Source organism: Cervus elaphus, chromosome 5 (assembly GCF_910594005.1).
Source record: "Cervus elaphus chromosome 5, mCerEla1.1, whole genome shotgun sequence".
Classification (NCBI taxonomy): Eukaryota; Metazoa; Chordata; class Mammalia; order Artiodactyla; family Cervidae; genus Cervus; species Cervus elaphus.
In genome coordinates, this window is record NC_057819.1 from 109890322 (window position 1) to 109956799 (window position 66478).

A 66478-nucleotide genomic window follows, 5' to 3' on the forward strand; every position below is an offset into this window, starting at 1 on the left:
AACTAAGACTGGAGATTAGGTTACTCCATTGCCTGACACAGTGGGTTATCTCATTTAATCCTTAGAAGCACTTTTACTATCCCCATTTTATAGCTGATAAAATTGAAGCTTAGAGAAATAAAGTTACCTACCCCAAGGTCACACAGCTAGTTAGTGCCATTAGAAGGCTTTGAACCCAGCATTCTGATTCCAGTGTACTCAATCACTATACTCACTGTATTTTTCATGAGAGTTCAGTAATCTGTAAGGGAAGACAAACAAACACATAAATGAGTTTAATACCATGATATTGGTTTTAGGAGAACTGTTATGGTGCTAAAACAAAATTGACTTTTCCTAGGGCCAAGAAGGAAGCTTTCAAAGAAGTGTTAAAGAAAAAATTATTCTGAACCCTGTTAAAATGATAACAAGACTTTATTCAGAGCTATTACAATAGAAACATTGCAACAGGGGAGAGAGATTGCGCTCAACTCCAAATACAATAAGAACACATAGGAATTCATAGTCATTAAGCAGAGTGAGGGGGTGAGTAGATGCAAAACTGCTAAAAGGACTTGATACCAAGGGTAATGAGGCTTCTTGCTCAACTGACTTAATAGGATTTTTGCCAAGGTCAGGCTAGGAACTGATTAGATATCAGGGTGGAGGATTCTTTCTGAATCAACTTAGGGTTTTTGCTGAAACTGAACTTGGCAAGGATAGACACAGAAGCCCAAGTTTGAGGCCAAGTTGAGAAAAGGGCTCAGAGGAACCTAAGCAGAGTTTGGTCAAAGAGAGAGTGTTTGTCAGATGCTTGATTTATGTGAATAACAAATGTGGCAGGCAGAAAAAGGGGTGGGAGGGGAATTTGAGATGGAGGGAGGGAGTGGCCATCTGCAGTGGTGCCTTTACCAGAATTCTCTGTAATGATAGAAATGTCCTCTACCTGCGCTATTGGGTCCAGGAGCCACTCACCACATGTACATCACACAGAACACTTGAAATATGGCTATTACAACTGGGAACCGGATTTTTATTTAATGTAAATTTAACTAGGTTTATGTGACCACTGTCCCAGCTAGTGCAGATCTGCTGGAGCTAGGTGACAGGGCTGTGGACTTTGGGAAGTAGAAGCAGGGGCAACCTCAGAGAAGGTGCCCAACTAGCTACTGCTGCTTTCACCTTCACCCTCACTCAGCTCTAGTCCTGCCCAGAAACCAGTGACTCCTCTGGCCTTTGGACTGTCAACTCCATGGAAAAGGAAGGTGAGAGGAATTTTATCCCTGAAGCTTGCTATCTCTGTAACCATCTAGAGCCTCTACAGTTTGATGACTTACAATGTAGAGATAGCTTGTATGCCCAGGTTTGAGAAAGAGAAGGAGTAATCAATGGCAAGAAGGCAACTAAAAATTATGTCAAGAGTGGTGTTTCATAAACTTCAAGAGAAACCAGAACCAGCCATGCCTCACATTAATCAGGTGTTTCTAAAATGTGCTGGCAAACCAATCACCTACTTAGAACTTCAGGGGATGCTAATATTTAAAAGTGCTTTGGAATGTCCTGTTAAACATTTGGGAGGCATATATTTGTGTTTTAAAAGTACATTAAGTAAACAAAAAAGAAATTTCTGTAATTCTACTCATGTTTTCAAGACTGCCATCTGTAGAGAAAAATGTGTCTGTTGCACACTCTTCCTTTAATTAGCTGATTCAAATCAATTCAATAGGAATTATTTCACAATTCTACAAATTGTAAGTAATTTGTGGACAGGTGATTTTGACTTGTCTGATAGAGGTTTGATTGTTTTCCCTCCTTTTCTTGTGGGAAAAAAATCAGTTTTGCCTCAGCTTGCAACTCCTTTCAATATTCTAATGGAAGAAATTTTCACATATTGAGGTATGGGGAGATCATTCTGGCTTCTAGATGATTTAACTTAAATTTTATGCTGTTTGTGGCCTATCAAATGTATATTATATATCTGTTTTGCCATCAAAGCAAATGGTATAGTGACCAGAAGTTTAAAATGTCCATAAAAATTAAATGCCTCCCTTCCTAGGACACCAATGCTTGAACTCCTTCAATGATAAGACTCCCTTCCCAGGTGTCAAGACCATACCAACTTGCTGTGTATATGCTGATCTGCTTTTTTTTTTTTTTAAAGTTGAAGGAACAGATCCCTGATGATTTGTTGGATATTCTTTGTTCTGACAAGATATAAAAGTGTATGGAAAACCATGCTTCTCCAGAGCAGTTCTTCAGAGTTATCTGAGTGGCTGTGTCCTGTGTTATAGTCCTCAATTTGGCTAAACTATAACTCTTTTCTATTCCTATTACAGTTTGGTTATTAATTATTTACATTGACAATGCTTGGGGGTAGTTGGCAGGATATCAGAAAAGCTGGCCTGAGGTCACCTGTATCCTACTTCGGGCTGGTGCTTGGTACCAAGCCCCTTGAGGACCCCCATCCCCGCCCCACCTCTGCCTCACAGCACTCTTCAGATGCTTTGGTGAATTTTCCCTGATACCTGGATATCCTTTTATTAAATGATAGTCCATGACTTTTATTTGAGCTGTTATCTTAAGATCTGTAGTCTTAAGGGGGTAACAGTTCATTTCCTACATGAAAGGAACCTAGGGAGAATTCTTAGACAGAAGACATAGGGGGAAATTCCTAGGCAGGGACCAAGGGGGAATTTCTAGGCAGGAAAGGCCTAAAAGAAACTTTGGAATGAACTAGGTTGGCTGACCTTTTTTAAAAAAAAGTGTGGCTTAAAATTGGAAAGATGTATATGTTATAGTAAAATTAAACTTAAAAAAAAAATGAAAACTATGCTTCTAAAGCTTATCAACTCATGGACAGACGGCCACCCACTGAACTGTTGGCTTCATGTATAAGTGATGTGGAGCCAGCACTTGCAAGTACTGTGTGTGTGTGAGTTGCTCAGTCGTGTGTGAGTTGCTCAGTCGTATCTGACTCTTTGCGACCCCATGGACTGTATAGACTGTAGCCTGTCAGGCTCCTCTGTCCACAGAATTCTCCAGGCAAGAATACTGGAGTGGGTAGACATTCCTTTCTCCAGGGCATCTTCCCAACCCAGAGAGCAAACCTGGGTCTCCTGTATTGAAGGCAGATTCTTTAACATCTGAGACACCAGGAGGGCCCCCTTGGTTCAATTAGTAGAATCTAAAATTGAAAAAAGAAGGTGGGAGAGGGAAGAAGCCTGTTAAGCAAGAACACTGTGAGATCTTTCTGTGTGTCTATCTGGATGTATGTGTATCTCTGTGTGTGTTATAAATATGATATGTTTCTATCTCCAGATGATATTATCTAATTTATAAAAGAGCTCTATTTACTTGACTTAAGCATAAGCACCTACAAATCAAATATTTCTAAATGTGACAAAAAACTAACCTCCAAGCTGGCAGAGTAGAAGGATATGTGCTTTCCACTTTGGTGCCAGAGCACCAAAATCACAATTAGCTGTTGAACAACCATTGTCAAGAGGATGCTGGGAACTACCAAAAAATATACCCCCAATCCAAAGACAAAGCAGAAGCCTCAACAGGATGGTAGGAGGGGCACAATCATGATAAAATCAAATCCCATATGCCTGCCAGGTGGGTGACCCACAAAGAAGTTCTCCCACTGTTGTGAAGGTTCTGACCCCCACATCAGGCTTTCCAGCCTCTGGGGATCCAGCAAAGGGACTGGGAATCCCCAGGGAATCTGACTTTGAAGGACAGCAGGATTTAATTACAGGACTTCCACAGGACTAAGGGAAACAGACTTCACTTTTGGAAGGCACAGACAAAATCTTGAGCTCACCAAGATCCAGGGGAAATGAGCGGTGACCCCACAGGAGACTGAACTAGATATACTTGCTGGTGTTGGAGGGTCTTCTGTGGAGGTGTGGGCCGGCAGTGACTCTCCACGGGGATGGGGGCACAGGAACAGTAGACCTGGAATGTGCCCCTTGGTCTAAGTCCTCCTGGAGATCTCCGTTAACTCTACCACAGAGCCTGTTAGACCCCAGGGCTGGGTCACCTAAGGCAAAACAATTAACAGTGAGGGAGCACAACCCTACCCATCAGCAGATAAGAGCAAGACCCAGTTTTTCCCTCCGCCAGTCCCTCCCATCAGGAAGCTTACACAAGCCTCTTAGCCTCCTTCATCAGAGGGCAGACAAAAGAAGCAAGAAGAACCACAATCCCGCAGCAACTAGAACAAAAACCACAACACAGAAAGTTAATCAGAATGAAAAAGCAGAAGGTTAGGTCCCTGATGAAGGGACAAGATAAAATCTGAAAAACAACTAAATGAGGTGGAAACAGGCAACCTTCCAGAAAAAGAATTCAGAATAATGATCGTGAAGATGATCTAGGATCTCAGGAAAAGAATGGAGACGATGCAAGAAATATTTGCCAAAGACCTAGAAGAACTAAAAAACAAACATATGGAGATGAACAATACACGAGAAGGAATCAATGGCAGAATAAGGCAGAAGATTGGAAAGGTAACCTGGAAGAGAGGATGGTGGAAATCACTGCTGCCAGACAGAATATGGAAAAAAGAATGAAAAAAAATGAAGACAACCTAAGAGACCTCTGGGACATGCCAACATTTGCGTTACAGGGATCCTAGAAGAAGAGAGAGAGATACGACCTGAGAAAAGATATTTGAAGAGATAATAGCTGAAAATTTCTCTAACATAGGAAAGGAAGTAGTCAGCCAAGCTCAGGAAGTACAGAGAATCCCAGGCAGGATAAACCCAAGGAGGACCACACTGAGACACACCTAGTAATCAAACCAAAAAAAATCAAAGACAAAGATAAAATATTAAAAGCAACAAGGGAAAAATGACAAATAACATACAAGGGAACTCCCATGAGTTTATCAGTTGGTTTCTCAGCAGAAACTCTACAAACCAGAAGGGAATGTCATGATACATTTAAAGTGAGGAAAGGGAAGAAACTACAACCAAGAATACTCTACCCAGCAAGGAGCTCATTCAGATTTGACAGTTAAATCAAAAGCTTTTTCAAATGCCACTTGTCATCAAAACTAAGGCTTGCACTAAAGGGACTGAAGCCAAGTATTAGGGAAATGACTTTCATACAAAGGTGAAGACAATAGAATCTGTAAAGGTTACAGCACTATAGATAAAGTCCATTCTACCTTCGTAAAAACGAACCCTTCACTGTTGAACTTTTGCCGTCCTGATGTCCTTGGAACATGACAACAGTCTGCTCCCAAATCAGAGAAATTAAGATGGGTAAACAATAGCTGTTAAGTTAAACAGCTGAGGCTATGGGAAACCCAATACAGCTGCTCGGCTCTTCTTGCTTCCCTGGCAATCCCCAGTTTTGCTTGATGGGTTAAACTCTTCCCTTGCTGCAAGGCTGACATCCTTATAGTGACACATAAACTGTTAGAAAATGTATTTTCCATGTGGAGTATGCTTTTTCCAGTGATCAAGGCACCTACTTCACTGGGAAAATCATAGTTGTCTTCTTTTTTATTCTGTTTATTTATTTTTGACTGTGTTGCACAGCTTGCAAGATCTCAGTTCCCTGATCAGGGATCTAATCCGTGCCCCTTGTAGTGGAAGCAGAGAGCCCTAACCACTGGACTGCCAGAGAATTTCCAATATAGGAGTCTTAAAAAAAACCTCACAAACTTCTTAAAATTATTACTGTCACTATCATCCTCAATCACCAGACAAGTTCAACAAAACTAAAGGAAAAACTAAACTCAAGCAGGACAAAAATCAGCTACATGGGATTTGACTAATTGGTAAATATGATTATGATTTTTGTGACTTTTTGTCTGAAATACTGCTGACTTATAATCTTTGTTTTCCAGATATGAGGCAACTTTTCTCCTTAAACTAATTATGGCTTATAGCAATTTGGTAAATTATACCTTTATAAGCAGAATTCATGTATGGATGTGAGAGTTGAACCATAAAGAAGGCTTAGCACTGAAGAATTGGTGCTTTTTAACTGTGATGTTGGAGAAGACTCTTGAGAGTCCCTTGGATTGCAAGGAGATCAAACCAGTCAATCCTAAAGGAAATCAGTCCTAAATATTCATTGGAAGGACTGATGCTGAAGCTGAAGCTCCAATACTTTGGCCACCTGATGCAAAGAACTGACTCATTGGTAAAGACCCTGATTCTGGGAAAGGCAGGAGGAGAAGGGGACAACAGAGGATGAGATGGTTGGATGGCATCACCGACTTGACAAACATGAGTTTGAGCAAGCTCCAGAAGTTGGTGATGGACAGGGAAGCCTGGTGTGCTGCAGTCCACAGGGTCACAGAGAGTCGGACATGACTGAGCGACTGAACTGAACTGAACTGAATTGAAGCAGAATTAAATCACTTTTCTTTTTACCTGATCCCTCCAGAATTTAGAAACTCCTAGGTTCTCAGCAGTCTTTCCCACAAAGGCAAAATGGTTATAAGATGCAAGAAAAACTGACTTTATAAATGATCTGTCTAATTGGCTCCCCCCAGGAATAGTCAATTTTTCCACTTTGCTTCATAGACAATTATCTGATATATTGTCATAGTATGTATTATTATTCTTTTCCTAGAGGAGCCTGGTAGGCTACAGTCCATGATGTTGCAAAGAGTCGGATACAACTGAGCGACTAAGCACAGCACATGTTAAAGGTAAAGTGCTCGGGGCTGGTGCACTGGGATGACCCAGAGGGATGGGATGGGGCGGGAGGTGGGAGGGGGGTTCAGGATGGGGAACACATGTAAATCCATGGCTGATCCATGTCAATGTATGGCAAAAACCACTACAATATTGTAAAGTAATTAGCCTCCAACTAATACAAATAAATGAAAAAATAAATAAATAAAGGTAAAGTCCCTGGAACACCAGTGCTGGTACTCCTTTGATGAGAAGATTCCCTTCCCAGGTGCCAAGGTCATACTGATTTGCTGTGTGCATGCTGATATTCATTGTTTTGTTTTTTTAAACCTTGAAGGAATGTATCCCTGATTTGTTTGATGTTTTTTTGATCTGATATAAAACTGCATTTCTCCAGAGAAGTTCCTCAGAGTTATCTGAGAATTTTCTCAGAGTTATCTGTCTCTTGGTTGGCTCAAATATAACTCTTTTCTATTCCTATCATAGTTTGGTTATTGATTATTTGTACTGGCAATTCTTTTTATCAGACAAATTGTGCTTTTTTTGAACTAGCTGAACCATCTATCTTCACTGAATGAGCTAAATAAAATCTTTAACATGAGTTCAAATTCACTTTTATACCTGTGTGAATCATGGTTTTACCTTTTTTGGTGAACATTTTCTTAATATTTTAAATTTTTAGTGCATACAAATACATATTTGACATAATTGTAGTCATAGTCTATAAATTTTTTTTCACTTATTATTATCAGGTAAAAAATTTTTGCATACTGCTAAAAAAATTATTTTTTTTGTATACTGCTATAAAACTTCATAATGATTGGGAGTTTTTTTGGTTGTTGTTACATAAGTGATTCTACTACAGCTTTCTTCCCCATTCTCTAAGCATTGAATATTTAAGTTATTCAACCTTTATTTATTATTGTTGTTATTTGACCATGCTGTACAGCATACCGGATCTTAGTTCCTCAACCAAGGATTGAACCCAACACCCCTGCAGCGGAAGCATGGCGTCCTAACCACTGGACTACCAGGGAATTCCCTAAACCACTTTTAAAAAGCAAAGATTCTGCATTTGCTTAACTCCTTTTGAAATTCTTGAATTTGACTATCATTACTATTTTTTAAAATAAATAAAGAAGTATTTATTTATTTATTTGGCTTTGTCAGGTCTTAGTTGCTGCCTCCTGGATCTTCATAGCCTCCTGTGGACTCTTTCGTTGCCATGTATGGACTCTAGCTGTGGTGAGCAGGCTCAGTTAACTGTGTTGCAAAGGCTCCAGAGCATGTGAGCTTCAGTAGTTGCAGCATGTGGGTTCTCTAGTTGTGGCACAGAGGCTTAGTTGTTCTGTGGTATGTAGGATCTTACTTCCTTGACCAGGGATGGAACTTGTGTCCTCTGCATTGGAAGGTGGATTCTTAACCACTGGACCACCAGGGAAGTCCCTCATTACTATTTTTACCATATAAAGTGATACCAATGTGTAGGTGAAAGGACTCCATACTATATATTCATTTCACACACATACGTGGGTACACAGTATGGAGTCTATAAAAGAAGTATTAGTGGGAAATGAGTATTCCAATTTGAAAGAAAATAAAAAGGCAACTCTGACTATAAAGGATCCTTTTGCTACATGTAGTGCCTTCAGTGTGGGAGAGCCGGGTTTGATCCCTGGGTCGGGAACATCCCCTGAAGGAAATGGCACCCACTCCAGTATCCTTGCCTGGAAAATTCCATGAACGGAGGAGCCTGGCAGGCTACAGTCCATGCAGTTGGACACGACTGAGCGACTTCACTTCACTTTAGTGCACTGATGAGTACGTGCGTCTGGTGTCTCCAAGGTACCCAGCAAGCTGCCCTGCACACATAAAGTGTTCAAGTAATGTGCCTATTATTTCCCCTGCAGTCAGGGTCACTTTCTATGGAATTTGTTTCTAAAAGCATCTGCACCAAAAAAAAAAAAAAAAAAAAACCAACAATCATGAATAGTAGCTCCTTTCAGGGAAAGCTGTTTCCCCCAGAAGGCAGAGGGAAGATGAAAAAGGACAAAATAAAAACAGAAGCTGGAAGCTCCATTGCTCCTGGGCAAGCAGCCCTATTCCCTGGGCCTCTCTGAGCCCTATCAGATACACACCAAAATGAAAGACCTCAGAAGAGGTGCTAGACAGCAATTTCTGTTTCTGTTTCACCAATAACAGTACTAAGAAGTGTGTGAAGGAAGGAGAAGTTCTCTATGAAACCCTGCAAGGCCTTGGCCAAGGCAGCATATTCTTCCGGGCCTCACTTTTCCTCATCTGCTAACAAGAGAAATACCAGGGGAGTCTTTAAGATCTCTTCTGATTTAACAAGACTTCTGATTCTGTGATTGGACATACCTCTATAATATTTCCTAATACATTGCATCATGTCTATTTCCTACTTCATCCCTGGTACATATACCAGTACTTTCTTTTGACTGGCACAAGAAGAAAGGGCTTTTAGGCTGGATCTTGGGCCAGGGGACCAAAAGCAGGACTCTCTTTTTTCTTTAATTAAAGGAAGTGTCTCAAACTGTGTGTCAACTGTGAATAAACTTCTGAGGGTTCTGTTATGGTCTTTTCTTTATTTAGTCAGGTGGGTGCCTTAGGAACAAAAAGACAGTGAAAACAACAGCTTCAGACCTGTATTTTTTCACACACTCTTGCTTCTTAGTTGGAGCTCAGAGGAGGGGACACAGTTTACATTTTTTGAGAGGACTGCAAGGACCCTCTAACACACTGCTTTAAACCTTCACACCTAAGCTCAGAAAACCCCAGTGTTTGTCATGTGGGTTTTCCTGTTTCTGGTTTGTCTGCTACAAACCGCTGATGCTCTCGGATTTCCTGGCTGTCACTCTCTGGCCCTGGAGGGGATGCCTGAGGGGGCTGAACCCTGCTTTGCTCTATAGTGGGGGCAGCTCTACTGTTCACCCTGTGTTTGTTCCTGTCATTACCCCTGAAAGGACAGCAGTGCCAGGCTCTGGCCTATTAGCTCCCACTGCGGCCAACCCTCTCATAAATAACCCGTTGTCAGGGATTTTAATGGAAGCCCTCTGGAAGCTGTAAATCTTTGTGGCTCCCTCCTGCATCCTCTCTCTCATTTCCATCACAATATTACTCCAGAGGGACCAGAGACCAAAGCATGAGCTTGCCAGAGCAGATTGGTAGGACACTGGGGAAAGAAAGAGGCGGGATGGGGGAGGGGAACAGAGCTGGGACAGTTGGTCTTAGGGAAGCATCTGTTGGGTTGGTTGATGATGGTTACCTGGATCCCCAAGGCCCTGGAGAGGGGGAAGGGCACGATGGCCTAGGGCCACCTGATGGGAAGAGGGAAGAGAACAGGATGGCAGAGAGGTTTCTGGAAGGGTGTACCTCAGGCCCTCCAGTGTGAATTTACGCACCAAGTAGCAGGATTTTAGTGTCTGCTTCAGGTTAAGCTATGCCTTTGCCTCTAGCCTCCTGCTTGAGCAGATCAGCAGGTAAAGGGGCGGTGTCCTGTGTTGGCAGGAAAACCTTTCCTCTACCAATTTAGGTCTGAAAGGTAACAAAGTTTTTATGTACACCAGAGCAATCAGGAGTGAGTAACTACTCCAAATAGATAGGGATTAAGGTTTATACATCAGTTTAATAAGAGTGGGGGTGATGAGGGATTCAAAGGATGGAAGTCTCTAGTGAGACTTGTTTACACAATTTTTTGGAATGTCCAAGAAAATGGACATTCCAAATGGCCGGGTGGTGCCTGCCTGACTGGAGATCTTCTGGGATGGGTGGAGGGGGTTGCCAGGTTGTGACCACTGGTGTTTGGAAAACTCTGGTTTATTTATATCAGGGAAGTTCAAATAGGATTTCTTTCTGCATCGGCTGTAGCCCAAATACTTCCACCTTAAAGTAAAAACTCTCCTGAAGGTTTTTTTTTTTTTTTTTAAGTCTATTCACCTGCTGTTTCTCCAGTATTCTATCACAGCATGGGACAAAGTCCTGGGCACAAATTTCCCAGTGAACCTGATGAAACTTAGCTCCTGGACTAACTTTAGTGTGCTTCACATCACAGATGTGGATTTTGTCTTTTCCCTTAGCTGTTTTGACTACAGGTTTTCTTAGGAGGACTTCTCCTTCTTACATGTCTCCCCTCAATTGCTGGAAAAGAAAGTAATGATCCCAGTCTTACATAAATCTTACTCGTTGGGACTAAACGATCTTTTTTCACAGGAGCAGCTACATTTCAGTGGCATCAAGTCAAGCATCTGGAAAGATTTCAAGAACGAAGAGGGATGTATATCTCTCCTCGGTTCAATCCGTAAGGGAGTTTCTCAAAATCGCTCTGGTTCAAGACTTAAAATCAATCCTTTGTTCAATCTTTCACCAATCTGAATCAACCCAGGCAAAAACTGCTCTGTGCTGTGCTTAGTCGCTCAGTCGTGTCCGATTCTTTACTGGCGGCCAATCCTTTCCAGGCAGGACTCTAAGCTCAGACAGGTGGAAACTTTAGGGAACCACAATTATTTGAATGCAGTCACTACTCTGATTCTCCACCTGAGAATAGTCAAGGTGGTGTTTTGAGAAGTCAAAACCCCTGAGCCCTGGGCAGCTCTTTCCTATTGGCCAGTTCAGTGGCGGGGCCAGGACCCTCCCACCCTCTGAGGTATCATGATTCAATAAGCCTGAGCGGTTCGTCACAGGCTCGTGATACCCATTTTACTGCTAAAGAAGCTAAGTCTCAGGGCACGTCGGCTGTCCGAGGTTACACAGGCAACCTGCGATCTCGACTTGGGTTTCAATCTAGCCCTCTCTGCACGGTGTTCCCTGCTCCCGGTAGTGGATGTTTACCCTCTATACAGTGCCTAAAGGCCAAGGCGCCCCTCGCTCGGACTATCGTCGCTAGAGCTCCAGAATCAGGCGTTCTGATTCGCTCTGGCCCCCGACGTTCAAGCCGCGCCTGCGCACGACGCCCGGACGGCGCGGGCCGGATCCGCCGCGGACCCGGGGGCGGGGCGGACCGGGGAGGGCTGGGCGGATCCGGTAAGGCGGGGACCCGCGGAGGGCAAGCGGTAGTTGCGCTTCGCGCGCCGGGAGCGCGGCTGGCGTCTCAGCGTCCTCGGCGTCTCCCGGGACGACCTCGGGCGCTTCTCTCTCCGAGCGGTTAACTGGATTCGGGAGGCGGGGGGCATGCCAACTACCGAAGGGGCCAATCGAAGGCCTGGAAAGACCTATATGCAAATGGGGGGGGGGGGGCCGGGCGGACCCCAAATTAGGAGCGGCTCGGGTTGGGGTTAGGGGTTGTCTGGCAGCCAGTGGGAGCGTGTCTCCTTCGAGGAGGGGACCCACGAGTGTGGTTGCAAGCGATACGGGCGGCAGAGCGGGGGCGACACGGGGGAATAGGAATTGCGGGTAAGAGCGCCCCAAAGCCCGCTTCTGCTCCCAGGCCGCGGCCTCCTAGTGCCTCCCTACTGAAAACCGGGTTCTACATGTCCCCCCGGTCCTCCACGGTGCCCAGTTCCCCAAGGCTACCCCTCTGCCCTTCCCTGGTGGCATTCTGTGGCAAAAGCTTCCCGCACGCCCCTGCTTCCTCTCGGTTCTGCAGTAGCCCACATCTAAGCAGGTCTAGGTATCGCTCACCTTCTTCCACGCCCCATACTTAATTCACTGCTAAAATATTCTCACCCCCTTTTCTCATCCTCAGGACCCCATGCCAGGACCTTTCTCACACACCAACCATTCTTTTCCCACCTCCTCACTCTTTCCTAACCTACCTTTCCTCCCAAACCTGGGTCGCCCTCTGTGCGCACCCTCACTTCCCGCCCTCCCTCTATTTCCCCAAACCGCTGCCCCCAGGGAGCTTGTCCCTGAGATACCAGAGATCCCTGGGAATCGCACAACTCTCTCCCTTTCCTCCTTCCTCATCCTCCGATCCTTCTCCTGATCACCTTTCTTCCTTTGTCTTGGAGAATCCTTACAGAAAGACACTTCTGTTTCTCCTGGCAGTGCAGCCCCCTGCAAATAACCTACCTCCTTTCTAGCCCTCTGCAAATAACCTATCTCCTTTTCCTTTCACTTCTAGGCGTTATTTCTCACCTTCCTGAAGGAAAACTCTTCTAGGCTTGAGGAAAGTTCTTTGGGATTTGAACCCTAGGGAAAAATGTAACTTACATTTATTAATAGGAATGAACGTGGGAAGGGAGCTAACAGTTTACTAAACCCTAGTATGTGCTAGGCACTTAAGTTATTTATTGTGTACACCAGTGCCACAATTATATTTTCATTTTACAATAGCCCTTATTTTGAACCAAACATAGCTTTAAGAGCTTTAGAAATATTAACTCACTTAATCTTTAAAGCAACCCCATGAGGTGAATATTATTTTCATTTTACCTACGAGGGAACTGAGGTACAGAGAGACTCACTCACCCACAGTCACCCATCTGTTATAGTAAGTGGTAGAGGTGGGGTTTGGATCCAGAACCAATCTGTCTTTGCTAGTTATGCACTGCGTATTGTGGAGAAAATGACTGGGTCTGAGCCTGCCTGAAAATTGCATCTTCCAGTCTTGCAGAATGCCTTGATTTCTAGCAGAATAAAAGATGGCATCTGAGTCAGCAAGTTTCTTGTTCGCAGGGAACGTGGCCAGTTATTCTCAGCACTTATTGGCAAAACCCTTGAATAGTTGAGTGCCTCCCTTATTAGTCTGTGTTTTGCTAAGGGTCCCTTCAGGCCCTGTGCTGAGATTCAAAGGGTGGATAGAATGAAAAGCCAAAAGACCATAGTGAAAGTGAAAGTCTCTCAGTTGTGTCCAACTCTTTGTGACCCCATGGACTGTATAGTCCATGGAATTCTCCAGACCAGAACACTGGAGTGGATAGCCGTTCCCTTCTCTGGGGGATCTTCCCAACCCAGGGATTGAACCCAGGTCTCCTGCATTGCAGGCGGAGTCTTTACCAGTTGAGCTACCAGGGAAGCCCTTCCTTTCTGAAGTCATAGTTTTATGCTAAAATATAGACCAAATAGTGCTCAAATTGACTCTGGTAACGGGGGCAGAAAAAAAAAAAAGCCTTGCTAGAGTAGGGGAAGGAGTGGAGGACCATAGTAGGCATTTTATTTTATCCGGCCTGCTTCAAAGTTCAAAGCACTTTCCTGGATATTAAGCTTTTATGTTCTTGGTGATTCTGTAATGACGGAAAAGGTAGGAAATGAGGGAGAATATAAGCACTGGCTTCTAAATATGATATCCTATGTCAAAGAGGCAAAGCTAAAAGCAAGATCCAGAGATCTTATTCTGCATCTTTTTTTGTCCTATCTACTTCTGTCTTTTCTAAGAGCTAGCAGAGGCATTCTATGCTTCTGGTAGGGGAATGAGGACCAAAAGATGAAAAGGTGAGTGGAGTGCAGGAAAACATGTTATTTGGAAGAAGAGAAGGAAATCACAGGCAGACACAGTAGGAAAACTCTTCAGTGCTGAATGAATTCCTGCAGACCAAAAGAAAAGCCTAGGTTGTGAAGGTCAGGGTTAAAAAAACTAACATTTGAAACACTTAACAACCAAATGATTCTTTCCTCCCTTTTATAGACCCCCATATTAATCCCTGGTAGCTCAGCTGGTAAAGAATCTGCCTGAAATGCAGGAGATCCCAGTTCGATTCCTGGGTTGGGAAGAGTCCCTGCAGAAGGGATAGGCTACCCATTCCTGTATTCTCAGGCTCCCCTGGTGGCTCAGACGGTAAAGAATCTGCCCGCAATGCGGGAAACCTTAGTTCAATCCCTGGGTTGGGCAGATCCCCTGGAGGAGGGCATGGCAACCCAGTTTAGTATTCTTGCCTGGAGAATCCCTATGGACAAAGGAGCCTTGCAGGTTGCAGTCCATGGGTTGCAGAGTCAGACATGACTGAGCAACTAAACATATTAATTCAGCCTAGCAAAGGAAAGCAGTAAACATTTCCCACCCTTCTGTAGCACCTCTTGGGCCAAGAAGAGTACTCAACATGTGTAGTCTTGGAGCAATGGAAATGAGTCCCTCCGAGTAACCTGCATTGTGTTTGCTTTCGTGGAGCTATCCCAGTGCTCATCCCCTCCCCCTGGTGGCCAATGGAAGTCATTTTCATGCTGTCACTAGGCTTTGGTTGGCAACCTCTACTTGGAAGATCCCAAGATCAAATCCCATACCAAAATGCAAACAGGGTTTTTTCACTATCTTAACTATTTTACTTGGGAAGAGAAATTGACTGTGTCATCAAGAAAAACTGAAGATGATATTTGCTATGTTTGCTACATATATTTGTGCAGCATAGTATGTATGTTGTTTTTGCTTTAATTCCCTAAGTCCCTTGGTCTATATTGCCTGCCCACTGACTGGCATAATGGAAAGCTATGTAGAAGGGCAGGAAGCAGGGGCTTTGATCCTGGCTCTGCTGACTTCTTTCTGGCTTTGTACAAGTTGTCCCTCTCCGCTAGCTGGGAGGGGGATTTCAAAACCTCTAAGAAGCAAACAGACCGAACTAGACAATTTCCAAGGTCCCTCCCAGCTGTAATATTCAGGAATTCCACTGGAACATGCTCTGATTACACTCAAATAAGAGCCCTGGTACAGTGTGGACACTGGCGAAAAGAAGGGAAAGAAACAGTGAAAATACATACACAGTAGAAACAATAGGGCTGGTCTTGGATTATGTCAGATCTGGGGAGATCCAGGCCCCTTGTTGGAAGTGGAAATTTAGAAGCATTTGGCTTAAAGGAAAATGGTGTGGGTCCAGCTGATTCTTAAGAGGCTAACTTCACCAAGACTGCTTCTGGGAGCTAGGAAAGCAGTCGCTTCACTTGATGGTTACGGTCGTTTACAGGTGATTGGCAGAGAGGAAAAGGCAGTGGATGGAGTGTAGAGGAGAGACAGGCTGTCGGGTCAGATGAATATGAATATAGCTTCTAATCCCAGGTCTGCCTCTTACCCTCTCTGTGTTTCAGCCTTCTCATCTGTAATAGAAGTAAGAGAGTGTCTATGGTATGATATTATGAGGATGAGATGAGACAGTATGTATGTAAAGTGCTTTAGTATAATTAATACCTGTTATACTTGGTAAGTATAATTAATACTTGTTACACTTGGTAAGTGGGCTTCCCAGGTGGCGCTAGTGGTAAAGAATCTGCCTGCCAATGCAGGAGACGTAAGAGACATGGGTTTGATCTCTGGGTTGGGAAGACCCCCTGGAGGAGGGCATGGCAACCCACTCCAGTATTCTTGCCTGGAGAATCCCATGAACAGAGGAGCCTGGTGGGCTACAGTCCACAGGGTCACACAGAGTCGCACGGGACTGAAGCGACTTAGCACGCATGCGTGCATACTTGGTAAGTAGGTTGTAAATAGTATTTACTGTTATAGTGAATGAAACTGTTTTCAATGCCTGCTATATGAAAGGATGCAAAGTCAATGCTTTAAAAAAGTTATTTTTTATGCTCATACAACATTTCTATTATATAGATGAAGAAAAGGGATCTTAGACAGGTGAAACTAGTTCCTGCCTTTATTCATCCTTCCACTTCATTCATTCAAGAAGCATAGGGATCTCTGTTATGTGCCAGACACTGTGGCAAGAATTGAGAATTCACAATAGCCTGTTCCATCAGAGAAGTCACAGTCCAGGGCCACCTAGCTGAGAATGATAGCAAATAGTGAGCACCTGCTATGTGCCAGGCACTCTCCTAAGCATACTGTATTAACTCAAATGAATTACTGCATTTAATTCTCATGGCTGGGGCACACCATTTTACAGATGAGGAAACTAAGGCAGAGAGCTGTTATGATAAGTAAATTGCCTGAGATCACACAACTAGGAAGTGGCAAAGCATGGACTTAAATCTAGGCAGATAGACTCCAGAATCTTGAGTTCTTAGCCACTTCATTACAGCTGCCTCTTAGTAAGTGGTTTAAAGCCACATCCCTGACTGCACAGGCCCTTTGTTGTTGTTTTCAGTTACTCAGTGCGACCCCATGGACTGCAGCACGCCAGGCTTCCCTGTCTTTCACCATCTCCTGGAGCTTGCTCAGAGTCATGTCCACTGAGTCGGTGATGCCATCCAATCAGCTCATCCTCTGTCATCCCCTTTTCCTCCTGCCTTCAATCTTTTCCAGCATCAGGGTCTTTTCTAATGAGTCAGTTCTTCTCATGTGGCCAAAGTATTGGGGCTTCAGCATCAGGCACAGGCCCTCCCACTGGGATATAAGTACTGTATCTCAGGATGCCAGCAGCAGCCCCCTTCCCTCTTTTGTATTCTCCTTAACCTTGTTCTTTGAATCGGTGGCCTCACCTCTTTTGATTTCTCAAGGCTACAAGATTGCTTTTGACCAAATTTTAAGACAGGAGAGTAGGTAGAAACCCCCAGGTTAACAGGGAGTAGTTGCTGAGACTGGGAAAGAAAAGTTGAGATCTGCTAGCAGAGTCTGAGTAAATTCAGATGCCTGTGGGGTCAGACTTGGAGCCTAAATGAAAGAGAAGTGATCTGGGGCATACAAAAGTGTTTCCTCTCTCTCTCAATGCTGCTAAATGGAAAACTATAACAGGAGGGTAACTGTCACTTGGCTCCTGAATCAGGGAGACAATAGGGAATGATAGGGACTGAGGCAGACTGGAAAATGTCTAGAGAGGGAGCCATTGCTCAGTTCTGGTTGATTGCTGGCCTGAAGCAATGGGGACCTCCTTTTCCGAAAGGAATGGACATCCAAATTTTTATGACAGATCTACATTTCCTAGTTATTGGCAGCTACTTCTCTTTTACATCTCTAACAGTGATGAGCACTACTGTGGGGCAAGTAAACATTTCTGTAGGCTAGATTCAGAAGGCAAACCCTCGTGGCAAATATTGAGTGAGCTGTTCTCTTTTAGGGGCTGGAGAGAAGCCAACAGGATTTAGCCCTGGGTATGAACAGGAAGGAGAGAGCTGGGGGAAGAGAAAGCTCCCAAAGACAAAGTGAAAAGAGTCACACGTGGCAATCAGTGACTGTTGTCTGCTTTCTTGCATCTGTCTCGGGCGCCTTCCGAGTGTGTCTCACGTAGCCTAGTTTACAGAGGAAGGTGGGCAAGTCTGCCCTGATGAACCCACGGAACTACACAAGCTCTGTCCCTTCCTTGCTTTCTGTGCCCAAGGCTCTCTTGTGCAAGAGTAAACAGAATTTGACTGACTTTTTTTTTGGGTGGGGGGAGGGTTGTTGTTCTCTTTGAGGCAGACAAATACAAGCAACCATGACTTGTTTTTACCACTTGGGCAAGGATTTGAAAAAGGGCAAAGACAACTTGCAACTCCAGAGGCCAGATTCAGGGTCAGTTTTCCCTCCTCAAGTTAACATTAACCTTTAGGTAAACGAGCCACTCCTCCTAGAGGACTTGGTAAACAGAAGCCATTGTGGAGGCCAGGGGAGGGGAGCCGGCCGTTTACCTGGCAGGAAGCGAGCAGTCCAAGGTCAAGATTTCATGTACTGCAGTCCTCTTGAACTTTTCCAAGAACATGCCTGTTCGCTGAGAAAAACTGACGCACAACACCCAGGTTTCATCCGTTAATTGCACTGAGTACAACCTTTCTCCCCCTGCTCAGGGCAGGCGTCACCACAGATGGCTTGGCTGTGAGGAACAGCCCTTTTCAGCAAGAGAGAGAAACAAGTGGCCGTTCTTGGCCACTTGATAGCTCTGCTGTTCCTCTCAGTGGTGGCTACGAGCGTTCAGTGAGATGGTGTATGTGAAAATTCTTTGGAACACCTAAGGAATTATGTCCATGTAGGGTTTTATTATTAAATTGTTCATAGGTAGCCTCTGAATTAGAGCACCCTCCCCCGTTTGGGTTTGAAAAAGAAATGGAGAGTGGTGGCAGGGTATCGTAAAGTTAAATAAAATGGCTGTAAGGTATCAAAGTTGTCTGGAATTAGCAAGGTTGGGTATAGAGGGGAGGTGATTCCCAAGAGGTTGTGTGACTCTGGTGAGCCTGCTGTAATTGCATGTTGCTGGTGGTAGTTGAAATTGTTGAAATCCCTCTGGGAAATAACATGGTGATATAAGTAAATAATTAAAATATCAGAGGCTGCATAATTTCCATATTCATTAACTTAGTCATTCTGGTTCTGGATAAATATCTTAAGAATATAATCCTAAAGAAATAAAGGCTCTTCTATACATGAAAGTGTGCATTTTAGAGCTATTTATATAATAGCAGGATTGAAAGCAATTTTCATTGTCAATAACTGCATTTAATTGCAATAGCTGGTTAAATTCAGACACATTCCTTCAGTGGGATATTATTACACAATGATGAAAAGATAGAACTATGTAAACTTTGCCACAACCAAAAGAATGGTTATGATATGATAGTAAGGGACAAAAAGCAGGTCAAATGTTTATTATATAATTATAATTATATAAGACTTTGAATTATATAAGACATATATATAAGACTTATATAATTATATAAGACTAATGATAATTAGAATTTTAGAATAAAAAGGAATATACAAGGGATTTCTCTATGGTCCAGTTGCTCAGACTTTGCCTTCCCGTGCAGGAGACACAGGTTTGATCCCTGGACCAGGAACTAAGATTTCACTTGCCTTGCAGCCAAAAACCAAAACATAAAACAGAAGCAGTTTTGTAACAAATTCAATAAAGACTTTTAAAATTGTCCACATTAAAAAATAGTCTTTAAAAAGAATACACGAAAAAGCCAAAGTTGCTCTGTTAGTTACAGGTGGCTTTCCACCTTGCCCTTTTCTGAGCTTCCTTTAATGTTATAACATTAACAATATTTCAATGATAATAATAAATTAGAACAAATTGTAGTAAAGATATTAACCATCTTTTAGAAGCCAAGGAGTTTTGAGGAAAGAATAGGGTAATTAGCAAGAGGACTATTGGCATCAAATCAGAGGGATTAAAATAATGAAGAGGTTGGTGGGGTTTGGGGAGGTGAGGAGAGGAGGAGGAAGCACCAGAAATCTGGTTTTATGGTCATAGAAGCCTCAGATGTAAAGGGGATATGAATCAGTTCATTGGGCCTGGGCAGTTCTGGGTACCCAAAGGCAGACTAAGCACATTCCTAAGGATTAGTGAAGCAAGGGCATTAAAAGCCATGTCAAAAAACTTGATATTTGAAATTTCAAGCAAGCATCAAGGAAGTCATCATGGAGGTGGGGTTAGGGGATGAGAACTTTGCTGGACTTCCTTGTAGGTATTTTATGATTTTGTCATGCTTTTATTTTGAATTGGATGGTGAGGGAGATACTGTAGCCTCTTCTGTGGTTGAAGTCTCTGAAGGGTTGCATCTGATCCTGGGCTGGAGTCTTGCTCAGTCAGCTACAAGTCAGTCCGTCACTTGTGAATGCCAGTTGCGTTCATTCTCAGGCCAGCAAATTGCATGAGGGTTGTTTGGTGCAGCGCCTGAATAGTTAACAGACCTCCTCAAAGCACCCCATTTACAACCACGGGGACCAACTCCCTCAGCTAGGGAGGCTCAGGGCTCAGTGCTGAGGCTGTCTCCAGACACTCACTCAGTTTTAATAATAAGACTGTTTACCTGGTACCAGGCATAGCATCTCAGCTTGCTATGATGCTGAAAACCCCAGGAGGGAAAAACCAAGGCCAGAGTTGGCTGAGTGAGTCCCCAAGGTCATAGTCATGGCAAAAGGTGGAATCAGCTCCCTGCTGGAGCGTGCACAAACCGTGGAGGTGAGGTGGCATTTCATACACTGTAACCTGTTTTCTGGTTCTGAGTGCTGGCCCACCGCCCACATGAGCAAGGGAGGGGATCCCCCTGCAGGTGGATCTGAGTAACTGCCATTCTGTTTGCCCTCTCTCCAGGGTGGGGGGGCAGTATTTCCCCCGAGCCTCCTCACAGGCAGGGGAGATGCTCCAGAGCCTACCTTTGGAAGAAGAGGAAGGGACAGACTCAGAAGAGAAAGAGGACGGTTCTAAAGAAGATTCAAAAGAAATCATCACCATGGCTTTTGTGAGAGAGAACACTGGGGCGCAAAAGGGACTTCAGAGTGCCCATTCGCAAGGCAAGAAGAAGAGGAAGAAAAAGAGGTTAGGATTGCAAGATGGGGAATGGGGATCCATGTTGGGAAAAGCAGGAGGGACCTGGAAGGGAGGGGGCCTCAGCGGCTAAGGAGTAGGTAAAGGAGAAACTCTGTGTAGTCACACCATTTTTGGTTCATATAAAAAGAACCTACTTTTGATTATCTGTTTTATAGAATCGAAGAATGCTGTGTGTAATCTAAAACCACACCTGTCCTAATCTTCATTCTGTTGTGTGGGCAGGGACGATTTCCTCATTTTAAGAGAGTACTTATTGTCTTGGGGATGTAGGACACTTTAAATGTAACAGAACCACGTTGATTTCTTAGGATCTGACTGTGGCTTCTGTATTCCAGTTCTTATTTAATATTTTGCCATACCCTACTCCATTCTTGGGGGGTGGGTGTGGAATGAATCACTCCTCAGACTGATTGATATCTGACATCTTCTCCGATTTCTAACTCATAGTTTCCCTTAATTGGGGGCAATAGGAGGGAGACCATTAAATATTTTGGCCAAAAAGATGTTCACTTCCTATTCCTGATGGGCCACTGCAATTAGAGGATTGAGGAGTGATGATGTAAATGTGAAGCTTTAAGCAAAATCGGCCATAAACACAATACAGAATTTCTAGCTCATAGGCAGAGCAACAGTACTCTGCACCAATGTTTTCTGTCACTCTGCAGCTACAGGGATGTGTGTCCTCAGTAACAGGGATGGTCAAAGCAGGCTCAGTGTGGCCACTGAGATTTCACTCAGCTCCCATGGGACTGGATGTTTCTGCATGCAGTCACTTGCTCTGGCAAGTGTGTCTGTCTCTGTCTTGGTGCTTTCCCCTTTCTCTTTTCCAGATGATTGGTGATCAATCTATCCAGCTGCCGATATGAGAGTGGTGAGCATCTGCCTTCAGTGCATCCACCATGGGGACCCCACCGGATTCCCCCAAAGAGTTGGGAAGGGTCACTCGTATATTCCTGAGGACGGGAAGGGGGTGTCTGCTAATTGTGTTCTTTGCATCTCCCAGTCCAATTAACTATTTGAGAAAGTTGGGAATCTCATTCCAAGAAAAGATGAGTTTTGATCTCATATTGGTGAGATCTCGTTTGAGATCATTTGATCTCATAGTGGTGTGTACTTCCACTATCTGTAGTTCCTGTGTATGGTTATTGGGGGATCTATTGAAGAGCTGGCAGCGATGGCTGCAATCATTGGCTCTTTTTTGGAGCACAAGTTACAAACTGGCGGTCCGTGGGCTAAAGATGACCTGCAGACCTACTTTGACTGCAGAGCAGAGTGTTATTATTTTCACTTTGAATTTGGGTGCTTTAGGCTGGTCCTGACTCTTCTGGTCACTACAGGCACCTTGAAGATATTTGAATTTATGTTGGAGTCAACTCCCAGTTATTAATAGGGACCAGGAAAGAAGGATGTGTGTTGTTTTGAAATACACTGTGTAGTTTTCTTCTGTCAATTTACCTTACTAATTAAGCTTGGTTTTGGCTGACGTTAAGGATTAGTTTCTATTCCCTGAACACTCAGTGCTAGTGTTTGGAGGAAAGCCAAAGGCCTGCTTCCTGTCAAGGGTGGGTGAAACACTGACCTCAGAAAACCTTCTGTGGTGATCACTGGGCACCGGCCGCGCTCTCCAATAGCTTTTGATTCTCTGTGTTCCTTTCTTGGCAACAGCGTGTCCAGATGGGGCAAGATGGCTTCCGGTCCCAAGGAGCCCACTAGTCTGGCTTCCGTGTACAGTCTGGGAGCACCTAGAAACATAAACCCCCCCTCCCGTGCTCCTTCCCCACCTCCCCCCTGATGGGTCTTTCTTCCTCCCCCTCCTGGCAGTGCGTAGGGCCGCCCAACAGTATGGCCTTCGAGAGGGAGGAGAAAGTGATGACTGGACTCTCTACTGGACTGACTTCTCAGTGTCACTGGAACGGGTGATGGAAATGAAAAGTTACCAGGTATCTGGGTCAGAGCTGGTCCTCAGTGTAAGCGTGGCATCAACCCCGTGGGGCCCCACTCTTATGACTGACCCCAAAGGGGAGCTCGTGGGTGCTCCTGTGGGCCCCATTGTTCATGACTTCCGGCTTCTTTTGCAGAAAATCAATCACTTCCCAGGGATGAGTGAAATCTGCCGCAAGGACTTGCTGGCCAGGAATATGAGCCGCATGTTGAAGATGTTCCCAAAAGATTTCCACTTTTTCCCGAGGACCTGGTGTCTTCCTGCTGAGTGAGTGCCCCTTTCTCCACTCCCCACCCCCAGTTTACATTTTCTTCTTGCCCCTAACCCTGGTTACTACTTTCCTTCCCATAGGATCTTCCATCTCTCTCTTTTCAGGAAGAGAAGGGATAAGGGCGTATCCAAGGTTGAGAAAACACAAGGCTCTGCCTGTAAAAATAGATGACATTGAGGGGCTGGGTGCCTTGGAGCCTGTGCCCGCATTTGGGATGAGAGTTTGTTCTGACCTTGAAAGCTGTTGATTTTGAACTTGTTCCAGTCTTTTCACTGTGCAGTTTCTGAATTTTTGAGGCCTTCAAGCACTTCTGGAGGGGGTGAGGTGATGGTTAGAGCCCTCTAACCATTAGGAGCAGGGAGGGATACCTGACCTCTGACCCATGGCAGGACATGGCAGTCAGCCTTTTCCCATCTCTGTCTCACTATATCCATCTGGAAACTGGACATCCATTCCTGGTACATAAAGTACTCTGGAACACACTGCTGAGAAGCAGGAGAAATGTGAGGTGACATGAGCATGACCTGGGTACAGTCCAGTGTCTGGATGAGGTGGGGAGGTGGGGGTACAGAAGCACTGCCATCAGAATAATGTTCACAAGGCAGGGGCCCCACAGCAGTCCCACTGTCCCCTCTCCACTGAGTGCTTTCCCAAACCAAGAGCGCCAGAGTGCCCAGCTTTTTCAGACTTGTTTAGAACAATCGGCAGAGCTTAGCTGCAACTTAGAAGGAAATGTGTTTGTCATAAGGTCCGCAGGCACCTCCAGATTTCATGGCCACTGAGAGACATTGTAGTTACATGACTTCTCCAGTGGCCACAAAGCGCCTTTGAGTTAAATGGAAAACAAGAAGTATTGCAATGCTGAGATTTAGAATCCTGTAAGTTGGTTGCTTTCTTCTGAGTATACTTTCTTCAAAGTACATTCGAAGATAGCATTTGTTGGACTACCCTGGTGGTCCAGTGATTAAGACTCCGCCTTCCAACGCAGGGGGTGCAGGTTCAATCCTGGTTGGGGAACTAAGATCCCAAATGCCACGGGGTGAGGCCAAAAATTAAAATAAAAAGATAGAATTTTCCCTGTCACTCTAGCTAGAGTGGAGGTGTTACAGAGGAAAAGCTGAAGTCCAGAGCAGGGAAGGAGATCCAAAGTCACATCATTTGTCAGGGCTTGAGTCAGATTCAGAACTCCACATCTCTTATCTGTAAACTCAAAGCCAAACTGTGTGGATCACAGTTACCTTTATGGGGTGTGAGGCATGTACCAACACCTTGCCTGCATTGTGTCATGTATGAGATAACTGTCATTGTCCTCATTGTGTAGATGATGGAATTGAGGTTTAGTGAGGTCAAGTCCTTGCAACGGGCCACACTGCTGGTGAGTGCTGTTGCCTGGGTTTAAATCCAGCTCTGATCTCCCTGCAGAGCCCATCCTCTCTCCACTATGTGTGCTCCACTGGTTCTCCAGATCTCTGGGCATCTGTCTGTCAATTCCAGGGTTTTTGTCACTTTTTAAAAAAGAATAAAGAGCTAGCTTTCATTTTCACTGATCCCCAGCTAAAGGTGTCTCATTCCCTCCCTGCTCTGGTAGCTGGGGAGATTTGCAGAACTACAGCAGGTCAAGAAAAAATAAGACTTACATCTGTAAGCCGGATTCGGGCTGCCAAGGGAAAGGTATATTCATCACCCGAACAGTGAAAGAAATCAAACCAGGGGAGGATATGATCTGTCAGCTCTATATCTCAAAGGTACTTCCTCATCATGACTATTTATTTATCATCCACGGCACTCTCAGGCTGTAGCTTCACTGTGAAACTAGGGAAGGGAGGGTGGGGAGGAAGTGATACAAATCTTCTGCCTTGTACTTGGTCAGACCAAGCCTTCTGACTGGAGATGTGACATGTGCCTAGGCCAGAGTGCCCTTGGAGGTTGGTCTGGCCCTGCCAGGCTGGCCCCTTGCCTCTAACAGACAGCCTCCAGAGACACTGATCTCTGGAGATCCCACCTCCTTTGGGAGAGAGGAGTAGGCCTGGAGAGATCAGGGTAGCCAGCTTTACTCCGTGGCTGGAGATAAAGCCTGGTACAGAGAGGGAGCCTTCTAGAAGGTACATGGAAGGGACGCCTGGCTGGCACTTCCATCAGCATTGCAACTGCAGGGAGAATTCTGGCAGAAGGGCGACAGGAGTATATACAGTCCTGGATGGTGACACATGTCCTTCATCACAGGACTCTTTCGTGTTGTTTTGTCTCATCGCCAGGAGAGCGCTTCAGGGTAGTTAGTTGTGCCACTCGACAGATCAGGAAACACAGGCCAGGTGTGCTTTAGTGACTTCCACCAGGTCAAGTGATGGGTCACAGGGCCCAGGCCCCACATCTCCCTCTCCAGTCCCGGTCCAGGCCACCCTTTTTTAAACACAGGCAACATTGGGACTGACGCCACAAAAGGCAAGACAGGGCCCCAGTGAGCTTCAAGCCCGGGTTTCTCCTCTGATGCTGTGTGGCTCCTGTTCTCTCCTCCCAGCCCTTTATCATTGATGGGTTCAAGTTCGACTTACGGATTTATGTGCTCATGACATCCTGTGACCCCCTCAGGATTTTTGTGTACAACGAAGGACTGGCACGCTTCGCCACCACCTCTTACTCCCATCCCTGCACAGACAACCTGGTGAGCTCAGGGACACGCTGCCTCCACTTCCTCTTTAAGCTGGTAAAAAACCCTAGTTACATCTGCATTCTCAAGGCATGGTGAACGTGGCTGTCCCTTGCTGGACTCTCATTTACTGTGTAACAGGGTGTATCTGTTCTTGGATTTAGCCTTCCCAAGAGCCCTCAGAAATAGGGATTATCATCTCCAATTTACACATGAGGAAACTAAAATCCAGTTATAAGGACAGCAGAACTAGGAAAGTCCAGGACCTTGGGCCAAGGTCCAAGTTCACAGAACTAGGAAGAGGCGAGGATAGGACTCGTGGCCTGACTGTAAAACCACAGTTCCATGGTGCTCAGAAAAAAGGACATGGGCAAGCCCCCAGCCCTCCCCCCACATCCCTGGCCCCAGGGTTCCTCAGGTCTTCCTCAGCAGAATGCCACTCAGCCTCTGGAGGAGTGGGAGTATTATGCTCCAGGCTGTAGGGTACCCCTTCTTTCTTCCTCCTTTTTGCCAGTGTATGTAAGCCCTAGGACATCCTCTTCCATTTCCTTATCTTTAAGCCTCAGGGCCCACGGGAGGGCGCAGAGAGGAAGTGGGAAGCTGGGCTTCCTTCTGACCCCACAGACTTGTGTCTCTTTCCCCAGGATGATATCTGCATGCACCTGACTAATTATTCCATTAATAAGCACAGTGCCAATTTCCTTCAAGATGCTCACTCTGGCAGCAAGAGGTAAGGAAGCGGTTCGCCTTCTCTTTCCCTGCTGGGCTCAGAGCTGCTCTCTGCGATTCTACTCAAACCCCATCAGTCCCCATGTGTTTCCATCTCAGATCATGTGGTCTCAGAAAATATTTCTTTTCCTCTAAACCCAGAACAGACGCCTTAGTCTCTGCCTTCTGGCTGTTAATCATTAAAAGAAGGTCACATCATAAACCCTAGGGGGTTGGGAGGAGGAGAGATAAACATGAACTGTTTCCCCAGGAGGATACACACACACACCAAAACATACTCGTATTACAGTTAGCCCTTCTGACATTTCCAGACCAACAGCTATTTATCGATTGCTGGTCTGCCACCGGAGAAGGACCTGCCAGGCCTGGGGTTCCCTGGGGTGTTGCTCCAGCAGAGATTCTGAAATGATGTGGCATGATGTCCTGGTGTGACATGACCTATGGCTAGCTGGCTGGAAGTTTCCCCAGAAGAATGGGGGGAAATGGGAGGAATGCATGCGTCTTTCCCCCAGTGGTTTTTACATTTCTCTTGTCATCTAATCCTGTCTCACTGAGGTTTTTTTTTTTTTTTGTCTCATTGAGTTTTAAGATGACTAGGCTAAAGGGAGAGGGCAAGGAAGGCCTGTGTGGCGGGGCCCATGTTGGTGCTTTGGGTGCATGTTTTTTTTCATTGAATTTTCACAATACCATGGCAGAGGTGCCATCACCTCCCCCTTGTAGGTGGACAACTATGAGTTAGGCACCACCTCCATTTTATAGATGAGGAGACTGGGCCTCTGAGAGGTTAAATAAGCTGCTGAAAATTACAGGCTATAAATGCTAGAGCTGGACACAAATGTCACTCTCTCAGATTCCAAGGCACATGATCTTTCTCTTGTATCAGGCTTAAAGGACTGATAAATAGAGTCTGTTTGGCTTCAGAGCATCAGAGAAGCCCAGGAAATTTCACAACTCCCTCAGCAGCAGAGTTCCACAAAGCAAAAGGAAAGTCAATAGGTTAAGCCTGCTAGAAGGGGACATGTCGGGTGGATAGGTGATCTCCCCCTTGTCCTAGAGTGCCAGCCACCCATCTTGCCCACAGCTCCCTGACCTCCTTTTTGCCCACCTGGTCCTTGGGGACCCACTGGCGTTTTGCACTGTTCTGTGTTGAACATCAGGGCTTGGTGAGGCCCAGCTTCTAGTCCCTGCTCTGATTCTTGCTGGCTGAGTCATCTGGAGCAAGTCTGTTCACTTATATGAGCCTCCGTTTCTTGGTCTGTAGGATGAGAGCAGTGAGATGCCCTGCCCTGCCCACCTCATAGGTTCACTCCAAGCCTCACGTGACCTGTGAGAGCACCCAGACGGTGTTCTTAATTACTGTGATTTCTCTTTAGTCTAAAGGTGTGTAGTTAAAGGACCATCATCCCCCTCCTCTTTTTTTTTTTTTTTTTAAATTTTTTTTTTTTTTTAATTCTTTGAATCAGCCATGGATTTACATGTATTCCCAATCCCGATCCCCCCTCCCACCTCCCTCTCCACCCGATTCCTCTGGGTCTTCCCAGTGCACCAGGCCGGAGCACTTGTCTCATGCATCCCACCTGGGCTGGTGATCTGTTTCACCATAGATAGTATACATGCTGTTCTTTTGAAATATCCCACCCTCACCTTCTCCCACAGAGTTCAAAAGTCTGTTCTGTATTTCTGTGTCTCTTTTTCTGTTTTGCATATAGGGTTATCGTTATCACCTTTCTAAATTCCATATATATGTGTTAGTATGCTGTAATGTTCTTTATCTTTCTGGCTTACTTCACTCTGTATAATGGGCTCCAGCTTCATCCATCTCATTAGGACTGGTTCAAATGAATTCTTTTTAATGGCTGAGTAATATTCCATGGTGTATATGTACCACAGATTCCTTATCCATTCATCTGCTGATGGGCATCTAGGTTGCTTCCATATCCTGGCTATTATAAACAGTGCTGCGATGAACATTGGGGTGCACGTGTCTCTTTCAGATCTGGTTTCCTCAGTGTTTATGCCCAGAAGTGGGATTGCTGGGTCATATGGCAGTTCTATTTCCAGTTTTTTAAGAAATCTCCACACTGTTTTCCATAGCGGCTGTACTAGTTTGCATTCCCACCAACAGTGTAAGAGGGTTCCCTTTTCTCCACACCCTCTCCAGCATTTATTGCTTGTAGACTTTTGGATAGCAGCCATCCTGACTGGCGTGTAATGGTACCTCATTGTGGTTTTGATTTGCATTTCTCTAATAATGAGTGATGTTGAGCACCTTTTCATGTGTTTGTTAGCCATCTGTATGTCTTCTTTGGAGAAATGTCTGTTTAGTTCTTTGGCCCATTTTTTGACCCCCTCCTCTTATAAGAACAAACACCCCACTAACAGACTTTGGGCCCTCAGGCTGTGATGGGTGGTGTATGTGGTGCCAGGACCAAGGTGGGGGTGTAGAGTATTGTTCTGCTGCCTTTATTCTCCCTCCTTCCTTCCTCTTCTTTTGCTTTGCCTCTCTCACCCAGGCCTGGCCTCACTGCTCTGCTCTTCTCCATCCCCCTCTCTGCTGGAGCCCCCTCTCCTACCCGCCCCTGCAGTCCCCCACTCACCCTTCCTCTAGGCCCATCTCTCCTCAGCTGCACCTGGATGCCTCAGTGTTGCTTTCTGCTCAGCATTTCCCAATGTCCTGCATCCTCTCTCATCATGTCCACCCCAGCAGTCCAAGCTTCCTCCTCTCTACCTGCTGACTCACAGGATTGAAGAGTTTGGTATCATCTCAGATGTTTCCTTTTTCAGCAAATCATTGAATTCTGAAGTTCCTTCCTTCAAATGTCCCCCAGTCCTTTCCTTTCCACCAGGCCCCAACCTTGGTTCAGCCTCTTCCTTGGCTGTTGCATGACCTCATCACTCTTCTCCTTAGCTCCAGGCACTTCTGCTTAACCTTTTTGTACATCCAATTTCTCATCTCTGAAATGACGAGATTGGGACATCCCTGGTGGTCCAGTGTCTAAAACTCTGCACTCCCATGCAGGGGACCCAGGTTCAATCCCTGGTCAGGGAACTAGATCCCAGATGCTTCAACTAAAAGATCCGGAATGCCTCATCAAAGGCTTGGTATAGCCAAACAAATAAATGAAATGACGTGATAGGGAATTCCCTGGTGGTCCTGTGGTTGGGATTCCGCGTTTCCACTGCAGGGGGCACATGGGTTCGATTCCTAGTCAGTTCACTGATCAGATCCCACAAGCCATGCAGTGCAGCCCACAAAATAAATACAGATAGATAAATAAAATGATGCAATAAAAATGAATCCTGGCCAGCCAGCCTCAAACAGATTTACCATAAGAACTTATTGAGATGATGTGTATGAATAGGCCTCAAAAACCATAACCCCCATGCAGTTGGCTCATGTTATTATTATACACTCCATGTACTCATTACTTACGCACTCAGGTAACCAGTGCCTAGAGCACCAGTTCAAACTCTTCTAGTCACTCTATGCTTTGACCAGACCCCATTTCCCACTATTATTATCACTACACTAATAGTTACCATTTTATTTGTTGGGACCTGCTGTCTGCCAGGCACTCGTCTGAGAAATTTATACACCTCAATACATTTAATTCTCACAATGACACTGTTAAGTTGGCATGATTTCCCAAGTTTGCATATTAGGGAACAGGTGTAAAAAGATTAAGAAACTTGCCCATGGTTACACAGCTAGAAAGTGGCAGAGCTGGAATTAACTCCTGAGTCTGGTCCATGCCCTTAACTACTAGTAACACTGTCTGCACCATCCACTCTGTGATGTTCTCTCAGGATGTTCTTTTGCTTAATTTTTGATACACAGGCCTTGCTCATTCCCACTTCTCTGCCTTTGCTCAGCTCCAACTGAAAACATAGGGAAACATCCTTGAAGGCCCTTCTGTCTAACTAAGCTCTGTGTTGCCTTCTCTGACCTGGTCCTAGATGCTGGTCCAGCCACATAACCACTGCAGTGTGGGGGAAACCCATCTTCTCTGTGGGCCTGTTTCCTCACTTGTCAGATGGGAGGATTGTCTTCCATCTCTAAGGACAAGCCTGTGGAATCTAAGTCTAATCACCCCAGAAGCCTCTCCATCTCTGGACTCCCACCATCCTCCTGGTCAACATCAGCTGTAGCCTGTAACTACTCTTTGCTTGGAGCACATGTTTGTCTTGTGTCCCTAGTTGTACTTAAGTTCCTTGAGGGTTAGTATGGTGCCCTGGCTTTAGAATCTAGGTGCTTCCCATGAACACTTTTGGGGCAGAGTGTTTTCCTTCTCTCCCTCCAATTTGCTTTCACCTCTCCTCATTCTCCTCTTCCTCACCTTTTGAAACCATCTGCTTCTCCAACTGACTGCCTCATCTGCCCTAAACTACCCCTTTCCTAGCTTGACACCAGCCATACCCGCGGTAAATCCCCAGCAGACTGCAAACTCAGTAGCAGCAGTGAAGAAGAAAAACTGGAAACTTGGCAGGCCTCCGGGGCAGAGACCGGGCCTTATTCATCTTTCAGGGAGCCTGGCACGTGGTTGGTATGTTAAATCGAATGGACTAACCACTGGGCGTTATGAAACTACACAGTAATGTGTATTCATTGTGATGTGCCTGAGTCATCAAGAAGAGGTTATGTTATGATTCATAATGTCTATTATATAAGATGGTAGAGGAGTGTCTAATCTATTTTGGGAATATTTTTTCCCAGTTAGGCAAATTAAGCACTTTTTTTTTTTTTTTTTGCACTTGAGAGGATTGGCTTCAAGGGATCTGGAACATTCATTTATGAGCAGCACTTCATCCTGGACAGTGGCAGGTAGAAAAGGCATGCCTCTGTACTGAGTGTCTCTCTTTATCTGTCGTCCTATAAATGCATCTTTGGTTGTTTCATATGTGTGCTGGCTCTTCAAATGGTCCTTAGGCTTCCCACAGGAGAGGTGCTGGTTTCTCAGGATCCCCTCATTGCATGAATTTTGCACACACAGCAGTGTGTTTGTCGCTCAGTTGTGTCCAACTCTTGGTGACCCCATGGACTGTAGCCCACCAGGCTCCTCTGCCCATGGGATTCTCCAGGCCAGAATACTGGAGTGGGTTGCCATGCCCTCCTCCAGGGGATCTTCCCGACCCAGGGATCAAACCCATGTCTCTTATGTCTCCTGCATTGGCAGGTGGGTTCTTTACCACTAATGCCACCAGCAGGCCCACTGACTGGGGTCCAGCTCTAGGGACTGCCTGGTTGAGCTGTGTTTCCTGTCTTCTCATTCTTTTTTTTCATTCTCCTGCATCACCCATATTTCCTCCTCCAGTGTTTTCACTTCCTACTTCGGCTCTCTGTGCACACGTGTGTGTGTGTGAGAGAGGGGGTGGGTATCTGTCCCCATCATTGCCTTTTGGACCTGTCAGATTTGCCCTGTCTCTGTACTGCCCAGCTCAGAGCTGACTGGAGCATTTCCTCATGAACTTCTCTGCAAGGGGTAGATATTCTCTGCTATCTGTGACAGGGGGACCAGCCATCTTGGTTTGCCTGTGACTGAGGGGTTTCCTGGGATGTGGGACTTTCAGCTGTAAAGTCAAGACTATCTGGCTTGCCTGGGACAGTGGGTAACCCTATCTGTGGAAATGCCCTGGGGTTGTCTTTTCCCTCTGGGCTTCCCTTTAGGGGGTTAACATTGAACAAAATTAACAACATTTCTGTGTCTTTAGTGTCCCCAGAGTCCCCTCAGACAGTGGAAGTGGAACCCAGATATCAGTGGTCTTAAAAGACTCCTTAAGTGCTTCTAATGAACACCAACGGCTAAGAAACCATTGCAACCAAAGCAACATTGTGATGTAGGGTGTTGGTTTTTACAATTTTTAAAATTCATCCATTAAGCTTTCCACCGGGACACTCAATCCCTGCCCCAGCCCACAGATGTTTTCTCCTACGGGTCCTCCTGAGCTGACACAGCTATTACCCTTGCTCCTGAGTGTCCCTCCCACTGGCTTTGGGGCTTTATCCTCTAGAAGTTTCTAGTTTCCAGCATTCTACGGCCTTAGATGACCAGAGGTGGGCTGCCCTGCCTCACGGCCCATGGTTTCCTTCCAGGAAGCTCTCCACCTTCAACATGTACATGGAGAGCCATGGCTACAACGTGGCGCAGATCTGGAGAGACGTTGAGGACGTTATTATCAAGACGATCATCTCGGCCTACCCCATCATCAAGCATAACTACCACACCTGCTTTCCCCACCACACACTCAACAGCGCCTGCTTTGAAATCCTGGGCTTTGACATTTTGTTAGATCACAAACTCAAGCCCTGGCTGCTGGAGGTAGGGAGGTTGGGGTGAGGGGTGAAGCTGGCACCTGTTACTGGGGTCAGTCCCATCTCTCCGCCCTCCTGGCTCAGCTAGGATGTTGTAATCCACTTGCCAAGCAACGGCCTCCCTGGCGCTTGCTGCCTGGGGCGTCTCCCGTTGCTGAAAAGTGGCCACCAGAGGGAGGTAGACGGCCGGGAATTAGAGAATTCCTTGTACTTTCTTGAGGTCCACCCAGACTTAGAAGCTCTGATCTCAGGCACAGAGTGACTGTAAAGACAGCTCTACCTTTTCTAACAGAGTTGTCTCTGTCACAGAGAGGAGACTTTGTTCTTCATCAAAGCTGGAGATCAGATGGAGCTACTGGGCCTGGCTATCTGGGGCCTTGATTCAGTTCCAAGCACCAGCAGAGAACAACCTAGTGTCTGTGGGCATGGAAAAGGGCGGGGAGCCACTCAGTGAGTTTCCTGTCTCCTCCAGCCCCATGGAGTGGTGGGAAGAGGAGGAAGAGAAGCTTCTGGGTGTCTGCATCTCTTCCTGACTGGACCTGTGCAAGCAGGCCTCTCCCATGGCCGTTCAGTGTACACACCAGAAGCAGGGGCGAGGGCAGGGCTGTGGTACAAGTCAGAGGTGATGGTGACGGCTGCCAGTGATACAGAGGCAGCCTGCAGAGGGGAGGACCGAGCATTACATATCAAATTCCTGGGGTCTTGCCTTTCCTCCATTCCTAGCCCTTGTTCCCAAGTACAGGTGGGAAGGAGAATATGGCCGTTTAGAGCTCTTACCAAAGAGCAGAATAAACTACCAGGAGCAAGCCTTCAGAAACTGCTAGAAGTCTTCAAATGTCACATAGTGCCTCTGAACAATATCGACTCTTCTGTGAGCAGGAATGAGTCCTTTCAGTCCTCCCACCATCCTGACCCTTAACCCCTGTCAGGATCCTGAATGCATGCATCACTCCTTTCCCCTCCCCACCTCCCAGCCTGGCCCTCTGGACTGCCCTCTTCCATCTGGTCTCTGGGGTGCACAGTGCATGGGAGGGGGCAGATGCACCCCAGATGGAGGGGAAACCAAAGACAGACTTGCCATGCTCCTCAGGAATTGAGGACTGAAATAAAAGCTAGTCACACTGCAGGGGTTTCTGCTCCCTCCTTTTTTCACCGGGGCTCCAGTCCAGACCCTCTTTCCCTCTCTCTTCCACTCATTATGGTAGCCAGGGCCCCTAGGTGGGCTCGGGTAGCTCCGTGGAGGGGGCACTTAGCTTTACCCCCTGCTTGCATGCTGCCCAGCCTCCCCAGCTGCCGTCTTGTCCTCACAGGTAAACCACTCTCCGAGCTTCTCCACTGACTCCTGGTTGGATAAAGAGGTAAAGGATAGCCTGCTCTATGACACTCTGGTCCTGATCAACCTGAGAAGCTGTGACAAAAAGAAGGTCTTGGAGGAGGAGAGACAGCGGGGGCAGTTCCTACAGCAGTGTCGTTCTCGGGAGACCAGGTACAGTCATAGGGCAGTTCTAACAATTGATAATCCTGTTTGGAACATAAATTTCTATTTGCAGGATGTGGCAGGTTAAACAGTTTTTCTTGTGGTTATTCCTTTGTTCCTAAGAATAGGAGATTAATTTATAGACATAAGTACATGTGATGAATATAAGTTTGTTAATATCATATGGAGAGATCCAGGGATTACCGATAGAAAAAGTAAAACCATCTGTCTTTACAAAAGGGAACATTCGTCTGTCCTCCCCTTGTCCCTGTGTTGTGGGGAGCACCTCATCCCTGCTGCATAGCGTTTGCCTTCGTCCTATAACAGAGGCCTTCATCTGCAGAGCAAGAAGGAAGTCTCAGAGCCTGTCAAGGACTTGGCTTTGCTGCTTTTCAGATCTCACAGTGGCCCCTGCCCTCCTCACAAGCCTGATCCTTTGAACTGATCTTCTGGAACCAGGCCATGGCATCAGGCCATCTCTGTTTGGATGGCACTGTGTTTCTCGGAGCATGTTCACGTCCACTGCCTTCCCTGTGAGGAGGGGGCGGGTAGGTGGTAGCATGGGGGATTGTATGTCCTGCTTTTGAAGCTAAGAAGACCAGTACTCTGGAAGGGGAGCTGCCTGTACAGGTCACCTCGCTGACAAGTGTCAGGTCTGGACACAGAGCCTGATAGGTTTGTGCTGCCTGGCGTTCCAGGATGCCTTCCACTGAACTCTTGGAGAAGGAGGCAGCATCATCTAAGGAGCATCCCCTGAATCAGTCTCCTTGTCATGACTTGGCCCTGGATGGCCCAGGGGCTCCTGGTTTCCCTACTATAAAAAGGGCTTATTGATCCTCCGCCCTCCACCTCCTGGGGGGCTCTGAGGGGGAATGAGATCATCAGCTCTCATAAAATCTCATTAGGCTTATCCAGGTTTATCCAAGCCCTCAAGTTTAGCCAGGTTCTCCAGAGGAGAGTAGCAGGGACTGTGATTGGAAAGGTGACAGTCTGCCTCCCATCAGAAGCTAAGCCAAGAGAGAAATGGGCTTTACTTGTAATGGGAGAGAATTTGGTGAGCTGTCAGGAAGACTGTTCTAACCAGCTCTTAGTGGTTATGACACCAGCTGTCCCAGGAGGGCTAGAATCTCCTTTCAGGAAATGTTCATGTATTCCTTTACTTAGGAAACGCTGGTTGAACACTCTCGCGTGCAAAGCCTTGGTCTCGCCCTAGATGACACCCATGTCCTTGGAAAGGCCACGTCCTTTCTAAGCTTGATCCCAAGAAGACCTAACTGCAGCCCTGCGTTCTGCTTCCCAACAGGAAAGAGGAAGTCAAGGGCTTTCAGGCCGTGCGTGTAGAGAAAACTGAGAAGTATGAAAAGGAAAACTGTGGAGGGTTCCGCCTGATTTATCCCAGTGTGAACTCGGAGAAGTATGAGAAGTTTTTCCAGGACAACAACTCCCTCTTCCAGAATACAGTTACCTCCAGGGCTCGGGAGGTCTATGCCCGGTAAGAAGGCTCCTGGGGTGAGGGGGGCTGGGTGTTGGGGGAAGAGGAGATTGTGCTTGACCTACGGTGTGACCGTGGGGCAGCCATGAAGTTGTTTTAGTCTCACAAGGACCAGGAATCATAAGGTTCCTTGGTGTGGGATGTTGGTAAGTAGATATGAAGCTGTTTCTACAAACTCACCCCTAAGCCAGCCAGCCCAACCCCACTCCCAGAAACCCCAACCCCTCAGAACTACCTCCTAGATTCATTCAGGTATCAGATCTAAGGACTGGAAGGGACTCATCCCATTTCACCCATTTCATGGAGCAGAAAAATGATCATCCAGCAGATAATGACAAAAGAGGCTCTAGAAGCCCTGTCCCCTGAGTCCTGTAACTGAGTTATTTCCATCACATCATTGGCCAGAGAGGCCCAGCATATGAAGGGGTTTGATATGGGAGCCCCTGATTTTATCCTCCTACCCAGACCCTCTCCCTAGCACTTGTCGGTTGTGTGATCTGGCATACTGGGAAGGGAGGAGAGAGATGGGGTGGTCGAATGGGGTGCCGCCCCCCACCACATCTCTCCCTGGGCTAATCCCAGATGGGAAATGGTATGGTTGGAGGAAGGACTGTCTCCTCCATCTCTTGCTTTGGAACCCTCAATCATTTGGACACACTGGGGCAGGGAAGATGGAGCACTCCTCCTCCTTGCCCGGTCTTGTCTGCCCCTCAAGAAGTATGTCCGTAATATTCATAGCCCATCCCTAACCTGCGTGATACTCACTGTTCCTTACTGGGCAGGCGGCTGATCCAGGAGCTGAGACTGAAACAAGAGAAAAAATGCTTGCAAATGAAACAGAAGAGGGTAGAGATGCACGGGGAATCGGCAGGCGAGCAAGCGAGAGGCAAGAGCTGGCAGAGCTGGCGACAGAAACAACAGCAGAAATGCAAGACTGCCACCAGCCAGACCTCCAAACAAGTAAACGTGGATGGGAGGGGAACGCACATGCCCAGCACACTTCCCCGGCTGGGGCCAGTCCAGGGGGGGGATGCTGAGAAGATCCCTACTGAGAGCTCAGAAACACTGAAGGAATGGGGGCCACATGGAGGGCTGGGCCCCAGGAGGGGGGCCTGGAAGTCACAAGGAGCCCTGCGGGCTTCAGAGGATCCCTTCATCCAGGCAGAGAGGACTCGCGCTGTTCTGTCCTTCTCCCTCCAGTAGGAGTAAAAGCGGCTGGGAGGCTGAGGACCAGCCCCATGTGGGAGTGGGCTCTAGGACTACCTTACTCATGGTCCCCAACTCCAGTTTAGGTTGAAATGCCCCGTTCCTGCAGGCCAGGGGCACAACTGAGAGAGAAGGCTACAGGGAAAAACTTTAGGGGGCAGGACCTCAGAACGTTACAGCAGGGGGCAGAACACAGCTGGTCTTTCCAGCCTGCTCTCTGCTCCAAGTATGGACTAGCCTCCAGGCTGGGGCCAGCTGTCCAGTTGTCCCACAGTCTCAGTCTCTGGAACCCCCTTCTTGGCCTAACTCTCTCTTCTTGCTCAGTGGAAAGATTCAGTTGACTTTTCAGTCTCTATCCTTCTTAAAGACTTACCTGAAGTGACAGGGTTAGAAATGTTTTTTTTTGTTGTTAGGGTCATAGACCCTCTGAGAATCTGATAAAAGCTATGGAATCTCTTGCCATAAGTAACTGCAGTTTTAAGTGGTTCAAAGACCCCGTGAAGCCATCCATGAGCCCTCTAGGGGGTGTCCTTGAACTCTAGGTTAAGAGCCCCGGCTTAGAGAGACTGATTCAGATTGCTTTCCTCTCCTCCTGATCTCCTTTGCACCTACCCTTGGGTGCAGATAATCTACAAGTGGACAGAGCTCGGTTCCCATGGGCTCTATGTTTGGTTTCCTTCTTCCCAGTATCTCCAGCCATTGACATTGGTGTCCGGCACACCTGACTTGCTCTCGAGTGTCAGACACACAGAGAAAAATGAAGCAGATAGCAGCCTTGACCAGGAGGCCCCCAAAGAGGAGGCTGATCCAGCACCCTGTAAGCCTTCATCTTCAAGGCCTTACAGCTCTGTACCTGACTTGAGGAATTCAAGCCTTCTCAGCTGCTCCAGGCCAGAGCTCAGTAAACCCATCTCCAAAATGAAGGAAGCCAAGTCTACCTCTGCAGTGAACACGATCACCAGCACTGTGGTAAGTAGGGCAGGCTGCCTCCCCTGAGGACTGAGCTGGGGTGGGGTGGGGTAGTGGCAGGAGTCTTGCCTTCTGGTCCATTCTCTGCCCCTGACTTACTCTGGCCCTTTGAGTAAGCTGCCTACCCTTCTCAGGCCTCAATTTCCCCACTTGTGAAGTCCAAGTTGTGGAATGACACTCCTGCTAAGAGTCTAGACCTGTGCTATAGGGCTTTTAGAAACGAGGCATGCCCTCTTTTGGGCAGGTTACCACCTGTTGTATTAGTTTCTGTAGGGCTGCTGTAACAAATGACCATAAACTTAGTGGCTTGAGACACAAATCTCTTCTCTCACAAGTCTATTCTTTAGATCAGAAGCTAAAGATCTGAAAACAAGGTGTTGACAGGGTCATGCTCCCCTCTCTAGGGAGAATCCTTCCTTGCTTCTTGCTAGATTCTGGTGGTTGCTGTCCAATCTCTGCCTCTGCCATCACATGGACTTCTTACTTGTGCTTCTTCTCTGTGTTTCTTCACATGGCTTTATAAGGATACCAGTCATTGGATTTAGGGCTTACCCTTATCCACTATGGGCTTATTTTTAACTTGAGATCTGCAAAGATCCTATTTCCAAGTAAGGTAACATTCTGAAGTTGTGGGTGTACATAAATTTTAGGAAGTTGTTGTTGAACTCAGTATAGCACCTCAACAACAACACCTTTCAAACTCCATTGATGTACGGACACCTTTTGATGGAAAGAAACCTCTTTCAGATTCCAATTGTAAACAAATTATTTTTTTTTAATATATACAAACATAAAATAAAATATAGGTATAGGTATAAAAAATACCTATAACTCTTGAAGTGAAGTGAAAGTTGCTCAGTCGTGTCCTGCTCTTTGCAACCCCATGAACTATACAGTCCATGGAATTCTCTAAGCCAGAATATTGGAGTGGGTAGCCATTTCCTTCTTCAGGGGATCTTCCCAACCCAGGGATCAAACCCACATCTCTCGCATTGCAGGTGGATTCTTTATCATCTGAGCCATCAGAGAAGCCCACCTATAGCTCTTGCTCCATGCTAAGTTGTTGCAGTCGTGTCCACATCTTTTCGACCCAGTGCATTGTAGCCCACCAGGCTCCTCTATCCGTGGGATTTCCCAGGCAAGAGTACTGGAGTAGGTTGCCATTTCCTCCTCCAGAGCATCTTCCCGACCTAGGGAAGACCCAGTGTCTCCTGCATTGGCAGGCAGGTTCTTTACCACTGAGCCACCAGGGAAACCTAAAGCTCTTACATAGCTACAAAACAAGAATAAAGCACTTCCTGGTGTTCCAGTGGTTGAGGATCTGCCTGCCAAAGCAGGGGACATGGGTTCAATCCCTGCTCCAGGAAGATCCCACAGGCTTCAGGGCAACTAAGCCTATGCAGCACAGCTGTTGAGCTCATGCTGTAGAGCCTGTGAGCTGCAACTGCTGAAGTCCATGCCCTCTAGGACCCATGCTTTGCAGCAAGAGAAGCCTACACACCACAAAGAGAAGCACCCATTCCCTGGAACTAGAGAAAGCTTGTGCTCAGCTCCAAAGACCCAGTCTGGCCAAAATTAATTAAAAAACAAAACAAACAGCACCAATAAAATCAGCACAAAATATTAACTTCACATGACAGTTGATTTTCTATTTCTGTAGAAACCAAGTTGCCACATAAATATGGTACTGACAGTCCTAACACAGGTTCTTTTGTATTCATTATACTTAGGCCAACCAAGAGCTTTGTGGTGACTCTACTGGAAAATCTTCAGCATTGTTGGGCCTTCACTTGGTCTAAGTGCAGTATAGAGTAGTGCAGTGTTTTTCAAATTTCTAACCAGAGCCCATAATAGAAATTCATTTTATTTCATAGTCCATCAAATATACATACATACAATTGGAGAAAAGTTTTTAAAACAGTGCTTAGCCATGCTGCATATAGTGAGTGACTCAATCTTTTCTTTTAAAGATACCAGTTACAACCCCCTAAATTAATTTCATGACCTAGTGGTAGGTTTGCAACCCATAGTTTGATAAACATCTTTAAAAGAGTTTGCTTCAGAGCCTTATCACCTTGGATTTCACAATGATTTCTTGGATATGACACCAAAAGCACAAGCAGCAAACGTACAAATAGATAAGTGGGACTACATCAGACTTAAATAATCAACAAAATAAAAAGACACCCGTGGAATGGGAGAAAATCTTTTCAGATTATATATCTGATAGAGATTAATATCCAGAATATATAAAGAACTCTTACAACACACAAAAACAACAAAACCAAACAACCTGATTAAAAAATGGGCAAAGGCTGGGACTTCCCTGGTGGTCCAGTGGTTAGGACTCTATGCTTTCACTGTAGAGGGCACAGGTTCAGTCCCTGGTCAGGAATTAAGATCCTGCCAGCCATGTGATTCGGCCAAAGGAAAGAAAAAAAATGGGGTGGGGAGGGAAAGGTTTAAATAGACGTTTCTCCAAAGTGAAATTAGCCAGCCACACACACACACACACACACAAAATACTGCATGCTTCCACCTATATAAGGTATCTAGAGTAGTCAAACTCTTAGAAACAAAAAGTAGAGTGGTGGTTGCCAGTGACTGGTGGGTGGGGTGAAAAAGGGATGTTTAATGGGTCCAGAATTTCAGTTTTGCAAATTAAAAGATTCAAGAGATCTGTTGCCCAACAATGTGCATATAGTTAACACTACTGTACTATACACTTAAAAATGGTTATGATGATAAATTTTACGTTATATGGGGTTTTTTTTTTACTATAATAATTAAGAGTAGGAGTATACTTTGGGAATCTGGCTGCCTCTGTTGGGTTCTTGGGATCTCCTTTTATTATATACATGACTTCCATCTAGTCAGTCTAGTCTCCCTAAGCCTTAGTTTCCTCACCTAAAAAATGGAATTTTCATCATAGTACCTACCAATGGATTACTATGAGGATTAAATGAAAGGATCCACAAAAATGCTGTGAGTGGTATTCAACACATAGGAGTCAGTAAGCATTAGCTATTATTTTAATGTTACTGCTACTTCTTAAGACCCCCACTTTGTGTGTGTGTGTGTTTTGCATTAACCCAGGAATTAAAGCAGTACTTTAACCTAAGACTTAAAACAGTACTAGTTAACTCTGATGAAATAACAAAATAAGGCAGCTAGCAAAAATTCATTTTTTTTTCTTTTTTTGGATTTCATGTTGATTTGATCAAAATCATTGGTTCAGGATGTTGTACTATACTTGGTTCATTCAAAGCCTTTGCCTGTTTTATTTACTTGTCACTTTATCCCTATGCTCATCTCCATTCACCTAGCCACCATCTTTTGTTCATATGTTTCCTTGAAAAGAAGAGATTTTTTAAAATGCTGGCATTTAAAATTTGTGTAAATGTGACTGGGTTATTTATCTCATTCTATGTCCTATTTTTATTCTTGTTGAGCTCTACTTTTTCTTTTCTTTTTTAAGATTGATTTTACATGCATTAAAATAATAAATTTTAGCTGAACAATTCTGACAAATAAATATACCCATGTGATCCATATCCCTATCATGATATAGAACTTTCTGATATTTCCCCAAAGTTCCCTCTGGCCTTTCCCAGGCAATTGACCTTTGCTCCCTGCATCCGTCCCCAAGACAGCCACTATCCTGACTCTTTTTTTCATCTTAGATTAGTTTTGCCTATTTTCAAATTTTTGCAAATGGAATAATATAGTATATATTATTTTGAGTGTGACTCCTTTAATTCAGTATTATATCTGTGAAATTCATTCATGTTGTTGGATATATCAGTATTTTGTTCTTCTTTATTGCTGAATTGTGTTCCATTATACAAATACACTGCAGTGTGTTCGTCATTCTCCTGTTGATGGACATGTGGGTTGTTCCTAGCTTTTATTCTTTTATTGCTATTGTGATTAAAGCTCTTATGAACATTCCTGTATAAGTCTTTTTGCGGACGTAGTTTTCTTTTCTCTTGGATAACTACTTATGAGAAAGATTGTTAGGTCAAAGGGTAGATCTATGTATAACTTTATAAGAACACCAAAGCCTTTATTTAAAGTGATTATAATAGCTTTTGTACATTTCAGCCAACAACGGATGAAGGTACCGATTGCTCTGTGTCTGCTACCATTTGGTGCTGTCTTCTAAACTTTAGCCACTCTAATGGCTACGTTGTGATTTCTTATTTCGGTTTTAATTTGATGATTAAGCATGTCAAGCACTTCATCAAGTGTTTATTGGTTATTCATGTATGTTTTTTTATGAGGAGTTTGTTCAAGTTTTTGCCTTTCTCCTTTTTAAGAGATGGGATTTTGAAAAAAATATCTATTTATTGCATTCGGTCTTAGTTGTGGCACGGGGGAGCCTCATTGCAGCATGTGGGATCTTAGTTCCCTGACCAGCGATAGAACCCATGTTCTCTGCATTACAAGGTGGATTCTTAACCACTGGACCACCAGGGAAGTCCCAAATTAAAAAAAAAAAAATTTTTTTTAACACCAAAAACATCTTGTATTGGGGTGTAGCCAGTTAACAATGTTGTAATAGTTTCAGGTGAACAAGTGAAGGGACTCAGCCATACATATACATGGTAGCCATTCTCCCCCCAACCGCTCCCATCCAGGCTGGCAGGTAACATTGAGCACAGTTCCATGTGCTGTACAACAGGTTTTTGTTGGTTATCCATTTTAAATATAGAAGTTTGTACATGACCTTCCCAAAGTCCTTAACTGTCCCTTCCCCCTGGCAACCATGAGTTCATTTTCTAAGTCTGTGAGTCTCTTTCTGTTTTGTAAGTAAGTTCGTTTATATCATTTCTTTTTTGATTCCACATGTAAGGGATATCATATGATATTTCTCCTCCTTGTCTGACTTACTTCACTCATTATGACACTCTCTAGGTCCATTCATGTTGCTGCAAATGGCTTTATCTCTTTCTTTTTAATGGCTGGATAATATTCCATTATATAAATATATATACACCACATCTTCTTTATTCATTCCTCTGTTGATGGACATTTAGGTTGTTTTCATGTCTTGGCCGTTGTAAACACTGCAGCGCTATAGTGAACACTGGGGTGCATGTATCTTTTCGGGCCATGTTTTTCTCTGGGCATATATCCAGAGAAATGGGATTTTTTAATGTTTTTGCTGTAGTGTTGTAGGAACTCTTTATATATTCTGGAAACCTACCTATTCTTTTTCTTAATAGTGTTTTTTGATTAGTGAAAAAGCAATTTCAATGAAGCTTATGAATTTTATTTTATGGTTATTGCTTTCTGTGTCCTGCTTAAGAAGTTTTCATGCACTCCCATGTCAGAGATATTTCCCATTTTTTCTAAAAGCTTTATGGTTTTAGCTTTGTGTATAGGTCCATAATCCAACTCAGATTAACTTTTGAGTGTGCTAGGTGATGGGCAGTAGGGTTTTATCCCCATAGGCACATCTAGTTACAAGACTATTTACTGAAGGACCTTCCTTTCTCATTGAATTGCTTAGGTGCCTTATAAGTTCTTTAAGGTTTTATTTTGTTGTTGTTGTTGATTCCATAGGATTTTCATCAAACAATTATGTCATCTTCAAATAAAGACAGTTTTACTTCTTTATTTTCAATCTTCATGCCTTTTATTTCTTTTTCTTGCCTTATTGCCTGTCTGGGATTTCTAGAACAATGTTGAATAGGAGAGGGGAGAGTAGACATCCTTGCCTTGTTTCCAATCTTAAAGGGGAAACATTCAGTTTTTTATCGTTAAGTATGGCATTATTTGTAGTTTTTGACAATGTTCTTTACTAGTTTGAAGAAGTTCACTTCTATTCCTAGTTTGCTGAGTGTTGTTTTAAATCATGAATGGATATTGAATTTTGTCTAGTGCTTTTTTGATGCCAGTTGATAGAATCATATAGTTTTTCTACTTACATTGTTAATCTGGTATATTACATTGATTAATTTTTTATCTTGAGCCAGTCTTATATTCCTGGAATATAAGACCTTTTTGCCATGTTGTATTGTTCTTTTTACAGATTGCTGCATTCAATTTGCTAATGTTTTGTTGAGGATTTTTATTATCTGTGTTCATCAGAGATGTTGGTCTATAGTTTTGTTTCTTTTTTGTCTGTTAGCTCCATAAAATAAATTGGGAAGTGTTTTCTCCTCTTCTGTCTTCTGGAAGAGATTGTGTAGAATTGTCATTATTTCTTATTTAAATATTCAGTTAGAGTTCTCCAGTGAAATGCTCTCAACCTCGTGATTTCTTTTTTGGAATATTTCCCTCATAGTTCAGTTGGTAAATCATCTGCCTGCAATGCAGGAGACCGGGGTTTGATTCCTGGGTTGGGAAGATCCCCTAGAGAAGGAAATGGCAACCCGCTCTAGTATTTTTGCCTGGAGAATCCTATGGACAGAGGAGCCTGACAGGCTACAGGGATTGCAAGAGTCGGACACAACCTAGCAACTAAACCACCAAACTATAATTAAATTTCTTTAATAGTTATGTATTTTATTTTGAGTGAGTTTTGGTGGTTTGTGGTTTTTAAGATATTGGTCAATTTTATCTAAGTTGTTGGATTTATATGTGAAGAGTTGTTTATAGTAGTTCCCTATTATCCTTTTAATGTCTGCAGAGTTTGTAGTGATACATTCTTTCATTCCCGATAATGTAATTTTTTATTCTTTCACTTTTTTTTTCTTGGTAAGTGTCACTAAGAGTTTATCAATTTATTCTTTTCAAAGAGCTGAATTTTGCTCCCATGGATTTTTTATTTTCTATTATTTTCCAATTATTTTCTATTATTATTTCCAATTTCCTATTATTTTCTGATTTTTTATTTCATTGATTTTTGTCACCAATACTTAGGTTCTGTTTGCTTTGGATTATTTTTGTTTTTTTAATTTCTTAAGGGGGAAGTTTAGGATGTTAAATAAGACCTTCTTTCCTAATATACACACTTCATGCTATAAATTTCTTTCTAAGAACAACTTTTAACTAGATACCATGAATTTTGATCTATTTTCATTTTCGTTTAGTCCAAAATGTTTTCTAATTTCACTTGAGATGGTCTTTATGACCCTTGGGTTATTTAGAAATGTGGATTTTTTTTAATTTTTAAAATTTTATTTATTTTTGTGTTTTTTTATTGAACTATATTTGCTGTGTAATATTATATAAATTATAGATATACAATATAGTGATTCACAATTTTTAAAGGTTACACTCCATTTATTGTTATTATAAAATATTGTCTCAATTCCCCATGTTGTGCAATATATCCTTATAGTTTATTTTGTACCTAATAGTTTGTACCTCTGACTCCCCTATCCCTATATTACCCCTCCCCACTTCCCTCTCCCTACTGGCAACCACTAGTTTATTCTCTATATGTGAGTCTGCTTCTTTACTTTTATATTTGCTAGTTTGTTGTATTTTTTAGATTCTACACGTGAGAGATATCATACAGTATTTGTCTTTCTCTGTCTGACTTATTTCATTTAGCATAATGTCCTCCAAGTCCATCCATGTTGCTGCAAATGGCAAAATTTGGTCCTTATTATGGCTAAGTAACATTCTTTTGTGTGTGTGTGTTTGTGTATGTCTGTGTGTGTGGTTATACCACATCTTTATCTATTTTTCTGTTGCTGGGCACTTAAGTTGCTTTCATGTCTTGGCAATTGAGAAATGTGTTAACTTTCAGTTGTTTGGGGATTTTCCTGTTATTGATTTCTAATTTAATTCCATATCATCAGAGAACACACTTTATATTGTTTCAGTTCTTTAAAATTTATTAAAGTTTATGTTATGACCCAGAATATGGTTTCTTCTCGAGAATGTTTCATGTGCACTTTAAAAGAATATTTTGCTGCTGTTGGGCAGTGGGTCAGTTAGATTAATTTGGTTGCTGATGTTGTTCAGTTCTTCTATATTCTTATTAAATTTCTGTGTACTCATTCTATTAATCACTGAATTCTATTCATTACTGAAATCCACCTCAGGAGTTTCATCATGGACATGGGGGCAAAGAGAGTAGAGAAAAGAAAAGAAGAGCCACAACTAGAAGGTTCTCTTAGAGCTTTCTCTGTCTAAGGAATTACTTAGCTGGCTAAGGAATGTTACTTAGCCATAAATAGGACAAAATTTTGCTACTTGCAGCAACATGGATGGACTTAATGGACGTTATGCTAAACGAAATAAGTGAGACAGAGAAAGACAAATACTGTATGATATCACTTATATGTAGAATCTAAAAAAAAGACAACAAACTAGTGAATATTCCCCGGAATGTTACTTAGCCATAAATAGGACAAAATTTTGCCACTTGCAGCAACATGGATGGACTTAATGGACGTTATGCTAAATGAAATAAGTCAGACAGAGAAAGACAAATACTGTATGATATCACTTATATGTAGAATCTAAAAAAAGACAACAAACTAGTGAATATTCCCCCGTACCCACTTCTGAATTTTGAGTTGCCTTGAGTTCAGGTCAGGGCATACTGAAGGAAAAAACAGTAAACTTCCCTGGTGGCTCAGATGGTAAAGAATCCACCTGCAATGTGGGAGACCTGGGTTTGATCTCTGGATTGGGAAGATCCCATGAAAGAGGGCATGGGCATGGCCACGCACTCCAGTATTCTTGCCTGGAGAATCCCCATGGACAGAGGAGCCTGGCGGGCTGCAGTCCATGTGGTCTCAAAGATCGGACACGACTGAGCGATTAAGCACAGCACTGATGACTTGCTGGTGCTTTGAATTCTCATCTTCCTCAAATCTTCCTCCATCTGCTTGCTACTGTTTACTTTTCAGAATTGTCAGATAACTATTCTACGCATGCATTCTGTGCAGGTTTTGTAGGAATAGCCTATGGGAAAGATAGATGCAATATGCTTAATTCATCTTAGCTAGAATCAGAACCAAACTACTGTCCCTTCTGCTTGTTTTAAATTTTCTTATCCCTTTGATGTCTGCATGATACATCAAGATATCTCCTTTTTCATGGATGATAAAAGCATTTGTATTTCCTCTTTATTTTGATCTTAGTATGAGCTTATCCATTTTATTAACTAAAGAACCAATTTTAGGCTTTGTTAACTTTCTCTACAGTTTATTTTCTGTTGCTATTGCTTTCCAGTGTTGTTGTTTGTTGTTTCATTGCTAAGTCGTGTCTGACTCTTTTGTGACTCCATAGACTGTAACTCACCAGGCTCCTCTGTCCATGGGATTTCCCAGGCAAAAAATTGGAGTGGGTTGCCATTTCCTTCTCCTGGGGATCTTTCTGACCCTGGGATTAAACCTGCATCTACTGCTTGACAGGAGGATTCTTTACCACTGAGCCACCTGGGAAGACCAGTGTTTTCTTTATTATTTCCTTTTTCCCCCAGTGCTATCTTTATTATTTCCTTTTTTTCTATTAGCTTTTAGTTTAATTCAATCACTATTTTCTAGTTTCTTAAAGTGAAAAGTTAGATTATTTACTGTAAGCCTTTCTTCCTATCTAATATGTGTTTAGCACTATAAATTTCCCTGTAAATACCAGATTATCTTCATATCATAAATTTTGATATGTTGCATTTTTCTCATTGTTTGGAATATTTTTCTGATTTCCTTGTGATTTCATTTTTGTTCCATGGTTGATCTAGAAGTATATTGTATAATTTTCTAATACTTAAGAGTTTGCTAGATATCTTATTGCTATTCAGTCAGTTCAGTCACTTAGTCATGTCCGACTCTGCGACCCCCATGAACTGCAGCATGCCAGGCTTCCCTGTCCATCACCTACTCCCGGAGTTTGCTCAAACTCATGTCCATTGAGTCGGTGATGCCATCCTTACCATCTTATCCTCTATCGTCCCCTTCTCCCACTCCTGCCTTCAGTCTTTCCCAGCATCAGGGTCTTTGCATCAGTTCTTTGCATCAGGTGGCCAAAGTATTGGAGTTTCAGCTTCAGCATCAGTCCTTCCAATGAATATTCAGACTGATTTCCTGTAGGATTGACTAGTTTGATCTCCTTGCAGTCCAGGGAACTCTCAAGAGTCTTCTCCAACACCACAGTTCAAAAGCATCAATTCTTCAGTGCTTAGCTTTCTTTATGGTCCAACTCTCACATCCATGCACGACTACTGGAAAAACCATAGCTTTGAGTAGACGGACCTTTGTCAGCAAAGTAATGTCTGTTTTTTAATACGCTATCTAGGTTGGTCATAGCTTTTCTTCCAAGGAGCAAGCATCTTTTAATTTCGTGGGTGCAGTCACCATCTGCAGTGATTTTGGAGCCCAAGAAAAGAAAGTCTGTCACTTTTCATTGTTCCCCCATCTATTTGCCATGAAGTGATGGGACCGGATGCCATGATCTTAGTTTTTTGAATGTTGAGTTTTTAAAATTAATTTATTTTTTATTGAAGGATAATTGCTTTATGAATGTTGTTTTAAGCCAACTTTTTCACTCTCCTCTTTCACTTTCATCAAGAGGCTCTTTAGTTGTTCTTCTCTTTCTGCCATAAGGGTGGTATCATCTGCATATCTGAGGTTACTGATATTTCTCCCGGCAATCTTGATTCCAGCTTGTGCTTCATCTAGCCGAGTTTCTCATGATGTACTCTGCATGTAAGTTAAATAAGCATGGTGACAATATACAATCTTCATGTACTCCTTTCCCAATTTGGAACCAGTCTGTTGTTCCATGTCGGATTCTAACTGTTGCTTCTTGACTTGCATACAGATTTCTCAGGAGGCAGGTCAGGTGGTCTGGTATTCCCATCTCTCCACACAGTCAAAGGCTTTGGCATAGTCAATAAAGCAAAAGTAGATGTTTTTCTGGAATTCTCTTGCTTTTTCTATGATCCAACGGATGTTTGCAATTTGATTTCTGGTTCTTCTACCTTTTCTAAATCCAGCTTGAACATCTGGAAGTTCACTGTTCACATACTGTTAAAGCCTGGCTTGGAGAATTTTGAGCATTACTTTGCTAGCGTGTGAGATGTGTGCAATTATGTGGTAGCTTGAACATTCTTTGGCATTGCTTTTCTTTGGGATTGGAATGAAAACCAACCTTTTCCAGTCCTGTGGCTTATTGCTATTAGTTTCTAATTTGATTCCTTTGTGGTTTGTACAATGCTTTGATAAAATTTCAGTGTCTTAAAATTTATCGTCTTACTTTACAGCCCAGCAATACCTTGATGAATATTCCATGGGCACTTGAAAAGAAGGTGTATTCTACAGTTGCTGAGTATAGTGTTATATATATCAATTCCATCACCCTGGTATATAGGGTCACTCAGATTTTCCATATCCAGACTAATTTGATTTCTGCTTTTTATATCAATTGCTGAGAGATGGATTTTAAAGTCTCAACCCCAATTATGGACTTATTTCTAAATATTTATTTATACCTCATATAAAGAGAATCATATAATAATTGTACTTTGTGTCTGGTTTATTTCACTTTGAGAGCTTCTTTGGTGGCTCAGATGATAAAGAATCTGCTGGCAATGCAGAATATCCAGATTCGAAGTCTGGGTCAGGAAGATCCCCTGCAGAAGGGAATGGCAATCCGCTCTAGTATTCTTGCCTGGAGACTCCCATGGACAGAGGAGCCTGGTGGACTATTGTCCATGGGGGTCGCAAAGAGTCAGACATGACTGAGCGACTAACACTTTAACTTTATTTCACTTAGCATAATCTGTTCAGAGTTTGTATATGTTGTAGCATATATCAGAATTTCCTTCCTTTTGAGGATGGTAATAATATTGCACTGTGCCTATACCACATTTTGTTTATCCATTCATTTGTTGGTGGACATTTGGGCTGTATCCACCTTTTGCCTATTGTGAATAATGTTGCTGGGAACATTGGTATACATACTTTTTTCTTTGTTCTTTTTTTTTTCATTTATTTTTATTAGTTGGAGGCTAATTACTTTACAGTATTGTAATGGCTGATTCATGTCAATGTATGACAAAAACCACTACATACTTTATTAAAAGGAGCGATTTTATAACTTATTTAGCATCTATAGCTAGGAGCTGAATTGCTGGGTCACAAGGTACTTGTAATCTTATTTATTAATTTTTGACTGCACTGGGTCTTTGTTGCTGCATGCAGGTTTTCTGTAGTGGTAAGCAAGGGCTCCTCTTCATTGTAGTGTGCGGATTGTAATCTTATCTTACTTATCTTTCTAGATGGTTCACCAGAGTGTCTGGACCAACCTACATTCTCATCAGCAGTGCATGAGCATCCCTGTAGCTCCCTTGCATTCCACCAACACTGATATCCAGCTTTCTATTTTTGGCCAGTTTAATAGTTGTAAAATAATACCTATTTCTCTGATTACCAGTCTCTAGTGTTTAAAGTCTCTCTCACATTTAAAGACCTCCAGAGGAAGCCCTGTGGACATTCCCCACCATCTTCTGCCTTAGTGTTTAACCAACTCATGGTTAGAAACTGTTCTGACCAAAATCTTTCTTATTGCTCATGAATTCAGCTCTTCATCTGTTTGTTTTAATTAAAAGGGGCATAGGAAGGAGCCCTTGGCTTTTCATAATCTCATTTTGGACCATTTTCTCTTCCAGCCTCTAACTTCAGTAGAAGCCTTCCCAGAATCTACCACCCAGATCTCAGACACCCCTGAATGTCTGCTGAATGTGACCATGACAGCCAGCTCTGAGTGTAGCAGCCCAAAGATGGACAGGGTGGCCTCCTTTAAATGCAAGCCACAGCAGGTGCCTTCGCACCTCATCCCAGAAAAAGTATCAAACAGTTTTCTGCCTACAAAATCCTGGAGCTTCTCGTGGAGTCCGAACCCAAGCTGGACTTTGCTAAAGAATAGCCTGAAGAAGCAGCATACCATGTCAGAGCTGTTCACCAAGGTTCAACTGAGAGAGAAGCTGTCTTTGTTCCCAGCTCACTACAACCCAAAGCTGGTGCTGAGTGACCAGTCACGTGAGTGCCAGTGTGTTTGAAGATGTGCCGAGAGCATAGGGGATGAAGAAACCAACAGAACCAGCCTAATCTTGGGGCGTGCCCCATCTGAGGGGGGCTGAAGACCCTGCCTTCAGGGAGATCCCAGTCTGATAGTGGAGACATAGTCTTTGTACTTAGCGAGTCTCTTTCCTTAATGGGAAAGCAAAAAAAAAAAAAAAAAAGATAAAAATAGAATGCTATGTCTAAGTACCCTTTTCAATCTTTCTGGTTGTTATTCAGATGACGCCCATTCAGCTAAGCCTATACACGTTTAAGTCAGGGAAAAAAAAAAAGGGAAGAGAAACTGTTTAGAAGAATGGCACAGTGGCTGATTCTAATTAAGGAACTTCAGCCAGTTTTAAGCAGGAGACCCTAGTGGGAGGTGTCTTTCACCAAGAATTTATGCTGAGCCCAGCAGCACAGATTGATGATGCCAATGACCTTGCCTTTCCAGAAAACCCCTCCCTGCCCCGGGAGTCCTACTTTTGCAGCCGAAGCTCTGGCGAGAAGAGGCAGCTGGATGTGCCCTCCTTCCTCTTCTTACAGAATTCTCACGGCCTTGATGTTTCCCTGAAAGACCTGCTGGTGGTTGCCACTCCAGCCCGACTGGACCCAAGGCCTGGCAGAAGCCATACAGGTGCTTTGAAAGACCTGTGTATGCAAGATCAGGAAGCATACAGTCACTGCCTGATCTCTGGCCAAAGAGGATGTGAGAGGAACTAGGTAGGCCCACTTATATTCCCTTCATGTGTCTAGAGCATTGGCAGGCACTCTACATATATTTCTGGAATGTTGGGTAGGTAGGTGGGCAGATAGATTCATAAAATCATGCAGGTAAGTAGACAGTTAAGACTCACCTCAGGGCTTCCCTGCTGGCTCAGTAGTAAAGAATCCGCCTACCAATGCAGGAGACATGGGTTCAGTCCCTGGTGCGGGAAGATCCACATGCTGAGGGGCAACTAAGCCCATCCACCACAACTACTGAAGCTCCATGCCTACAGCCTGTGTTCTGCAAGAAGAGAACCCACCACAATGAGAAGCCTGCATACTGAAATGAGTAGCCACTGCTTGCCACAACTAAAGATAGCCTGCACACAGCAACAAAAACCTAGCACAGTCCAAAATAAAAACGTTTAAAAAAAAGACTCACCACAGTCAAAATGTGACCCCCTTGCAATGTATTGATATGTTTCTACTATGACTGATCTGGCCCTGCTGCTTTAAGTACACGTTGCCTTGTTTTCCACTTCTGGCTGAAATTGAGACAGTCACTAATGCCGGCCCTGGAAGTAGAACCATGTTAATCATGAAAAGGTTGATCTCCATACCTTTTGTCCTCTGCCAGCCTAGCCTATTTAGGTCCAGGGCACTTGACCTGAGAGCTGGCCCTGTAAGGCGTGTACTAAGGGGACAGAACAACAGGACACTGGTGCCTGAGAAGATCTGGAAACAAAGATCCTTAAGCTTTTACTTATTTATTTATTTATGGCTCTACTGGGTTTCCATTACCATGCACAGGCTTTCTCTAGTTGCAGTGAGCAGGGGCTACTTTTCTTTGCAGTGTGAAGGCTTCTCATTGTGGTAGTTTCTCTTGTGGAGCACCAGCTCTAGGCGCAGGGACTCCAGTAGTTGCCGCACATGGACTCTAGAGCGCAGGCTAAGTAGTTGTGATACAGCTCACGTACATGTGAAATCTTGTCCTGGACCAGGGATTGAACCTGTGTCCCCTCTATTGGCAGGCAGATTCTTAACTACTGGACAACCAGGAAAATTCAAAGACCCCTAAGCTTTAATTCCACTGTGTAAAAGCACCAGAGAGATGGCAAGGGAGCCCTCTGTCAGGGCATTAGTGCTTCTGAAGGAAGGTGATATGTAAAAATTTAGAGCTCTACAAGATAGCATTGCCTATGGTAGAGGGTTAGAACTGGACATGGAACAACAGACTGGTTCCAGATAGGGAAAGGAGTATGTCAAGGCTGCATATTGTCACCACTGCTTATTTAACTTATATACAGAGTACATCTTGAGATTGCTGGTCTGGATGAAGCACAAGCTGGAATCAAGATTGCTGGGAGAAATATCAATAACCTCAGATATGCAGATGACACCACCTTTATGGCAGAAAGAGAAGAACAACTAAAGAGCCTCTTGATGAAAGTGAAAGAGGAGAGTGAAAAAGTTGGCTTAAAACTCAATATTCAGAAAACTAAGACCATGGCATCTGGTCCCATCACTTCATGGCAAATAGATGGGGAAACAGTGGGAACAGTGACAGACTTTATTTTCTTGGGCTCCAAAATCACTGCAGATGGTGACTGCAGCCATGAAATTAAAAGACCCTTGCTCCTTGGAAGAAAAGTTATGATCAACCTAGACAGCATATTAAAAAGCAGAGATATTACTTTGCCAACAAAGGTCCATCTAGTCAAAGCTTTTTTTCCGGTAGTCATGTATGGATGTGAGAGTTGGACTATAAAGAAAGCTGAGTGCCAAAGAATTGATGCTTTTGAACTGTGGTGTTGGAGAAGACTCTTGAGAGTCCCTTGGACTGCAAGGAGATCCAACTAGTCCATCCTAAAGGAAATCAGCCCTGAATATTCATGAGAAGGACTGATGCTGAAGCTGAAACTCCAATACTTTGGCCACCTGATGCAAAGAAGTGACTCATTGGAAAAGACCCTGATGCTGGGAAAGATTGAAGGCAGGAGGAGAAGGCGACAACAGAGGATGAGATGGTTGGATGGCATCACCAACTCCATGGCCATGAGTTTGAGTAAACTCTGGGAGCTGGCAATGGACAAGGAGGCCTGGTGCTGCAGTTCATGGGGTCGCAAAGAGTCAGACACAACTGAGTGAACTGAACTGAACTGAACTGATGGTTTAGGGATTTATACTGCTTGACTGCCTATAGAAGGAGATACATTTTAATCATCTCATTCACTTCTGCCACCTAAAACAGACTGACTGGACAGTCTGACCTGGCCCCCTTGTGACCTGTAGTTCACACTGCAGAAGGGCTGACGAGTGAATATCTACCCATACACATCACTTTGGGTGCTCATAAAAATGCATATTCCAAGGCCTGCTCCTGGAAATTCTGAATCAGTAGGTCCTACTGGGGGTTCAGGAATCTGCATTTTAAGAAGCTCCACTAGGTGTTCTGATGGTCCTCTCACCACCCTCAAAGGAAAAAATTGGCCTAGTGTTTCCCAAACTTCCCTGATGATATGAATTGTATGGGGACCCTTGTTAAGCCTGTAGTTTCCAAGGCCACACCTCTGGAAATCCTGACACGAGATTTGGGACAGGCCACTGGGAATTTGCCTTTTGAAGACATCTCTCTAGTGTGGAAATGAAGACTATCCTACATGTAGACCCAGGCCTGGGCAGAGGAACCTGTGATGGCCACCCTGACCTGTGGACCTGTTATAGGAACAAAACTCCTCAGTCCTGATGGGGCTCAAACCCACCCCCACTGTCTCTGGTTCATAATTTTCTAGAATTTTAAGTTATTTATGCTCCTACTTTTAAAGGGAAGGATAGGGGACTTCCCTGGTAATCCCTGGTGGTCCAGTGGTTAAGAATCATCTTTTGATGCAGGGGACATGGGTTCAACCCCTGATAGGGGGACTAAGATCCCATATGCCTTGGCGCAGCTGCACCTGTGTGCCACAACTAAGACCTGATGCAGCCAAGTAAATAAACAAATATTTTTTAAAGTGAGGTGGATGATGTGTGGTGGTGGGGGTTTAGTCGCTAAGTTGTATCTGACTCACTGTGACCCCATGGACTGTAGCCTGCAAGGCCCCTCTGTCCATGGGATTTCCCAGGCAAGAATATTAGAGTGGGTTGCCATTTACTTCTCCAGGGGATCTTCCTGACCCAGGGTTCAAACCTGGGTCTCCTTGCATTGCAGTCAGATTCTTTACCAACTGAACCACCAGGAAGCCTGGGGCATGAAACCTTATATGTAACATGAGTGTTAAAGTTATAATGATCAGAAGCCACACTGAGAAAGGGAGAAGATAATTATATTAAAAGGGTATGATTAAGTGCTTCCTAAAATGACCATTGAATTTGGCTCTGGACCTCTTAGCAGAAAAAATAAGATTGCATCCTGTTTTGGACCTTTTTGTCTCCCCAGTCAAAGACTCCCGAAGGACATAGACTATGTCTGCACCATCACACTGGGGTTTCCCTGAAGGCAGGGTCTTCATCCTCCTACTCCAACCCCAGACAGGACACTCCTCAAGATTAGGGCTGGTTCTGTTGGTTTCTTCATCCCCTAAGCTCTTGGCTACTTCTTCATCTACTTCTGCTTCATTGACTATGCTAAAGTTTTTGTGTGGATCACAACAAACTGTGGGAAATTCTTAAAGAGATGGGAATGCCAGGCCACCTTACCTGCCTCCTGAGAAACCTGTATGCAGGTCAAGAAGCAACAGTTAGAATCGGACATGGAATGGTGGACTGGTTCAAAATTGGGAAAGGAGTATGTCAAGGTTGTATATTGTCACTCGGCTTATTAACTTATATGCAAAGTACATTATGCAAAATGCTGGGCTGGATAAAGCACAAGTTGGAATCAAGTTTGCCAGGAGAAATATCAATAGCCTCAGATATGCAGATGACACCACTCTTATGGCAGAAAGTGAAGAGGAACTAAAGAGCCTCTTGATGAAGGTGAAAGAGGAGAGTGAAAAAGCTGGCTTAAACTCAACATTCAGAAAACTAAGATCATGGCATCCAGTCCCATCACTTCATGGCAAATAGATGGGGAAACAATGGAAACAGTGACAGACGTTGTTTTCTTGGGCTCCAAAATCACTGCAGATGGTGATTGCAGCCGTGAAATTAAAAGATGCTTGCTTCTTGGGAGAAAAGCTATGACCAACCTAGACAGTGTATTAAAAAGCAGAATCATTAACTTTGCCGACAAAGGTCGGTCTAGTCAAAGGCATGGTTTTCCCAGTAGTCATGTATGGATGTGAGAGTTGAACCATAAAGAAGGCTGGGCGCTGAAGAATTGATGCTTTTGAACTGTGGTGTTGGAGAAGACTCTTGAAAGTCCCTTGGACTGCAAGGCAATCAAACCAGTTAATCCTAAAGGAAATCAGTCCTGAATATTCATTGGAAGGATTGAGGCTGAAGCTCCAATACTTTGGCCACCTGGTGCGAAGAACTGACTCATTGGAAAAGACCCTGATGCTGGGAAAGATTGAAGGCAGGAGGAGAAGGGGACAACAGAGGATGAGGTGGTTGGATGGCATCACCAACTCAATGGACATGAGTTTCAGCAAGCCCTGGGAGATGGTGAGGACAGGGAAGCCTGGTGTGCTGCAGTTCATTGGGTCGCAGAGTGGAACATGACTGAGTGACTGAACAATGACAACAACCTCTTGGCACGTCTCTGTACACACTCATGTAACTAGTCTGGGAACAAAGACAGCTTCTCTCTCAGTTGAACCTTGGTGAACAGCTCTGACAGGGGATGCTGCTTCTTCTGGCCATTCTGTAGCAAAGTCCAGCTTGGATTTGCAGAGAAGGCAATGGCAGCCCACTCCAGTACTCTTGCCTGGAAAATCCCATGGACAGAGGAGCCTGGTAGGCTGCAGTCCATGAAGTTGCTAAGAGTCGGACACGACTGAGTGACTTTACTTTCACTTTTCACTTTCATGTGCTGGAGAAGGAAATGGCAACCCACTCCAGTGTTCTTGCCTGGAGAATCCCAGGGACGGGGGAGCCTGGTGGGCTGCCGTCTATGGGGTCGCACAGAGTCTGACACAACTGAAGTGACTTAGCAGCAGCAGCAGCAGCTTGGATTTGGACTCCATGAGAAGCTCTGGGATTTTGTAGGCAGAGAAGGTTTTGATATTTTCTCCTAAATGAGTAAAGATAAATTTACTCATCTAATAAACAGGTGATTCTTTTGGGGTGATTCTTTTCACTGCCTCTGATTTCTAAGAGCAGTTTGTCATGTGGTCACTTGCTGTTATGGACTTTTTGTACCATAGTAGATGATGGCTGAAGGTACTGGCATGTTTTCTGATGAATATTAATGATGGTAAAATTTACTCTTTTTTTTGGGTAATGTACTCTATAGGCACTAGCACTCTCTCTCTCTCTTTGTATATATATAATTTAATTTCAATCATAATTGTGAAGTTTAGAAAAGAAAAAACTGAGGCTCAAAGAGCATAAGGTTTAACATTCAGAAGGTTCCACAGCTTTCAGTGGTGAAGGGTTTGAGTCAGATGTTTCTGATTCCCAATCCTCAAGCTCTTACAGCCACTCTTTCTTTCCAGTGGTATTTTTAATATAAGTCTTCAGGTAGAGCTGAGGGAATGGTAAATGGCTCTTTAGTGAAGGTATTTCTGCAGGAAGCAGTGGTGGCCAAGGTCAAGCAGAGCTTTCCAGGGTATTGTGTGGAGTCACCAGATCTCAGAGCTTATCCTCTGCTTTTAGGTCAAGTAATGGCTTCTCAAAATTCCCAGCTGATCAGACTGCAAGAAACTGACACATACAAGGCAAACTGGCAAAAGTCTAATTATATGCAGCAGAATGCCTATCAACATGTTGATTTACAAATGGAGCAGGATGTGGTATGAGAATAGGGCTTATGTACAACAATGCTTGAATTAGAGAAGGAAAGAGCAGAGCAGATGTTCAAATTACAGATCATGGACTTTCTCTGTAGGTATAATAACAATACCTTCCACACATCACGTTTATGTACTGTCTCTCATGTAATCCTCAGGTCAATGCTGTGAGGTTGGCAAGACAGAATTATTCTCTTATCCTCAATTTGCAGAGGAAGAGAATCAAGGTTTGGGGACATTAACTGATTTGCCCAACCTCACACAGTGGTGCGTTCCAATATTTCTTCCTCTTTACCAATCTGCCATGAACTTAGATCTCATCCTGACTCGTGTGAGGAAGGGAGCCCTGACAAATTCCTCCATTTTTCTGCTTAAATCTCTATAACCTCATCATCCTTCCTTGGGATCCACTTTCGCAGTGAGGCCACTGAGGTCAGGGCTTCAGATGTGCTAACAGTTGAGTTTTAGGGGATAAATAATCCCTTTTGTAGGACTTAAGGATGATTTAAAGCTTGCTAATGCAGGGTGCTTGGCACCCTCCTTGATAAATGGTAGCTACAGTGATGATGGTGGTAATGATACTGTGCTAATGGTGTTGAGCCCAACACAGACTGGACACTTGTTTTGGGTGTACTAAAAGGTTTGCCTACAGTATCTCAATCCTCAAAGCAACTCTTTGTGGTAAGTACCACTGTTATTCTCTTTTTTCAAATGAGGAAACCAAGGTTTAGAGAACTCAGGTAACTTGGCCAGGGGCACACAGATGCTGAGAGCTAAGTTTGTGCTTTTAACAAGCACCACTTGTTGTCTATGGACCAGCCGGGTTGGCAGCTCTTAAATGATCCTTGTCAAATGTTTGGGGCTATGATAAGGAATGTTGTGTAGGTAAAATGAGTTTCTGGTTACTGTGGATGTGAATCACCACAAGATAGGCATGGCGATGATGGGTTAATTGACTTAAATATTCTAGAAGCCATTTTAAAGAAAAATCTAAGAAAAAAATTTTTTTTTTCTTTCCAGAGTCAGACTGGATTTCTGCCATTTCTTCCTCTCACTCCCAGGAAATGATTTGTCTCTTCCTATAGTGTCTACGATGCCTGCAGAAGCAACTGAAAGTTTTACTTCCTCATCTAGAGAGCCTGGTCTTATATGACTACCTCCCATTAGCACTACTGAGGCTAACAGCCTTGCCTTTTGTCCCGCCCCCCAGTTAGCTTACAGTACTGGAGGACCATGACTTCTGGGAGTTATGGGTGCTGCCCCAGGACACGTTCCATTTGCCCCACCAGTGGCGTTCTTACGGGTCCCTCACATGGCACTGCTATCCAGGATACTCCCAAGGATAGAGCAACTTAAAGGGAGGAGTTGCAAGGAAGGACTCCCAGTTTCCAGAAGTCCGGAGCCCTCAGGGCACCAACAGGCCAGTGTCAGTTGGTCTCCAACTCCAGAGAGAAAAGACCAAGAGCTAGGCTTGATGGAGAACTCTGAGCCCTGAGTAAAGGAATCAGGACGGTTGTAGCTTCATCAGGTAAAGACCAGACCTCCTCCTATACTAGCAGCTCTGTGCCCAAGTATCTTCCGGCTGCCTTCCCTACCATCCTAACTCAAATTACCTTTTCTGATGCCATTGTCACTATCAGGCTGCGATAGGTCATAGTCTGGCCCAGACAAAAGATGTAAGACTTGCTGAAATGGGACTTCCTAGAAGCTCTGTGTCTTTCCCTTTTTCTCCCTAGTCACCAACCCCAGCCAGTCAAGGTTCCTGAGCTGATAAAATGGAAGTCTCTTAAGGTGAAGTCAGAATTATTTGTCTTCCTAAGGGACAATTTGGTGCCAGCACTTTTGAACCTAACGACAGGGTCACCTTCATGGTCATGCAGTCTATGCAGTCACACAGGGCTCTACACTAGGAAGGCCTTGCGTCTGGTTTAATGCTGTTACCATCTCGAAATTCTGATTAATTTGTGAACGAGGAGTCTTGTATTTTCATTTTTGCACTGGGCCCACCAAATTAGGTAGCTGATCCTGCCTAGAGGCTGTAATGGCTCTGGGTTGACCAAAGGCAAAATACTATTAATAGTAGGATGCTTTCCTAGCCCCACCTGCCTCCCGCTTGTTCAGCCATGGAGCTATGCAGAGCAATTGTCTGCTGAATGCTTATGGGGGACAAAAAATGCTCATGGCAGTCCCTGACCCCATGGAGTGTGTGGTGGGGTAAGACGGGTCCCCGGATAACTAGTCGGGTTTAAGTTCCACTAAAGAAGAGCATCGGTGGATGAGAAGGGAATGCCCTCACACCCAGTTTCGAGGATTAAGTCTGCTTCATTAGGTGATATTTGAGGTGACAGAAAAAGATAAATGGATTTTTTTAATTAAAAATTTTAATGTAAAAAATTTCACATTGCCGTGATCATTTATTTGCCTTTGTATGAAATTTTGTATAAAAATTTAGGTTCAAAATGCCTTTCCTTCAAAAAGAATTTTTAATTGAAATACAATTGACATATAATATTATATCAGTTTCAGGTATACAACATAGTGGTTCAACATTTACACACATAATGAATTGATCATCACCATAAATGTAGTAACCATCTGTTACCAAACAAAGTATTACAATATTGCTGACTACATACCCTATGCTGTACATTACATCCCTGTGATTTATTTATAACTTGTTTCTCTTAAATCCCCTTCACCTATTTAGCCAACCTTCCTTCCCTCTGGTGGTTACCAGTTTGTTCTTTGTGAGTCTGTTTCTGTTTTGTTTGTTCATTTGTTTTTTAGTCCACATATAAGTGAAATAATATGGTATTTGTCTTTCTGCGTCTAACTTACTTCACTTAGCATAACACTCTCTAGAACTATCCATGTTGTCACAAATGGCAAGATTTCATTCTTTTTATGGCTAAGGAATATTCCATGGTGTATGTAGAGACTACATCTTCTTCATCTATTTATCTATCAAAGGACACTTAGGTTAATTCCATAACTAGGCTATTGTAAATGATGTTGCAATGAACATAGGGGTGCATATACCTTTCCTAATTAGTGTTTTGATTTTCTTTGGATAAATACCCAAAAGTAGAATTTCTGGATCATTTGGTAAGTTCTATTTTTAATAGAATTTTAATTTTAATTTTTAATAGGAACCTCTATACTATTTTAATTTTTAATAGGAACCTCTATACTATTTTCCATAGTAGCTGCACCAATTTGCATTCCCACCAACAGTACATGAGGATTCCCTTTTCTCCACATCCTCACCAACACTTGTTGCCTGTTACTCCCTGATAATTAGTTATGTTGAGCATCTTTTCATGTGTTGACCAGCTATATGTCTTTTTTTTTTTTTTTAAATGTCTGTTCAGGCCTTCTGCTCATTTTTTATTGGATTGTTTGGCTTTTTAAAAATATCACTATTGAGTTTCGTGAGTTCTTTATATATTTTAGATGTTAACCCTTTACTGTCATTTTATGTCATTTACAAATATCTTCTCCATATAAACAGGGTTTTTAAAAGTGAGTATGAGGTGTGGGACTGAGGAATAAAGTTCTGGAAGAAAATATAAACAACCCGGGACATGATCAAGAAGTAAACTCTAGTCCAATTTGGCTGGATCAGAAAGGATAACTGGGAGATGACATTGGAAAGATAGTTTAAAAGAGGGCCTTGGAGACCCAGGTGTTCTTTGTTTCATTATCGTACACTTCATGATGGTGAACTTGTTTGTGGCTGTCTCTCCACTGGACTGTACCATGTCTGTGCTTCTTTGTATCCCCTGCTTTCAGCCTGGTGCTTAGGACCAAACTGTGATTCAGTGAATACTTGCCAAATGAATGGATGTAGTGGAGAGTCTAAAATGTTTTCCTGGGAAATGTTAACCTAATTTAATGGGCAGTAGGAAACCACTAAAGGTTTTTGAATGGGATAGGTTTTATTTAGTGTTAGAAAGGTGAATCTCATCGTAGATGGTAGAATGGATGACTAGCAAGGAGGAGAGAACGAAGCTGGAAGAGAGGTTAGGAGGCTCATACAATGATCCAAGTTTCAAGCCCTTGCAGCCCCTATCAGGATGGCTGACTGTGGGAAAGAAAAGGAGACAGGGGAGACAAACATTGTAGAGCTGGGACACAGCAGCTGAATGAATGGAGGGGGAAAAGAAAAGGGAACAAGAAAGATGGCCTCAAAAGAACTGAGTCCCATGAAAGAAAATAGGAACTTTAGAGCTCTGGGGGATGGAGATCAGGGTATTTGTTTCATAAAGCAGATGGATGAGTTCCTGTCTCCAGATAGATTTAAAAGAGCAGCACTGAAGGACACGTTTCCAAATACAAAAATGATTTCCTGAAGACAAAGCTGTTAAATGCAGCCATGTTGGATCAGGCAGGTTCTCTAGGCTCAAAACTATCTGGGCAGCTTAAAAAAACTATCTGGTGCCTCCACTCCCTCAGACGAAATTAGTCAACCTGGCTGGGGTGGGGGGTTATTGACCTGGATTTAGAAATCTCCCTCAGAGGGTCCTGATACATAGTGAAGTTCGGGAGCCACTCATCTGACTCATCCCACTGCACAGCCGTGGCCACCTCAAACAGGCAAGCTAGCTCTCCCTAGCCTTAAAAGGGCCATTTCAGAATCAGTCCAGTTTTCCCTCCACCCTGGCAGGGAGCGTGAGGCGGGCAGACTGGCAGCTGTTCCAAGTGTCCTCCCCCACCCATGCTGGATGATTACATGAGCCAAATGTAATCATTCACAAGCCTTGTCTTTACAGCTGGCGTGTCACTTAGCTTAATTACAGCACACAGTGGCATTTCAACTCAAGGAATCTAAAAAAGCAATAAAATGGGTTTTGCAAATTGTTAGAAAGGCAATGAAGACCTTGAAACTGCAATTTACTAAGCATTGCTTTCAATTATTTTCCATTCTCCAGGCATGACTCTAAGTTATTAACTGGCAGCCTAGGAAAGCCAATCGGCAATGTGTCCTGCGGAGGATATTCCACGTCTCCTGAGAGCACACCATGTGCTGGGGAGGTGGTGAGAGGCTCCAGGAGCTGCCCTGAGGTGGGAAGGGATCGTTCTGAGCGTGTGTTTTCCCCATCATGCACCTGCTAATCATGCTTCTGCCATGACTTTTCTGAACCATGGGCCATGACTGGTCTGGGGTGGCCTCAGTAAGCCTCTTCCTTTTTACTCCTGAACATCTACTGTTCTGAAAAAGCCTGAGGGAAAAAAGCAAAACCTAGGACTTAATTTTTTTTAATTTAGATTTTGTGCTTGGTGTCTTCAGCTCTCTGATTTCTTTTGCTATTTCCTGGTTCCTTTTAATTCTTGAGTACTTGCTCTTTGGGCAGCCATTTGAAAGGGAAAGACTGGTATCTCTCTACCACCCTGCTTTCCTGAGACTAGGAGTCTTAGGAATGATAATAAAAAGAGACTCCACCCATCTGAGAAGGGGGAGGAAGCAGCAGGGAGTCACAGCATCCCCTTGCTGTGAGCAACATTGGTCAGCATGACAATCAGGAGCAGAGTGCCAGCTGCCTCTGCAGTCATGCCAGGCAGGAGAGCAAACACCCAAATCCTGTTGGCAAACCCAGCAGGGCCATCACAACGTGGCCAAAGTAAACAGGGGCTGGGGCAGCCTGCTAAGATGGACTCTCACTTTCCCTTGGATCTGGTAGACGGTGAGACGGAGCCAACTGAGCTTAGGGGTCAGGGCATCAAATAGCCACAGGGACACTCGTACCCATCCCTGGGTTGGGGCAAAACCTGGACCCTTGCTATTCTTGCCATGATCCCCTTTGAATTAGGCACAGGCCAAGGAACATATGATGATGATCAAGCATGTTCCCATGTATTATTGTTTATTCTTCACAGCAGGCTTATAGATCAGTATTATCCCCATCTTGCAGATGAGAAAACTGAGGCAAGGAGACATTAAAGACACAGAGCCAGGACTTTGTCTCAGGGCCTCTGACTCAGTGTCTGCTGCACTTCTCTTCCCCTCTGCCCTTCCACTCTCCACTCCAAGCTCTCCCCTGTCAGTTCCCACAGTCCTTCCACTGGCAGAGCTCTCACACTCTAAAGCGGACTTGAGTTCTTTCTGTTTCTTAGCACAGCGTGCGTGTGTGCTAAGTCACTTCAGTCGTGTTCGACTCTCTGAGACCCTAGGGACTACAGCCTGCCGGGCTTCTCTGTCCATGGGATTCCCTAGGCAAGAATATTGCAGTGGGTTGCCATGCCTTCCTCCATGGGATCTTCCCAACCCAGGTATTGAACCCATGTCTCTTATGTCTTCAGCATTGGTAGGTGGGTTCTTTACTACTAGTGCCATCTGGGAAGCTCAAAGGAGGGGGAGGGGTTATCAGGAAACAGCTAGTGGACCCCTGATTCTGTGTGTCACATCCACCAACACAAACAGAGACCCAGTGAGAAGAATTTGTTTACAAATATTTTCAATTATTTGGATATTTCACCAGTGCTTCCTACCCTCACCCCTTATTTAAACAGGAAAGATCTGAATCAAGAGCTCTGCTTTTCATGTTATAATTTTGTTCTGTTTGGACACCGTCTGAAAAGACCCTCTTCTGCCCTGCAGCCTCTTGGTGTCCCTAGGGCCCAGTGAAAATTCACATCCCTTGCTGCCTGGTTGGGAAATATATGTTTCACAGACAGCCACACAGAAGCTATATTCATATCTAATGGAGGGACTGGGCTCCTATTGAAAAAAGAAAAGCCAGTTCTTGGGTTGGCTGTTCCCTTCTGGGTCCCCATTTCTCAGCAGATTTTCTGGTTATTTGAAATTTTCTGATTATTTTTCCAACATGACTGAGGAGAAGGAGGGACAGAACCAGTACTTTTCCTCCAACATTTTCATTTGCTGTGTTTCTGGAGACCTTGCAGGGAAAAGCCATTGTCAGAAGGAGACTGGGAAAGAGGAGGTGAAGGGCGCCCTTGGAGCAAGTCCTCCAGTCCCTGTCTCTGGAGAGAGGATTTAGAAGGCAGAGTGGGCTGCGGGTCCCCGGGAAAGAGAGAGGCCTGTGCGGAGCTGGTTTGGAACTTCTGTTGGAGAAGATGCCGCCCGGCAAAAGCGCATGGGGGGAATTTGCCTGTTGTTGGAGATTGGGACGTGAGCAGTAAAAACCTCGCTCCCCACCACCCAGGCCCAAAGTGCGGTTCCAAGGCACCCAGGGAGTAGGCTGGCTCGGGGCACTGAGTCCAGGGGAGAAAAGTCCCTGGTGGACCGTTTCTGGCTGCCTGCTTCCCAGACACCGCGCCTCACACGCGCTGTCCCGCCCAGCGCATCCCGGCTCCGGCGCCGCGGCCACGGGCAAAAGGGCTCCCCGTAGAGAGGCCAGGCTTTCGCCCCAGCGGGGTCGGGGGACGATGGGTCCGGTTTGGAAGTAGGACAGAGGTTGGCCGGGCTGCGCCTGAGATTCCGCTAAGAATTCTCAGGCCAGGGCCAGACCGCCTGTTACCAAGCGCTTCCCCCTCCCTCCTCTCTCGGCTTCTCCCCACAAAGCCTCTGAGGTAACGTCAGGAAATTGGCTTCCTCCGGTATGGACCAGAGAATCCGTACGCATCGCTGCTGTTTATTCAGCAATTATCATGTTCCAGGTACTGGGGCAAAGCGCATAACGAGCTTTATTATACCCTCACCTCATGAGGGGGCTGCTATACCCATTTACAGAGGAAGACTGAGCCTGAGAAGCGGAGTAAACCAATACGTGTCAGTTCAAGACTGAACAGTCCATGTCTCCAAACCCAGGGGAGACCTGGGACGCCTGGACCTCGGTTGCTTGAACTTACACTTCGTGCTTGGAGTTAGTTTCTAGTGTTTAGGTCAGTGTAAGGCTAGTCAGGGAGCAGAGCTGTGTGTTTCAGCGTGGTCACCTCCGTTCCCTGGCTGCTTCTGTAAGGCCTCCCGTGAAGACAGGGTGGGAATGGTGGCAACTCCAGTCTTACAGAACTGAACTCAGCAATGAACGTCCAAGTCGTAGACAGTTTAAAGCAGTTTCAAGGAAGGTCTTCTGATGTCCAAGAAGAGTTTTCAGCCTGGCTGTTTTCTTGAATTATTTTCATCCTTGGAGTAAAACACCAGCTGTTAGGGGTGTCTCTGCACTTGGTAGTTTTGATTTAATAGCATCTGCCTCTTCCCAGAGCTATTGATTCTCTTGGTGTGGTGGTGGGCTACAACCTGGACACCTGAAGAAAGGGAACTGAGCTCTCGCCCTTTCCCTCCCTCCCTCCTATCCTTCCTTCCTCCCTTCCACCTACCTTTTCCCTTCCTTCCTTCCGTCTTCTCTGGGGTCTGTGGAGAAGAGTGGAATTTGGTGTTACTTTATCTTTAATTCACTTCTCAGTCACTCTAGTCACTTGGCTGTAATTGGGTGGAGGCAAGTGCCTGAGAATTTTTCTGGGACATGTGTCATTAGGGCCTTAAGAAGGTCTGAGAGGCAGCTGAGGCTGGTGGGACATTTTTGCTGACACGAAGTCCTGGGCTATACTGTGTTGATATGATTCCAGCATCAATGCCGTAACTGTTAGTATTACCCCCCTTTTACAGGCAAGGAGGCTGTGCTCAGGGAGATGAAACTGGTGAAGCTGGTGAGGAGAGGGATCCAGGTCTATGCTGGGTCTGTTTGACCTCACAGCTTCTTCATACTCCATCCAGGGCCCAAAAATGACTTTGAATTGAGAGTCAAAACAGGCTCCCTTTATGTCATATTCAACATTAAAAATGATAGCCATAGTAACTATGTTCTTAAGGTTTAGTAACCAAGTTTGTCCCCAAGAAATGAGAATTTCCTCTTGTCCTGCCTGTGCCCCTAACCCTTCACAGATGCCCGCTGTCCCTCCAGAGGGATGTCCTTTAGCTGCTTCTGAGGGAATCGGAATCCAGCTGAGACCTGACAGTCCTTTCCCCCATCCCCCAACGCTGGGGTCATTTTCAAAGTCTCATTTCTGAGGCTCCAGAAAACTGATTTTTTTATCTAGCTAGAGAGAAACATCGACAGCGGGATGCTCCTTCTTCGTCCTCCAGGCTGCCCTAATATTCCTGGCAGGAAAAAGAGGATTTCAGAACCTCCTCTCCTCTAAGCCTCTCTCCTTTCCTCCCTCCCTCTCCCAGCCACCCCCTTGCTTTCTTG

At 44.3% G+C, this 66478-nt stretch overlaps 1 protein-coding gene across 1 annotated transcript; it reads left to right on the forward strand.

Annotated features, from left to right (window-relative positions):
• Positions 1-20818: 20818 nt before the first annotated feature.
• On the forward strand, positions 20819-59716 carry TTLL6 (tubulin tyrosine ligase like 6). Its single transcript, XM_043904272.1, has 14 exons — positions 20819-21590; positions 22541-22659; positions 22798-22928; positions 24521-24677; positions 25451-25594; positions 26224-26309; positions 32400-32625; positions 33929-34104; positions 35399-35587; positions 36370-36547; positions 37481-37762; positions 50340-50709; positions 51185-51453; positions 58350-59716. The coding sequence occupies exons 2-13, from the start codon at positions 22639-22641 to the stop codon at positions 51451-51453; spliced, it is 2229 nt and encodes a 742-aa protein (XP_043760207.1). The 5' UTR covers positions 20819-21590; positions 22541-22638; the 3' UTR covers positions 58350-59716.
• The last annotated feature ends 6762 nt before the right edge of the window (positions 59717-66478 follow it).

What these genes read in the sequence shown, in the direction of transcription:
- TTLL6 (XM_043904272.1), top strand. Translation starts at nt 22,639, where the DNA reads ATGGAAATGAAAAGTTACCAG. An exon ending in ATCCCTGCACAGACAACCTG is followed by an intron (nt 25,595 to 26,223) that starts GTGAGCTCAGGG and finishes CTCTTTCCCCAG; the next exon opens with GATGATATCTGCATGCACCT. An exon ending in ACACGATCACCAGCACTGTG is followed by an intron (nt 37,763 to 50,339) that starts GTAAGTAGGGCA and finishes TTTCTCTTCCAG; the next exon opens with CCTCTAACTTCAGTAGAAGC.